This window comes from Ammospiza caudacuta, chromosome 27 (genome assembly GCF_027887145.1).
Source record: "Ammospiza caudacuta isolate bAmmCau1 chromosome 27, bAmmCau1.pri, whole genome shotgun sequence".
Lineage (NCBI taxonomy): Eukaryota > Metazoa > Chordata > Aves > Passeriformes > Passerellidae > Ammospiza > Ammospiza caudacuta.
The window spans coordinates 5,332,671-5,389,641 of NC_080619.1; the positions used below are offsets into that span (position 1 = coordinate 5,332,671).

The 56,971-nt window shown below is 46.7% G+C and overlaps 3 protein-coding genes across 5 annotated transcripts; 2 read left to right on the top strand and 1 right to left on the bottom strand.

Moving 5' to 3' along the window:
• The first annotated feature begins 4,263 nt into the window (after positions 1-4,263).
• Positions 4,264-6,702, top strand: LRRC3C (leucine rich repeat containing 3C). The gene has a single exon (XM_058820662.1). It carries the CDS (start codon positions 4,264-4,266, stop codon positions 5,059-5,061), a length of 798 nt encoding a protein of 265 aa, XP_058676645.1. The 3' UTR covers positions 5,062-6,702.
• A 5,313-nt stretch (positions 6,703-12,015) lies between these two features.
• Positions 12,016-17,519, bottom strand: ZPBP2 (zona pellucida binding protein 2). The gene is made up of 8 exons (XM_058820833.1): positions 17,438-17,519; positions 16,488-16,565; positions 15,896-16,021; positions 15,427-15,588; positions 14,484-14,702; positions 13,416-13,501; positions 12,654-12,831; positions 12,016-12,116 (listed from the first exon to the last, which is right to left on the bottom strand). Exons 1-8 carry the CDS (start codon positions 17,517-17,519, stop codon positions 12,016-12,018), a joined length of 1,032 nt encoding a protein of 343 aa, XP_058676816.1.
• A 9,541-nt stretch (positions 17,520-27,060) lies between these two features.
• IKZF3 (IKAROS family zinc finger 3) lies at positions 27,061-56,763 on the top strand. 3 transcript variants are annotated; one of them, XM_058820497.1, is made up of 6 exons: positions 27,061-27,153; positions 40,859-41,119; positions 41,792-41,959; positions 42,924-43,040; positions 49,663-49,779; positions 54,348-56,763. In XM_058820497.1, the coding sequence occupies exons 1-6, from the start codon at positions 27,090-27,092 to the stop codon at positions 55,052-55,054; spliced, it is 1,434 nt and encodes a 477-aa protein (XP_058676480.1). In that variant the 5' UTR covers positions 27,061-27,089; the 3' UTR covers positions 55,055-56,763. The 3 variants fall into 3 exon arrangements, with proteins under 3 accessions (XP_058676480.1, XP_058676481.1, XP_058676482.1); XM_058820498.1 differs by lacking the exon at positions 41,792-41,959; XM_058820499.1 differs by lacking the exons at positions 40,859-41,119; positions 41,792-41,959 and having other exon boundaries at positions 27,089-27,153.
• The last annotated feature ends 208 nt before the right edge of the window (positions 56,764-56,971 follow it).

The following is a 56,971-nucleotide window of genomic DNA, read 5'->3' on the forward strand; positions in this document are numbered from 1 at the left end:
AGTGTGTGAAGCCCGAGTGAAGTGCTCCCGGCTGCCCGCGGCTCTGCCGGTGCCACTCTGTGCCCCCCGAGCTGGCACAGACACTGTGCTCGGCACAGCCCACTCTGGGTTTTGGTGTTGGCCCAGGTGGAGTCACAGCGATGTCGAGATTCCCTGAGTGTCCCTGTGCCTCCACACTGAGCTGTGTGTCCTGACCCTGTCTGCATCCATCCTGACAGGGCACGGCCAGAGCGCGGAGCCCCCGCGGGCTGCCAGGGTGTCACACTCTGGCACCGTGCTGCTAGCAGGGCACGGGGTCACTGCCGGAGCCAGAGCTCAGCAGTGTCTGCCTCCAGAGGGCTTTGGGCACGGAGAGACGCAGATTCGGGGTAAAGCAGACGATAGGCCGCTGACTGCCACCCGCCAGAACCGCGGTGTCCCCGCCCGGCTCCTCTGCGGTGCCCTCTTGGCAGGGCGCGGTGCGGGGATGCCGGTGCGGAGGCGGGGGATCCCACGGGATCCGCTCCTGCTTTGCAGGAGATCCACGCACGCACAGCAGGCTCTATTTTTATCCTGCTCCTGCCCGACTGAGCAGCTCTCTGCGCGGTGACATCTAATTTAGCAGCTTCCCCGCACCCCGCTGGCTCCGCACGTGAGGGGGAAGCACAATGCAGCAGCTATTTTTAAACGCCCATAAATATTCATCGCTCTCCGTGATGCAGCAGCCGCCGCTGCCGGTGGAGCGCGGGGGGGACCCGACCCCACTCCTCGGGCTCCCCACGCCGCGTTCACCCGCCCAGGGAACACCGGCACCGGGGGCGGGGAGTTCCCTGGGGGGGTCCGGCCCCATCCACTCACCGGCAGCTGCAGCCGCGTTCCCCCCGTGCTCAGGGGCTGTTCCCGTGTGGGTTCCTAGGCCTCGTTCGCTCGCAGCCCTGCCGGTGCCGGGCCGTGCTCAGCTCCCGCTCTGCCGCTGCCGGTCCCGCTGCCCGGTCGATGCCGGTTATATTTAGCTCCGTAGTGCCGGCTACTTTTAGCCATCCTGCGGTGGGAAGGGTCCGCGTGGGTCGTGCTGCACTGCAGGTTTTGTGCTGTGGGTGCCGCGTGGGACCCCCGTGGGGTGCAGCCCCGGGGCTGCTCCCGCTGCCGGGATCACCCACGGCCTCTCCGGTCCCAGCTCGGTTCCCCCACGCACCTGCGTGTCACCCTGGCCCCGTCCCGCGGCGTGGGGCTGTGTCACGGGAGCCTCCACATCCCAACACGCCCATCCCTGCTCTCGGCAGCGCTGGGAACGGGGATGGGCAGCACGGGGCTGCTCCGCTCCCCGGGCGAACCGGGAGATGCCAGAGGAGCGCTCAAGAGCACCGAGTGTGGCTGCCCGCTGCTGCCTGCCGGTGTCCCGGGACAGCCCTGCCCGGTGAGCCCGACATCGGGCTTGGCTACGGGCATGGAAACATCAAAAAGACCTCTAAGATCATCGACTCCAACCAACAACCAAGCATTGCCACCTTCACCACTAAACCATGTTCCCAAATACGCATCCCCAGGTTCTTTGAACACTTCCAGACCCAGCAATGGCCGGGCCCCGGGGAGCGCGGGGGTCTCTGGGGAGGATCTGTCCGCGGCCATGCCTGGCTGCCGTCAGGTTCCCTTTTCCTAATTGAAGCGAGATCCAGGCCAGGCGCCTCCTAAACGTTTTATCCCCCCACAGCAGCGGGAGAACGTCAGTGCCCGGGGCCGGGCTCTCCCGCCGCGGAGATCCGGGACCGGGGCAGCGGGAGCCGCGTCCCTCCCGGCGGGCCCGGTAACGGCGGCCGCTCTCCATGGTCCTGAGCCAGACTCGCCGGTGCCCCGGGGCGGCGGGACCCCGAGCCGCAGCCCAGCCCGGCGGCCCCCGGCCCGGAAAGCCGGGGCTGGGCTGGGGACCCGCTCCGGTTCCCCCGGATCCCGCCCCGCCCGGTGCCACCGCCGCGGGTCGGGTTTCCCCGAGTAAGCGATGCCGGTGCGGGGCGGGAGGGGCACCGTGACCCCCTCGGAGTGGGAGTAGGGGGGGTCCTGCTCCCCACGAAGGGATGAGGGGATTCCTGAGGGGTTGCGGGGGCAGCACCGGGGGGCACCGAGGGCCCGGGGGCCGGAGTTCGGCGGGGGCCCGGGGGGGCGGCGGCCATGGAGCGTCCCGGGACGCCCCGGTCCCAGCTGCCCCCGGCTCGGGGGGTCTCGGCAGCTCCTCACTGGGTCTCTCCGGTGTCTTCCCGCGCTTGCCGGTGTGAGGACCCAGGGCAGCGCTTCTGCCGCGGGGCTCGGAGCTGGGAAGGCTTCGGGCGCGGGGCCGAGGGTGCTCGGCGCTGCACAGCCCCCCCGCGGGGCGGGTCGGGGGCGGGGAGCCCCGGGGAGGCCCGGGCGGAGGATCCCGCCCACCGGCCCCGCCGCCGCCGCCGGCTCCGGGGCCGCCGCGCTGCGCGGGGCGCGGCCGCTCCGGCCCGGGGCGCGGGGCCGCTCCGCCGCCGGGGGCTGCACAGGCAGGTGAGTCCGCAACGGGACCTCCGGTGGGGCGGGAGGCGGGGAGGGGAGGGCCGGCAGCGCCGCGCAGATCGGAGCTTTCCCCGGGGAAGCACCGGGGCTTCCCTCGCCTGCGACGCCCCCGCTGCCAAGCGGGGCCGGGGGGATTCCCGGGCATCCCCGGGCTCACGGAGAATCCTGGCGTCCGCATTGCCCCCGGCTCCTCAACAGCATCTCCTGGCGCTGGTTCGGGCTGGGGATCCCTCGCCCTGTTGCGGGCTGGGAAACCCGCGCTGGGGCAAGGGCTGGCTCGTTGTCGTCGCTGCCGTTTCTGGTCCGCGTCCCACCCGCAGGGGAGTCCCGGTTCCGTGGATGAAGCAGCCCCCTCCCGGGACACCGGGTCCCGGCTCATGCCGGTGGTTTCCCGGGCAGCGGGTACCCCGGGGCTGTGTTTGTCCCAGGTTACCTCTGTCACACCCGGGGGGCTGGTGCAGTGGGCTCCGGGGTCCCGGTGCCCTTGGTGTGCCCTGAGCTTTGCTTCCCTCTCAGACCCTCCTGGATCGCGGGGCTCCGGCAGCGCAGGCTGAGCTGTGCACAGGTGTGACCTTGGGGTGTGTCGGCGTGGCAGGGCTGTGTGACAGTGCCCAGCACCCGGCTGCTCTCCTACCTGTGCTTGGGGACCACCCTCTGGTGGCCGCCTCTGCAGCACACCGCGAGGAGCCCCGCTCAGCACCCCGAGGCGGCTTTGCCGGTATTGGGGTGCTCCGGGGAGCAGAGGGGCCAGAGGCAGCTTCGCTGGTGGAATAGCGGGGCTCCCGCAGCTGCACTGAGCTCTGCCCGGCCGGCTGACACAGGTGCCTGTTGGCGCCAGTGGCTTCGATTTTGGGAAGCTGGGAGAGCACCTGGATCCTGCCCCCAGGGCTGCTCTGCCACGGCCGGCACAGGGACGGGCTGGGACCCCTGGACGTGCTGGGAGCCAGGGCTGGGAGAGCCGGGCAGCGCTCGGAGCGCTCAGACACGGCCCTTATCTGCTGCCACCACCCTGGGAACTCGTTGCACGCTCAGCTCCAGTGAATTTCCTTTTTCTGTTTTTGTTTCTTTCCTGCTGACGCTTTTCCCCTCCGGAATCAAGGGCTGGATGGGGCCCATGGTTACGGGGTGGTGTAAGCAGCCCGACTCCACGGTGGGGTGGCAGCGGGCAGAGCACAGCAGCACCCACCTGTGCCGGTCCCCTCGGAAGGAGAAAACCCGCGTGTGCCCCGGGCGCTCCCGGGAGCAGGAACCTGCTGAGCCGCTGCCTGCACTTGTTTTCCGTGGCATTCCCCGGGGGCCGCCTGCAGCGGCCGCTCGCCCGGAGCCGGGGCTCGCTCTGGTGCGTCCTCCGGCCGCCGCAGGATGCATCGGCCTCCTGCGAGCAGCGATCGCGGCGCCGTGACCTTGGCAGGGCGGGAGCTCACCCCGCCTCTGGCTCAGCCCGAGCGCCTCCGGTTGTTAGAGCCCAGCTGCCGGCGCAGGAGACGTGCCCAGCCCCTGGGGCCTGATCCTGCCACGCAGGAGCCTAGAGCGAGGTGATGGCCGGGCATGGCGGAAAGTGTGAGCCATGACAGCTGTCCTGGTCGCCATTCTTGTCCCTGCTTCATGGCCAGGGTCAGATGTGGTGTCCACAGCCAGCTCAGTGACAGTTCTGCCCCTGTCTAAGCCTGACACTGTCCCCTTGTTGTCCCTGTCTCAGATGTGCCAAGTCCAGCTGAAGCACTGTGGGTGTGAGGAAGGCAGTGCAGCACCATGACTGCGGCACAAGGGGTTCTCCTCCGCCCCATCACCATGGGACTACTTCTGCAGAGCCTCTTCCTCCTCTTCCTCCTCCTTCTGGGCTCCTGCCTCCACCCAGCCGCTGCCTTCCCCAAGGGCTGTTACCCCTCAGAAGAGGAGGGGCTGAAGATCTTTCGCTGCAGCAACGCTCAGCTGACCGAGGTCCCCAGGGACATCCCCAACGACACCAACAAACTCTACCTGGACTTCAACCAAATTCCCTTCCTGCCTCGCGATGCCTTCCGGGACCTGCCGCTCCTGCTGGAGCTGGATCTGTCCCACAATGCCATCGCCAGAATTGAGACTGGGGCTTTCCAGGGCCTGGCAGAGCACCTGCACTCTCTGGACTTGTCTTCCAACAGGCTGGTGTCGGTCAGCAAAGACACTTTTAGCAACCTGAAAGCCAAGGTGAACCTGTCCCACAACCCCTGGCTGTGTGACTGCCGGCTGCAGGAGCTGATCCGTGCTGTGGAACTGGTGGCTGAATCCTCGGGGAGCATCGTGTGCGACTCCTCCACACAGGAGGAGCACGTGGGCAAAGCTTTCCTGCAGGTCATTGCAGACACAGATCTCTGTAACGTGTACAAGAAGACCACGGACATCGCCATGCTGGTCACCATGTTCGGCTGGTTCGCCATGGTGATTTCCTACCTGGTTTATTACGTCAGGCAGAACCAGGAGGACGCCCGGCGGCACCTGGAGTATCTCAAGTCACTGCCCAGCAAACAGCGGCGGTCGGAGGAGTCGTCCACCATCAGCACTGTGGTGTGAGCACAGCATCCTGCAGGACATGGGGACGTGTGGAGCTGGGCACCAGCCACTGGCATCGCACAGAGATACTCCTGGGTTTGTTCTGTTCTCCTCCTGGAAGCAGCAGCCACGGCTGATGAGTCCCTGGCTCTGTGGCTGAGGTCAGGGATAGGTATCAGATGTGAGCATGGAGGATCTGCAGCATCCTCCCAAGTTATGGAGGACTGGAGCAACCCAGAGCATCCCCCTGGCATGTGGCCATTGCTCTGACTGACTTGGACATTTGGACTTCATCTAAAACATTTTATATTTCCTTTGCAGAGATCCCTTGGGGCATTATGAAATCGGTGTTTTCATCTCTCCCCGGCTCCCCCTTGGCTGCCCAAGAGATGGTACAGCAGCCCAGGGCAGCCTGGGCCTGGATCCCTGCTGGGAGGGCACTGGGGAGGAGCAGTATGGGTGCAAGGCCAGTGTCCTGCCAGGTCACTGGCCCTGGAGGGTCAGCGGGACCAAGAGGTGGGGCAGGGGGTGGGGACACACCGGTTGGTGCCGCCCCATCTTCCGTTTCATCTCCCTGCCCCTTTCCGGGCACTCAGGCCAGGTGGGGCAAGGGGCGTGGATGTCACCACTCGGACATGGAGTCACTAATGGACAAACCCAGGACCTTTCCCCTTGGAGTGTGGGGAACAAGAACCAAACGGGGAATGAGCTCCTTTGGGGCTGCCAGGGATGTGGGTGCTGATGGAGGGGCAGCTGGGGGTCCTGGCAGTGGCTCCAGCCCTGCCGAGACATTTGGGGAGTGGGGGTCCCCTCGGTGCTCTTGGGGGCCATGAGGGAGGGTGCTGGCAGCATCCTTGGCCATCTGCTGGTATCCCTGCCAGAGGGGAGCTCCCACCTCACAAGCTGCTGACCGGTCACTGTGATGGGAAGCAGGATGGAGGGAGCTGCCATGGCTCCTCCATCCTCTCCCCCCCCCTGCACTGCTGTCAGGAGCCTGAATCTCCCCTAAAATATCCCAAAGTCCCTTCTTGACACTTCCAGTATTGGGCTGCAGGTTCCTGGTGGCAGTGGTGGAGGCGATGCTGAGCACAGGGCTGGCACAGGCAGGGGTCAGTGCCCACTTTGGGCATGCAGGGCCCAAATGGCAACTCAGAGCAAAACCAGAGCAACCCCAGACTCTTCCACCTGCCTGTCTGGCCTCTGGGACATCTAGTTTTGCTGGTTTTGGCCTTTTTTTAAACCAACCAATGCTAAATTGCCTTAACTCACCAAGAGCACCAACCAAAGCTGCTGGAAGCTCCTCTGTAGCGGGCCAGAGCTGCCTTGTGGGCAGGCCCAGCCTCAGCCCCTGGTGTGGGCAGCTCCAGCCCTGCCTGTGCCACCCTCATGCCCCGGTGCTGGTGGGAGCAGGAGCAGGGCCCACGCCCTTCCACAAGTGCCTGATTCCAGCACAGAGAAGGAGCTCTGCAACGCACAAACACCTCAGCTCCAGCTCCCATCGGGCGTCCCCGCAGCCCCACGGCAGCTCCTCCCCTCTCTGCAACCGGCTGAGGAGAAAAGGGGCTGGGGGGGACCCCACTGAACCCCCCCAGGCTGCTCCCCCCAGGCCACCGCTTGTGCCGGGGCCACCCGACCCATCTGTGTTTGGGTTAAGGGACATTTTAGTTCTTTATACGACAATAAAGTTGGCTTTTACTTTGGAGCCGGTGGCCGGCGTGTGCTGCTGTGTGTGTCTGTGGGTCACCGGGCCCTGGTGACGTTGTGTGGCAGCAAAGGAAGGACGGAGGTGCCCGCGACAGGCGGTGGCGGTGGCAGAAACAGGACACCCGTCCCTCCGGTAACCCTGCCCCAGCCTTCAATAATGAACAGCCGGGCTCGGCTCAGGTCGCTGGCACGGTGCCGGTCCCCGCGGCACCCAGGACACCGTGGGGCGCTTTCCCAGGGCTCTGCTCCGCTGCCTGCCCTGCCGTGCCCATCGCGGGGTACCCGGGCAGGGAGGGACAAGCCCTTCCAACCCCACGGTCCCCACAAGAGGCCTCTCCGGTCACAGCTCCGTCCCCGTTTGCCGGCGCCTCTCCCCGCGCGATCCGTGCTGGAGTCTTGTGCCATGGAAGGTGAAAGCCGGGCTCTAACGCAGAGTGACAGCTCCCGCTCGTGGGACATTAACCTTGTTTGTCACTCGGCTGTCTCCAGACGCAGACCCCGGGCTCTGGAGCAGATGGCTGCTGTCCCCGCTCCGGTCACTCCCTGGGGATGCTCCTCCCGCGGCTCCCGGAGCAGCTGGGGAGGGCTGGGGGACACGCAGGACACGTGCCCGCAGCTGCCACCCTGCCCGTGGCTCCCTGGAGTCCTGCAGGTGTCCCCTCTCACGGGGCTGGATGATGCCGAGCGCCCCGAGGTCAGCCCTGCTCTGGATCCTGTCTCTGGAATTGCTTGGATGGAAACCATCAGGCTCATTCCAGCCCACACTGATGAGCACGGGGGAAAGGAAGTGGATTCCAGGGGTTTGTCTGGCTGTGGAACAGCCTGTGTGGGTGTAAAGGGGGATAAAACACACAAGGAGTCTAACAAAAAATCTGCAGTAAGGTTTGGGAAGGTAACTTGGTGTGGGATGGAATCGTGCTGGATTTAGGCTATCAGTACTGTCAGATATTTTATCACGTGTGACAGGGAATGGGGAAGAACAGAAAAATGACTTTATGGAGATGTTTCCTGGGGGTGCTGTCACCAACCTGGGGTCTCAGGAGCAGAGGACACAGCCTGCCAGATGCCTTCAGTCTCAAGGAGGGATTTTTCTCATCCCACTCTTTCCAGTTGTGAGGTGCTGTGGGGCCAGACCCTGCTGAGAATGGGAGCTGGCACTCGGCACGGTGGGCACGAGGGGCTCAGCATTAAAGGCAGAACTTCTCCTTCAGAAAATAATTAGAATCATCCCTTTTAATACCCCTCTCTGGGTAATTCGTTTCCTGATGTAGATTTATCCACAGGGATCAGCAGCAGGAGAATTAACAGCGTGACCTCCTTCTGTGCATTCCAGCATGCCGGTAAATCTCTGTTATTAACTTCCAAGGAGCTCTGCCTGCCCAGCCTGCTCTCCTCTCCTCTCCTCTCCAGGATGGAGGGAAACGTGTCACTGGGGCAGGAGCTGTGACCTGAATCCTCTTGGCAGGGATGACTCTTTCCCAGGAATCCCCTGGGATCACAGGGATGAGGAGTGTTCCTAGGAAACCCCCAGGATGTGCCAGGTGGCAAGGGGGGGGCTTTGGGAGAAAGTTTTGGGAGGAAGTTTTGGGAGAAATCTTGTTTTCCCCTGCCTACAAGTGGAGCGTGTTCCCAGACTGCATCCTGAACTTTGAACTGATTCGATTTCCAAGAGGGAAGGAAGGATGTCTAATTGTTTAATTTCCACAATTAGAAAAATATTTATCGATAATTAGGAGTGATGGCAGCAATTATACTGGGATTAAAGCCAGGCTACACTTCATCACCCGCCTTTCACTCAGGGACCTTATTTATTTCTTTCACCCCTCAAAAAATCCATGTACAGCTACATTGCTGCCAATAATGAATCATCCTTGTTCACTGCCTGCACAGGACTCATTAATCCAATGATGCCAGTGGTTCTAGGGAGGCTGCTGGGCACATCGTGTGGTCACTGGGCATGGGCAGGAGAAAATTTAATTTCAGTGGGTAGGAAAATGAAGCAGAGCTAAAAATCACAATAGCACTTCCTGTGCCTGTGGTTGAGAGCTCAGCAGTTCAGCCAGCCACACGCTCCCCTCCAGACTCCCTGGTGATTTTCCCTCTCATCACTCGTCCAAGGCAGGCATGGCTGAGTCCAGGGAGCATTTTCCAGCAGCTGTTCTTTTAGGATGAAGTTGTACCAATTAATAAAATTGTGTGACCCTCAAAGTTTTCACTCTCAGAAGGAAATGTTGCATTTCCAGGTATTTTTCCTGTCTTAGAAGACCCAGGACCATCAGCATCCATGGTCTGGAGCTCAGCTTCATCCTCCTGTGGAAGCACCAGGGATCTGTGTCGGTGGCACTTTCAGTGTCACCTGGGCACTCTTGGAACATCCTCGACTCTTGGCCAAGCTTTGTTTTCAAGCATCTTTCCACCAAAATGGCTCCTGGTTGTGTCCTGCACCACATCCATGCCAGGTGTGAGGAGTACCTGGGATGTGCCAATCCCTCCTGCTCTGCCTGCTTCCCACTGTGGCACCTTCAACTCTTTTTGGCTTAAATTTAGAGTAATTTGTGGGTTAATGAAGCTGCTGCAGGGAGTTACAAGAAAACTTTCCCACCGGAGCCAAAGTGTCACTGTCACCGATGGATGAGTCCCATCAGTGCCTGCAGCTCTGCAGTGAATGTTTGAACACGTGTTCCTTAAGTGTTTCTCAAGTGGGTTGTTCCAGGCAGCTCTGATGGGAAAACAATGGGCTGCAGCTTCCAGCTGGCAGATTATTCCTGTTATTTTTGCCATTTTTGGATGTTTCAAAGCTCTCGTGTGCTGTCAGTACGTGCTGAGATCCAGGAGGTCTGTGTGGAGAAGAGGACAGGAAGTTTGAAGTTCTAAATTTATTTTTTGGGAGGACTCCTCAGTGTTCTCAAGGTGTTGTGATGGTCCTTGGCACAGAGTGAGGTTGGAGCTGTGGGACCAGCGCAGGTTAAAGTGGGGGTTCAAAGGGCTGAGCCTCACAGGGGTGATGGAGCTGTCCCACCTCACCAACAGCATCAGGCATGGCCCAGATTTCTGATTCCTCCTGTAAAGCCAGGGCCAAGCAGAAGAGGAGGATTTGAGGAGGGTTTAAAGCAGTGAGGAAAGATCTTGCAGAGCTGTTGCAGCTGTGGGAGGTAGAGAGGGATGGGAACAGTTGAGGTGAGAGCTGCTCACAGGGATTTGTACATCCCAAGGTGTGAGAGGGAAGAGAGAGGTGTGAGGGATGCTGTCAGCCATGAAAAGCTCAGCTCCAGCTGGATGCAGAGGACTTTCACACAGGAAAGGTCAGAGAGAAGCCACTTCCTGTCAGGTTTTTATGAGTCTCCACAGAATTGCTGACATAAACTCCTTTGCAATGTGATACTTAAATATTTGAGCTATTTTTCCTGCTTTTAGAATCATAGAATTCCACGATGGTTTGGGTTGGAAGGGATATTAAAACTCATCAGCTGCACCCCCTGGCAGGCCAGGGACACCTTCCACCATCCCAGGCTGCTCCAAGCTCTGCCCTACCCGGCTTTGGACACTTCCAGGGATCCAGGGGCAGCCACAGCTCCCCTGGGCACTCCCACAGGAAAAAACTTCCTCTGTGGTATCCAACTTAAATTTTCCCACTCTGTTTGAGGCCCACTGAAGAAGTGAAGGTGTTGTAAGAGCTTTCAGGAAGGACTACAATTCATTTGTAACTCTCCATGGCACTTAGTAGGTACTTACAGCTTTTTTTCCCCTCATAATTGATGCATGTGGCATTTCCTCCTGCTGAAATAGGCCAAGAGAAGCAGGCAGCACCGCTGAGCCCGGCTGCTTCATCTGTCTCAGCCTGAGCTGTGCACAGTGTCCAGTTGGCAGGCAGGATAATCAGCCCAAGGGCAGTGGAAATGCTCATTACAGCACACTTTATTCCTTAGTATTTAATAAGTAATGACTCTGAAAAGCTCGGAGCGGGGTCTGTGCCCGTGCTGTCTCCTGCTGTGTTCCTGTCACTATGGATAAGTTAAACTGGGTTGAATCTGGTCGATTTTTGGATGAATACTCACCAAGGAATTTCAAAATGTTGTAAGAAGTTAGGGTGGTTGAGTGGGAGATGCTTCTTTTGCTTGAGTTAGTTTTGCTTTGTGAAAAAAGGAGGGAAGCTGGGCACTGCTTTCAAGAAACTGAGTTCTCTGATGTCCCTCAATAAAGTGAGTCTGGAAGGGAGGAACTCCCACAGGGAACAGCTCAGAAAGCAGCTCTGAAAGCCAATGTTCCAGGAGCTGAGGCTCAGCTGGGGCTGGGGAACAGTTGGAGTTCCACATGAAGTTCTTGATAGCGCTCAAATAATCTTTACTCACTCTGTGAGCAGGGTGATGGATCACTGCAGATCCAGCAGCTAACCTTCCAAAGCAGCTTGGGGTGAGGTTTCTCTGGGAAGAAAACGTTCCCATTAGCTCAGAGCTTTGGCAATTTGTATCATCCGGTGAACTGGTCAGGAATTCACAGCTGGTGTAAGAGGATCGGCTGTTCCTGCAGCACCTGGGGCCAGCCAGGCCCTGCACGAGGCTTTGGTGCAGCAGGAGGAGGAGGAAGAAGCTCTGCAGATTCTCTGCTTCCCTCTGGAATATTCCATCTTTATTCTGGGGACAAGAAGAGAACCATAACCTGTGTTCTTAATCCTCCTGAACGCTGGGCTGTGTAATCTGTTACTCACCCTCTCTTTTGTCTTAGAGATCTGATTTTCCTTTCTCCTCATGTTCAGGCTGGAACATTTCAGAAACAGTGAAAGAAATGTGGGGGAAAAAAAAAGAGCAGGGGGGAACATAATGCTTTTAAATATCAAAGATCAAATACTTCTGTTAATATCTGTTAGAAATTCCTCACAGAGATTTTGGCATATGCCAGTCTGGCACATAACTCCACCACAGCCACCTGCCATCCTGCCTGGAATTGTTTGCAGCTCCTTTGTGTTCTCTGAGCAGCACAAAGCTGTGGCGTGTCTGGTGTCACCACCAAGTAACAGACTCTGCACTAAGCCACGTGACAAACTTCCTTTTTTTCCCATTTAATTAGTTTTCCTTGCATGAACACTGTGTTTTAAGCAGTGCTTTTTCCAGTCTAAGGGGTCCCTGAACACCGGAAAACCTAGGGGTGTATGAATGAGGATGTTTTGTTCCAAAGGGAATGGAGGATTCCAGGATTGGCAGCTAAAATAAAAAGAACACCACAACACCAAGAATTCTTTCACAGCTGCTCTTTGGCTTTCCAGTCTGTGCCAGTTTAATGACAGGATTTTGCTCCATACGTACTGGCTTCAGGCCTGGCACAGGTCTGACACGTCACCTCATTGTTGGGACTGTAAGTTCCAGGAGCACAAACCACTGTGAAGAGAACAGAGTTGGGGTTCCAGCCACTTTCCCCCCATTTTAGGGGGACCACCAGACATCCCTGTGAGCCTTCCCAGTGCCCTGTGGGAGCTCCAACCTTTCCAGAGCTCCCTGAGCCTCTGGCTAAATCCTCCCCCAACTCCACATCCTGCAGCAGGTGCTACAAAAGAACTTGAAAAATCAGCAGAGAATTTTCTAGCAGAACTTCCATGAGGGGAATTGTTTCTTATGGGCTCTGGATCCTGAGGATTGTCACTCACCAGTGACACCTGGAAGGAAAAAACCCACTGCACTACTTCTACTTTGCTTGGAAATGCAATTACACCTGTGAATGCACTGACATGCTCCACTGGCTCATTTCCTATCATTACTTTATAACTATAATGTGAATATCCTCCCAAAGGATGAACAGAAATATCCCTGCTTTTGACCCCAATATTTCCCTAATCCTCCCCAGAGCTCTGTGCCCAGCTCTAATCAGCTATATTTAAATCAATGAGCTATATTTAAAAGGATGGATTTGATATTTACCACAGCAGCTGGCACAGTTCTGGTGGGTGTGGTGGTTTCTCCCAAAACCTGGCCGACAGCTGTCGATGGGAGTCATGGAGAAGCTGTTGTCCACATACTGGATTGTAGGAACAGCCTGAAACTCAGACTTCAAAACGTGCTTTATCTGATGGAAAAACTTCCCAATCAGCTCTGCTGCCTAAAATGTAAAAATATTGGGGGAATAAAAGCATAGTTAGTTGATTTTTGTTGATTTAAAAATAAAAGGAGATATTTTCTAGTCCTGATTTCCACACACTGACTTGTCACCTTAACTGGGAGTGTTCCTTGGCTTCAAAGGGGCCTGGATTCAGACCTAGCATGTGAGCTGATCCCAGGATTTAATATTTAGAAGGCAGAGAGAACAGATTTTAGAAATTGCTACAGTAGACTTACTTTAAATTGCATTCCATTGACCAAATCATAAATCAAAAATTTCATTTAGAGGACTGGAGGCTCAATATAAATAATAATGTTTATCCTTCTTTATTATTAGAAGCAAATACAAAGCAAGTAATGAGCCTGATGTTTTAACTGTTTTTTTTAAAGCTATTTGTATCAATTTGACTTCTAAACCCATTTTTCTTCCTGAATGGAATTATTTTAAATCCATGAATCATCAGTTACAATATTAATCCCACAAAATCTGGGTAAAGATGGATTACTAGCAGCCATAACTGCAGGAGCTAAGACAGAGAGGGGTGTTAAAGAGGCAGAGAGGACAAGAGGTGACTGACACAGAACCTGTCGGACTCTCTTGTTTGTCACATCTTCACAATCATAAGGAAACTCCTGGCAAACTTCTTCCCATCCTGGTGCAAATGGATTGACTGTGGATGGAGGAAAAAAGATCCATGAAAAAGGGGAAAAATGGTAGATTAGGTCCTTGTGGTTTCTATCCAGTTCCTTGCTTTGTTTAGTAGGAGTCAGAGGTCAATCAATATAAAATTGGGGGGAAATACACTGAGCTGAGAGAATGGAATGAATGTCTCACACAGCAACATCAGTGTCCTAAAAGGGCTGAAGTTTTATGTAAAATTAAAAATCTTTGGGTCATGAAAGTTTCTTTACTTCACATAGGAAAAAATATCCACAAAACTGTTCCATAACCTGTTGGATGGTTTCTCTTAGTGTGTGGAGAGAACAGATACAGGAGTGAACGTGGTCAGAGAATTGAAGAATAATTTCCTTCTCTCAGTGATAAACCACCTCTAACTCAAGGCAGCATCAGCTGATTTAACTTTCTGTGAAGTGAAACCACCTCAGTATTGCCATGAGGGAGCTGTGAGGCTCTTGCTTTAGCTCTGTGCAGTTTCCTAAAATCAAGCAAAAAATTCAAGGCTGGGCTGGATGGGACTTTCCAGCTGGTCCAGTGGAAGGTGCCTTGCCTATGGCAGGGAGGAACTGAATGAGCTTCAAGGTCCCTTCCTACCCAAATCATTCTGTGATCCTAAAACCAGAGTGCTCCCAGACTTAATAAAAATCAAATCCTGAAAATCTAAATATGACAGTGACATTAGAACATATTATGGGCTGTCTCCTTCTGACAATCCTCTCTAACTTAGATAATCACTGGTCTCGCTAGGATTGCAAAAAGTTGAACGCTAAATTTAACATTAAAACTGCGTTTTAGCTCCATCTGTGGGCAACAACAAAAAATACAGGGACTCCAAAAAAAAAAAAAAAAAAAATCAAACCCGGAACAACTTTCAGAGGTGCCTTTTGACTTTGCTGTTTTTCAGACATTGTTTGTGGCACTCACAAGTTGCTCACAACAATAAACAATCCCTTCCAAACAAGCCCTGAAATTACCTAGAAAATTAACAAACAGCTCATACTGGAGGCCGTCCTTTGGTGTCCTGATAGAGTGGCACTTGTAGGATGACCCTGTGATGTGGCAGGTCAGGTGGGAGATGCTGCTGTTGAGGATTTTTTTTAATATGTTGATGAACAAGTCGTTGTTTTTCAGCCCGCAGCTCGTTGTGCTGAAGCGAACAGACACCTGATAGGCATGGTCAGCTTCCCTGTAGGCTGGGAGGAAATGGCTTGGGTGTGAATCTGGGGTGTAATCACAGATTGAATCTTAGATTATCACTTTTAGTATCTGAAATATGGGCTTTTATTCAATAGTAAATAAATAAATAAAGCATTGTCATTAATTGTGTCATAACATGTTTGTCCTTGACAGAACTGACTCAATAGTAAGAGATATTTTAGTTTGAAGTATACAGGAATTTGTGTACTTAATAGAGACTCTGTACCAAATAATAAAAACAAACAAAAAAAGGAGGTAAAATGGCACAGAACCAGCCTGCCAGCAAAGCTGTGTGTCTGAAACAGATTGGTGCCAATTCTATGCAATTATGGTGTAGGAGTAATTTTATTATTATTTTTAAATTAGTGTTTCTCAAGCATTTTTTGGGTTGTTGTGTTGTAAGTGGGAAGTGATGTTGGTGAAGAGTGGTTACAAGAGACAGGAGGGGCTGGAGTGCAGATCTCAGATAACTCTGGAATTCTTGCAGTTAATTCCATACCTAAGGGTAGAGATTATTTTATTGCCATATATCCTTGGGAACATGAATATTAAACTTTTTCCCAAAATCATGAAAAGGTGCATATATGTCTATAAATTAAAAAAAAATTCTATTCTGGGATAAAATTTTAATTATTTTGGTATTTTTTTTAATCAAGCCTTGCAATAAACACAGAGCTCACAAACCCACCAATGTGCTTACTCCTAACTTAGCAATCTTACCATAAACCATGAATTTATAGGCCTCAACCATTTCTGTTTCTTCCTGTGTTGTGGTTTCGATGACTTTGTGGGAGAGAGTGCAAGTGTAGGCACCAGACATTGGCACCATGAAACCCATCACCATCAGCTTCCCTGTCTCTGTCAGATTCACATAGCTTTGCCCTAAAATAGAAATGTTGCATTACCAGAAATGTCCAATTTTTGATGCATTTAGAATATTTGAAGATGAAATCTTGCTCCTGTGCATAGTGATGCTGGTTCAAGTTAGCTTGAAATGATCTAAAATTTATGAGTTTTAGGATTTACTACAAATTTCCTTTTTAGCAAAAGTATTTGTAACTTTTAGAGGGAGAAGGGAAATGGAATTTAATGTCAGAACTTGTGGAAATATTTGGCAAAGGGCTAAGAAACCACTGGGGGGTGTGAATAGAAAGAAGATGAATATGTGATATTTTTAGTCTGAGCTAACCTTGTAAAACTCTTCCATCTGGACCCGTCCACAAATAGTTGGGATCTATTATTCTTTCTTGAGAAAGAGCCAAATCCATACAGACCAGGAATGGGCTGTTTGCAAACACCTTAACATACACATTCACTGCAACAAAGAATCAGGTAAATTATGTAAAATGCTGACATTTAATGAATCACAAAAAAAAAAATCTAATTGAAAATTGTGTCTAAAGTGTATTTTTCAGTTTTGGACTTGCCAAGTGTGATATTAAAGATTAATCTCCATTTGTTCTTAATTAATATCCTGGAACTGTCCACAGTGTGGCTGGTGCTGACTGTTAGAGGGAGACACTTGTGTCCCACACACAAACTGTGGTACAGGCATTAAAAAAGCACCAGATTTTCAGTGAAACCCTCTTTTAGATGTTAAATTTTCATCAGTGCTTCCAGCAGCACTATAGGACAAAATATATTTCCATCCTCATCACCCTTTCTCTTGTTCCTACACATAAAATGTTCCATGTATCCTGGTGCTACATAATGGTCCCTGTGCTTGAAACTACAAATTCTAGTAAAAATTAAATCTAGATAGGAAAAAATGACAAGTTTACCTTCATGCCTGATGTCACCATAAACTTCATTCTTTCCAATTAAATCAATAGATTGCTCTTCCTTCAGTTCTGCTCTCACTGCAGGGAAAAGGAATTGGAATATTGGGGATCAATCTAAATGTGTGATTGTTAATCCTTTATTGCACCCTGGCTTTTGGCACATTTTGTTATGAAGGTTTTTGTGACAAGAATCCCCAGAAGAGGTGGAAATTATTGAAAATAAGGTTTTTTTTTTTCAGGCCATGGACACACTGGGGTGGTCCTGCTTGACTGTTGTGTCCCAGGGTTGAGCCTGGGGGACAGTGGGGTGTCTGGAACCTATGGCAACCCCTTTTAAGGGGCTTCATCTCCCACTCTGAGGGAAGGTTTTTGGGGGACATTTGATCCTCAGAGGGAAGGGTTTTGGGGACTTTTGTCCCTCAGAGGGAAGGTTTTTTAGGGACATTTGTCCCCTCACAGTGGAGAGGCACCCACCAATGGGGTGATGCTGGAGCTCACTCTGTCCCCTCCTGAGGGGCTTCATTTCCCGCTCTGAGGGAAGGTTTTGGAGGGACATTTGTCCCTCAGAGGGAAGGTTTTTGGGGACATTTGTCCCTCACAGTGGAGCAGTATCCACCAATGGGATGTTAATGGAGCCCACCTCTCCCCTCCTGATGGGCTTCATCTCCCACTCTGAGGGAAGGTTTTTTGGGGATATTTGTCCCTCAGAGGGAAGGTGTTTTGGGGACATTTGTCCCTCACAGTGGAGAGGCACCCACCAATGGGATGTCGCTGGAGCTGCTCACTCTGTTGCCTCTTGAGGGGCCTCAATCTGCCCCTCTGAGGGAATATTCTATGGGGACCCCCCCAGCTCACCTGACGCGCTCCCACCCCCTCTTCCACTCCCTGAGCGGACCAGCCTCACACCAACACATCCCCACAGCTTCTTCCCCGCCCCTAGTCCCTCTCACCCCATCCTGCCGCCACCACCACGGCCGCCACGCCGAGGAGAACGCCCGGGGGGCAGCGGGGACGCCCGCCGCCCCCCGCCATCCTCCCGCCGCCCCTCACAACGGCCGCGCCGGGCGCGAGGGGGCGCTAACGGCCCCCCCTCCCCCCGCCTCCAGCCCCGCGCGCGCTCGGCGCTTCCCGCCCTTTTTCCTCCCCTCAGGGCTGAGGGCGGGAAGGGTGGGGTGTCCCCGCCGGGGTCCCTCGCTCCTTCTCCGCTCCCTCGCCCACGCCCCGTGCTTTTGATACGGTTTAAAAAACATCCTCGCCAGCATTTCACTGAGATTTTTAAAGATTATTTAGTTTTGGGGAGGTTTTTTTGATGTTTTCTCGCTTTCAGGCCCCTGAGGCGCTTGGCAGCGAAGGACGGCCCCGGCCAACCCCTCCCGCGTCCGTTGTCACCCTTCAGCCCCACATCGCTCCTCCACAGTGCGCAGTGAGCTGTGTTTTTGACTCTAAAGTGGTTTTTCCTGCTGTGGGACAAGGAGAGGGAAGTACAGAGGGACAAGGGGGGGAAGAGGCTCCATCATGGCTTGGTCTGTCAGCGCTCAACCTGCCCTGGGCTGTGGAAGGTGTCCCTGCCCATGGAGGAGGAGAGGGGGGGGACTGGATGGGCTTTAAGTCCCTTTCAAACAAAACCACTCTGTGTTTCTGTCACTTGCTGTGAGAAAGACTGAAAGTAAGAGCTGGGCACATCCTGTGGCTTTTCCTCCTGAGGGGCTGTGAGTACTGGGTGTTCTCCAGCTGCAGGTTTCTGTAGAAAGTCATTACAGGACACATATTTTTCCACTGAAAAGTAAAAAAACCCATCCCTTTCAGCACCCAAAAGGGCTCCAAGAGAGCTGGAAAGGGATTTTGGACAAGGGTCTGAAGAGATAGGACAAGGGGAACGGCTTCAACTAAAATGGGGAGATTCAAATTGGATATTGTGAAGAAAATCTGCTCTGTGAGGGTGGTGAGACCCTGGAATGGATTTACCAGGGAAGTTGTCCTTGGAAATGTCCAAGGCCAGGTTGGAAAGGGCTTGGAGCAACCTGGGATAGTGGTAGGTAACCCTGCCATGGCAGGGTGGAGCTGGGTGATTTTTAAATTTTAAAATCCCTTCCAACCCAAACTCCTTTAGGATTCCATGATTCTGCCCCTTGTGACTGAAAGTAAGCGCTGGGCGAATAGTGTTGGCTTAAAAATGAACCCAAATGCCACAGTATCGCTGCAAGTGACTTTCAACTCAGTTACATGTTTTGGAAAACTTGCAATGTCTTTGAAACTTTTAAACATGTAACTATTTTGTTTCTAGAGCGGGTGATACAAAAACACTCCAGAATCCGCTGACAGGGCACGGAGGGTCCTCGCATTTGACTGTCCTGCTCACTCCGAGACACTCAAACGGTGGCCAAGCCTCTGGAAATTAGCAAAATAGTATTTATTCTACCTACCTAGGTCATATTTATCACTCCAGACCATGCTAGTGTCCAAAAATGATGTCACAGCATTTGCATAACAAATATGGAACAACCAACATGGGAATAAGAGTTATTTTTACAGAGAGCTGTGAAAGTTTTGATGCTTCTATGTAAAAACAGCACCTAAGTTATGAGTTTCCTTTAATAAAGAAAAGAAAAAAATTGGTAAAAATGCAAAAATAAAAGCGTGAAAAAGGAGGTATCAAGTTATTGATGGAAAACAGTTCTACTCAAGTTTCTTCTTCCTTAGACCAACACATTAACTCAAGTGGTCAGTTAAAGTCTAAGAACTGTGTCAGGGTTTTCATTTTTAATGTCCTTGAGCTGCTGAGCAGGTCAGAACTGGGACCACCTCAGACAATCCACGTTCCCATGTGCTGAATGTTTTCAGTTTTAGTCAAAGTGAACATTTCATGCTGACACTGTGCAGGCAGAATGATTCAGTTTGTAACGTGTCTGCTACAAACGAGTCATATTTCAGCAGCCTCAGCTCCTAAGGATGTTTATAGCTCCTTTCAGGTCCTGCACAGCCCATCAGTCCCCAGATTGCTAATTATTATGAAATAGTAGCTCTACTATAAAGCTTTGGCTGCAGTTTTGGTTCTTTATAAACTCACAGTCAGTGTCTTTAGCCAAATGAACCATTTATTTTCAAAACTATAATATTTCTAACTCCTAGACTGGTAAATTTTCATTATAGATTTGTAAGCTTTTAAAAAAAATTTTGGTGGGGGGGAGAAGGAGAATGGGTTATTTTTAAGAACAGGAAGTGTTGCAGGGAGGATTTAATAGGACAAAACGTGAATTCAGGTATTTATATTTGTGTTTAAAACCTGGATTACCGGGGTTTGATTTGGGTTATTTTTTGGTTTTGTTTTGTTTTGGTGGGGGTTTTTCTGGTCAATAGAGTATCAGTAGGAAATGATAGAAGAGGACAAAAATCTGCAGTTGTAAACTTGATCATGGAGTGAGTAGACATTAAAAAGCTGAATATTTTATCCTAGGAAATATGTAGAGATTTCCAGGAGTGCAGAGTCAGGTAAAGGAGCTGTTGCAGGGCTCTGGAGAGCCTGCAGACCACAATTTTTGTCTCTGATCTTTCAGGTGAGTGATCCAAAGGTGGGATCACACTAAGGAGGGTCACAATTAGCACAAGGATGTTTTTATTGGCTGGGAAAACCAGGCTTGTTTGATTTGTGCACTTAAAATAAAAACAGAATGAAGATACAATTGTTTCTCTGAGGGCAAACATGAGGGAAAGTAAGGATTTAAATCAGAGAACAAATCTGGCAGTAAGAGAAAATGGCTGTGGATAATTCTGGGATGGAAACCAGAGGTTTCTGATTGCTGCACAGCAGTCAGTAAAATTTGTAGAACCAGGAAACCTGCCTAATTAACAAATTATTCTGGAAAGGGGCTACAGAGATTAGGAATAGCCAAGAATTGCTTGATTATCCCACTTTTTTTTTTTTTTTTTTTTTTTAACATTTTATTTCTAGAATCTTTTTCCAAGCAATGGAAAAGCACGAGTGTAAGAAGCAGCCGTTGGCACCACACAGGAAGTGAGTAGGAGAATCATGTTTCCATGTTGTTATCCTGCTCCTGATCTATGATAATTTCTGCTTGCTGCCTTTGGGTTTAGATCCAAGTGATGAGCTCAGATCCCGATTTCACTGCTCACTTCATTAACTGCTTTTGGGCCTGGAGTGACCCCTGAATGTCACCTGCTGCTACCCCCTATACTCAAAGCCCTGTTCAGGCCCAGTGTGGAATGAACTTCATTTTTGGAGTCTGTACTAGATGACTTCGAAATTCATATTTGTTCCATTTTATTGAAGAACTATCTACTTTGATTTTCTGCTAAATAGCAACGCTGTTTTCTTTCTCAACCTAAGTTCTCTTTACTATTATCTCAGCCATAACTTTAACACACAATCCGAGGTGTGCCCATTCTGGGGATGAAAGTGAGGGGGGGTTCCCCCAATCTCCAACCCCCTCGCCCTTCCTGAGGGGCGAGGGTCCCCTGCGAGCGGCACCAGCAGCGCCTCGGAGGCAGGCGGGACCGGAGCCGGCACCGGGACCGGGTGCGCTCCTCTCGCCGCCGCCCGGCGCCGCTCTCCGCCCGCCGAGCGCCCCGCCGGATGTCACGGTGACGGGCGGGAGGCGAGGCCGGTGCGCTCCGCTGGCAGTCCCGAGCCCGGGCGGGCAGGTGGAGCAGGGAGCCGCGAACGGAGCATGGAAGGTGAGAAACGACCCCGCTCTTCCCCCTGGACCCTCTGTCCCGCCGGGGCTCGCAGCGGCTCCATCGCCCCAGGGCTTTCAGCCGCTTCTCGCTGCAAACAATTCGCAGGCTCTGGAAAAGAAATTGAGTCGCGTGTAGCAATTAAACGGGAAACGAACGGGGCTTTTTGCCCCCTCTCTGTTTAATTTCGGAGATATCACAAAGCGCGTGATAAAGCCAGGGTTTAGAGCGTGCTTTATCTGCTGTTCTTATTCTGAGGTTTAACGAATTCAAGGATGTCTTCTTTCTTCTCACCTGTAAAACATGCCCATAATATTCAGGGTCGGCCAAAACCGATCTGGGAGTTAATATTGGGCTCTGGAATAATTACCTGTCATTGAAAAGCAGTGTTTCTGGTGTTTTTAACAATCCTGGCAAAGAAGCTTTGCAAAGCATCACTTGGTTTCTTGTTTCAAAGGTGGAGATTCTTACTTCAGTACTTTAAGGTCTTCAGTTTAAATTCTGTCCTGTCTCAAAGACTTGAGGCTTTTGGTTATTTTAAGTTAGCTGCAGATGCCTATTTAAAAATGCATTTTCCTTTGCTGAAGGCTTTTAAACTATTTTCCTGTAAATAGTCAATCATTGAATCTGACTGAATTGAGAATGTTGCTGTTGGAGAGAAGTAACTAATGATTTGAAAGAATGGGTTTGGGGGCACTTTGCCACCTAAAAATGCAGCTTCATTTTCTTGATCGAGTTGGGATCGCTGTCTTTTTGGGAGGAAAACTTTGTGAGGTGTGTTGGAATAGTCTGCAATTAGAAAATAACAGGGTTTCACTATATCTGAGGTTATCTAAGAAATCCTTTCTTTGGTATTCTTATTTCTTGTGCGCTCAAAGTGAACATGGAAATGTTCCTTCAGGTTTTGGGTGTGTACTTGAGGATGATGAGGATCCATAAATGTGCCTGAGAGTGCTGGACTGGGGATGAAGTTAGTGTTGTAATGTGTTATCCTTGGGTACAGTAACTTTCAGGGGTGTTTCCGTGGGTCTTTGACAAATCTCCGTGCCCTGAGGACAGAGGGACAGCACGGCTGACTTGAATTTTCCACACCCAGTGTGTGGAGGTTTGGTAGGGTCTCAGAGCAGCAGACAGGCCCTGGCCAGGGTGGGTGTTTGAACCAAAATTTGTCTTTAACTTGATTGTATTTCTCCATGAATGATTTGGTTTTGTGATTACCAAAAGAACTGTCCAGCTGGAGCTGTCACCTCCAGGCTCTGGGCTTGGATCAACAGGTTGGATCTTGATGATCTTAGTGGGACTTTTCCAACTCAGGACATTCTATGATTCAGAAAATCCTATATTGAATCACTGAATTATTCTGCTGGGTTTAGAAGGTCGTATGCACCAATATGAGAAAAATATCCCTAATTATACTCTGCTGATCAGTGTATAATACCAGTGCTGATCAGGATTTTTTCCCAAATGACATGTGCACTTAAAATACCTGTGACATTTCACAAACTGCATGGTGCTTAAGAGCAGCAAAGTATCAGAGACCCCACAAAGAGTATTCTTGGCCCAAGTGCCTTCTTCAGAAAGCCATGGGGGCTGTGGATGATGAAGAAGTACATTCAGTGGAGACATCAGCTAGAATTTCTCTCCTTAATGGCCCAGTGTGGATTGAAGGTGAAAAACTTGTTGAAGTGGAAGAGGTTGAGGGGTGTACATAGCAAAAGTACTGACTTCAGACAAGGAAACTCTGTTTCTGCTTCATCTACTGTGATGGAAGGACTAAGAGCAGATGGGACTTTCAAAGGTGTCTCCTTCCCTGTGCTGTTGAGCTGAAAAGTGCAGCCTGCAGGAAAAAGACAGCATTCTGGTTTCATTTTGGGGACAAACAGATGAAATTGTAATAATCCAAAATATACCTCCCATTCTGCATTAAGGACAGAAAGGAATCAGGGTCATCAGTGATTTGAAAAATATCCATTTTAGGGGGGTTAAATTTCTGGTTGGCTGTTCTGGTCAAATACCAGGATAAAATATGAATAGTGATGCATACTAAAATACCACAGCACTTTTTTAGCAAGCTATTTGAATATTTTGGCTCCCTTTGCCTATGGGTGTAGAACACAGGATGGCCAAGGATTGGTTTCGAAAGCACATGAATTTTACTTCTGCTTTGTAAATGCACATTGTGCCTCAGCTGCAGCACACAGAGAACAGCATCCTCTTCCCATGCACCCCAGCCCCTGGAGCTCTTTGAAGCTTGGGAAGACAAACGTGTTCTGTAAGTGATTTCCTGCCTTGTGTTTTTCTGAACATTTGGTAGAAAAATAACTTTATTGGTGCAGAATCAGGGGTGGAATTTACCCACATGTTGTCCTGTCACCATGAAGGATTTGGTTTAGGATAGGAAAGAGACTTGAGGTTAAATATGAAGGGACCACTAAGGCTTTAAGAAGCTGCTGGAAACCAATGCTGTAAAGAAACCAGGTGCTGGTGAGGGGAGGTTGAAGGCTTGAAAGTGAGACAAAGACCAGGATGTTTCTCAAGCAAGAAGAGAAACATTCTATGGTGTGTCATTGCTCTTATCTCTTCTGAAGGGTTATCCTGCCCGGCAGCCATTATGGGCATGAAAACCTCGTGTTCAACAAAATATGAATGAATTCACAGACTCCATCTCAGCAGGGAGGAGATGAGGGTTTGAGGAGGCTGAGCAGGTCCTGCTTGGCTCTCGTGGGCTTCAGGCAATGCTGTTCTCCAGAAAGTTGTCCTGCACTTCCAGGGAAACCTGAGGAATCCAATAATATATAAAAATGTAGAGTTACCCGGGAATATATGTAGAATTATTGGAATTCAAGCAGTCATGTGGAGGTTCTAGATCTTTCTTCCATGACCACCTTGGAGCTCAGGGAAATGCAGAATTGCTGCCAAGGTTTCAACAGCACCTTGGGGTTTCATCCTGGGGCTTTGACCCAAATGGAGCAACTGTGCAGGGATTCTGAATGCAATTAAAACTAAAATCAAATGTTGCAGAATAAGGGAGATTTCATTTAATTAAGTGCAGAATTACAAGGGTTTGTGCAATTTATGTATCTCTATTCATGGAATCACAGTTTTGGGATGGAAGAACATTAAAGTTCATCCAGTTCCACCCTCTGCCATGGGCAGGGACACTTTACACTCTCCCAGGCTGCTCCAAGTCCCATCCAGCCTGGCACTGAGCACTTCCAGGGATGGGGCAGCCACAGCTTCTCTGAGCAACTTATTGCAATGTAAAGTTATAATCAATATTTAAAAAAATTTTGTTCATTTTCCCAGAATTTACTGATGTTTTCTCACCATTATTTGCTGTATAAATTAGTCCATCTGCTTCTTTGTACCTCAATTTTCCTGGCATTATAGAATGAAAATGAGAAATTAAGGGCTATAACCACACAGTTCCTTGATCTGTCTTACTTACTGCAAAATATCAATTCAATAAATAGCTGAACTTCTTGTCATTTAATTCTGTGACTATCTTTATGATGCAAGGCCTCTATTTTGTTGCACACATTATCCCCCCCCTCTATTCATGCAGTTTTTTTGGGGTCCCTCTTCTGATACCATGCTGCCTTGCTGGAGAGTTACCAGAGCTTTATATTTTAACGTTGCAGAGACCACAAAAAAGTTCCATGTGCAGAGGAGGTAAAGACAGATAATTATGGGGTAAATGTCACCCGTGGTTAACACCTCATGCCCGCTGCCTGGGTGTTTCTGTTATGTAACTGCCAGGAAGAAATTTTCCTGGTCCAGAAACTATTATTTTTTAAGGTTCAAAGCTGATAAAAGATGTTATGGCATGTAAAAAAATAAAGAGGGGGAAAAAGCTACAGGAAAGAAAGGAGGAAGGAAGCAGGTAACTGTGTCTGTGTTAAAAATTCAACATCCAAGCAATGAAATCTCAAGGCAGGGAGGACTGGAGTTAAGAAATAATGGGACAGTTCAGGTCTGTGCCTCCAATTTAAATCAAGAACTGAATTTTGGACACTGGGCAATGGGAATACCTGCAGCTTGTGCTGGCTCAGAGCTCTCTTGAGCCCCCAGCACGCTGGGAAACCAGGCTGCACGGGTATTCATTTGGCTGAAAAATGTTTAAAATTCCTAGCATTTGATCCCTTTTGGAATTTCTCAGTGGGAATTAGACTCGCATTCCCATGAAAACCAAGTAGATCTGGTGAAGATAATGGGGGTTTCCCTTTGTGTTGGAAAAAGAATGTAAAAATATCTTTGTGCTTTAGAGAATTTAACTTGCCACAGAGTTACTATGGCTGCACTGTGTTCACAGGGTACTCAATGAGTAAATTGAAAGCTTAAGGTACTCTGTTCTGTAATTTTTGAAGTTAGAAAATCATACTTAATCCCTTTTCTGGGCACAGGCCGGTGCTCAGGATATAAAGAAGTGAAGCATGATACTAATTTGTTTTTTATTTCTTTGAAAGGTTTTCTTTTTCAATTTTACTTTCAGCTGAGAAAACGGGAATTTATAAGATTGTAACAAGTGTGTTGTGAACTGTTTTAAATATTAGACAGCTCAGGCTGCTTTTCTGTCTTTTGCAGATTCACAGCCCGGGATGGACCTCAGTAACCCTCAGGAACAGCCTGTAGCTGCAGGTATTGTGCTGTTCAGTTGTGTTCTTCCACTCTCTCTTGACAATTTTATATTTAAATTGAGAAAAATACATGAATTGTAGCTGCTTTAGGGTCCCAGGACACTGTATAACAGTCAAAAGCATAAAGAGGGGCATTAAAGGCAAAAAAAGTAAATTTTAGAGATGAAATAAAACCATGGAAGTTCAATATAATACTGGAAAATTATAGTGAAATGGGAAAAAAAGGACTGTATAGGAGGAAAGGAAATATTTTCAGGAGAAAGCTGGAAGTTTTGATTAGGCAAGCAAGAATAATACAATTCTCTTGGTTGACTGCATTTCTAAAAATATGAAAACAAACCTCCTGAGTGAGTTTGACAAGTGTTTCACTTTCTTGTTAATCAAAAAGTCGAGCCTCTTTTCAGCTCCAATGTAATATTTAGCTTGAGAAGGATCAGAGGTGTTACCATCCAGCTGTCAGTAGGTTAAAGAATTTACCAGCAATTTCACAGTGTTACTGTAAATTTTTAAAATTCCCATAATGTTTGAAAAAAAATACTGTCTGTTTTTTAATGAAATATTGATTTGAAATTTACAGAAATACACATAATATGGAGCTAGTTTGCACTGTGAGGTTAATGAAAGAGGCTTTATTTGAAACACTTTACATGAATAAATTTCACTACAGTTAAAAATGTGTCTTTATTTCCAAGTAGAGAGGCTGGGATCTCTGGGATGCTGGTCTGCATGATAATGTTGATATTTAAAAATACACACGTGGAATAAGCAGAGAAGTGCAAGTGGGTTCAAAGAGGCCTTGATTACATCTGCTTGAGCAGTTTTCTGGCCCAAGGCCAGAATGATTAAAATTTTGCCCAAAAGAACAAAGTGGAGCTGTGATTCCTTTGCCTTGCTCCAAGGAGCTCCATCCCTGCTCACAGCAGTTGTCAGAGCACCTATGATAGAGTTAGATACACTGGATTTTATTCCTGCTGCCATTTAGAATAAAGTCCAGAATATTTGGATCTGATCAAAAGCTGAGAATGTGTTCCAGGTGTGTGTGAGAGTTCGTGTAGGATTTTGGAAAGTGAAATCATTCCCCAAAGTGCATCTGTAGAAATAACATTGTGGGTACTGTCAGCAGTGCTGGGAGTGTGCAGGTGCTTTCTTTGAGGGAATCACCTGGAAATATTCTTGGAGAATAAATAGTTAATTATTTTTTGCCCTTTTTTTTTTTTTTTTTCCAGAGGAACAAGAGGATTTGACAGACTGTAATCTGAACAAATCCCAGGAAATGGAAAGCATGGATAATGTGGAAGATGTGAAGGAACACAATCAGTCTAATGAAGAAGCAGGAGGTAAAGTAGAGTTGGAATTCTGATAAATAATAATTGTATTTTGTCTTTTTATTCATCTGATTATGCTATGAAAACATGCCTTTAAGAGGAATAGCAATACAATTCATTTGGAGCATTTCAACACATTTTAAAGAGGAGCAACACTTTTCCATCAAGGAACCTTAACGTGCATTTTAGCAAGGTCAGTTTTACAGGATCTGTGAAATATGGATGGGAAGATAAAAGAGCAAGTGCATCTGGTGAGCCTCTAATGTGTGTGCTAACAAATTCCTAACAGCAGTTTGCATAGGCAAATCCTGTGTTAGGACTGCAATTTTTATTTATGCTAAGTACTTTCATACCTAAAAAAATAACTTGATAATTTATTCCTTTTTTTTTTGAAAGAAAGAACAAGTTATCTCAAATTCACAGGACCACTCAGACCTGTAAAATTTAAAACTGTAACAGCAATGCTGTATTTTAAACTGGGGGTGAAAGGGAGGTTGGTCAGTTTTCCATGTTTATTGATGAAGAAAATATCCTTCTTATAGGTCTGAGAGAAAACATAGGGATTAATTTAAATAGTAAATTAACATGTGCTGTCTTTAAAAACCATCAGGTCCTCTTCATTAATAGATAGAAGATAACAGCAGCTGCTGAAACTTGGCAATTGCACAGAGCTCAGGGTTTACATGTGTCCATGACACATATGTTGAGTTTCTTCTGTGCTGTAGAATCTCCTAAACTGAAATCTCAGCATGAACAGCAGTTCCTGCCCATGACCTGAGAGTGTTGATCCGTGCCAGGGGCCTCAGCCACAGCCAGTGAGGAGTGTGCCTGGTGCAGGATGTGGGGCACGTGTCCTGGGCACAGCACACATGGTGTCACCAGTGTCACAGGGCCTTTCTGTGACACAAGCCCATGGCAGGGAAGCAGCCAAGGGAAATTACGGCTGTGGCTTTGGGTGGGAGTTTGAGGTAGAGTTTGTATCACATGAATCAAGTAAATCACTAAAGAATTCTGTGTTTTGGCTGTGTAAGTAGCTTTGGTTGTTCCCTCTAATGTTAATGTGATTATTTTGCAGAGGTTATACTTTTGCATTATTAAAGACCAAATGTTTTTATTGGTTAACAAATTGCAAGCAAACATAAAACACTCAAGGGAGTGGTGAGATGAATCTCCCTCAAGGATCTACAGTGCCAGTATCTGTTACTGCTGGTGTCTGGCCTTTCTGGGCATTTTATGGACAGACATCACACAGGATTTCTGACCAGATTTGGGTGTCTGGATTAGGATGAAAAGCTTCATGTCCCCAGAGCAGCTGCTGCTTAGCAGGACTCTACAATTGAGATTAGCTCATTATAGATATCTGCAATGTAGAGCCTGCCTTGGGCAGGTGAGTTCTGCTCTGCTTACCCTAAATGCAGAAGTTTAATAGAATAGATAGAATATGGAAGACTTGAGCATTTCCTACAACCAAGGCAGCTGATCTCTCAGATCCCACAGGACATCAAATATTCACAGCCATGCTCCAGCTGTTTGTCCACCCCTTGCACCAATTCCACTCTCACTGGCTCACTTCTCCCTGTGCTTTCCCAGTGTCCCAGCCCTTCACTCCTCCTGCTCACTGAGCTGTGGGTGCAGGAAGCCAGGACAGGGTTTCTTTCCCATATCTCCCAGTACTGACCACCTGAGAGGAGTTGCTGTAGCTTCTTCCCACCTTCCCTTTCCAGGAGCCATGTCCATATTGCTCACATGCAGTGCCCAGGCATGAATTTGTTTTTGTTGTCTTTTCCTGTTCTCTGGCTGCCCTGTGCCTACAGAACCATTTCTCACCCTCTTCTCCATACATTTAAGTCAGGAACAACTTGGACACGTGAGAGACTGTGTCAGTACAGCTTTTACCATTCATTTTTTATATTGCTGCTGATCTCTTAAAGTCTCTTTGCCATTTGTTCTGGAATGCAAACACTGAAAATTTACATCTCAAAGACAATGCTATAAATATCAATAAAACATCATTTCCCTCCAGCAGCCTCCCTTACCATTAGAGCTCATTCATTATAAAGTGAGTATGAACCTTCACTGCCACAGTGCCCCATTCCTTGCTGCTCACTGTAGGAATAAATCCATGACTGCAAGGAGAAAGCTGCTTCAAATGCACAAAAAAGGTACCTCCAGCATCTCCATGTGAAATGGCACAAAATAAAATATACATAGTGTTTGCTTCAGTGCTTCACACACTGTTCTCTGCAGTCATTCTGATACCGGAAGCACAATAAATCTTAAATATTTAAGCATGCTGTGTTAGTACTCCAGGCCCTGCAACGATCAGTAGGTGCACTTAAATTTCCTCCCAACAACACCAGTTCAGTTGCTGTTAGAGACTGAAATTCACAAATAATCTCAGTTTTCATGTCATGCCCTCTATAAAATAGCAGCAGCTCTGTTAGTCCCTGAGCAGTCCTCGTGGGTCACTAACTACTGTCTGATTTCTATAAATGAAACCACATTTTGACAGTGCTGTCCTGGTGGGAGGATTATCTTTTGGGGATCACTAACCCTGGTAAAATGAATATATAATATACTCCAGGATCACAGAATAGAAATATCATCAGTATTGGTGATGGCTTTTGGGAAAGGGATTATGTCCTGCCTACACCTGAAAAACCTATTGGTTAATAAAAACCAAAAAGCCCCTTTTCTTTATTTGGCACATTGATACGATCACTAATCCCCTCATTTTCTATAAAATTTAAACAGAAATAATGAAAAAATGTTTATGTGGTTCTCATAAATGTTAATCATGTTTGTGAGTGAGCAATTCCACCTTCCCAATTCATGGCTGATGACAGCCTGCAATAGAAACCTCTCCTTTTTCTCTCCTGAACCCCCACACGATCCGTGCCCCCGGGGTTTGTTCCATCTGCTGAAGGCCATCATGGGAACAAGAGGCCACTGACTCATGGAGACAGATCAGGCCTTTGATAACCTGCTTTCCACTGCCTTGCTATGTCTGTAACATGTTTTTCTCCAGCACAATTATGGCTGGTTTTTCCATGTCTTGTCAGCCATCCGTAGTGAGTAGGAATCTCCCAGTTTCTTGGACTGTGTTTTTTTGTGATTCTTGCATTATTCATGGGTGACACTGTGAGTATGATGTGGGGAATTATTCTGAGGCTTTGAGCAGAAGCTGGACCTGTTTAAGTTAGATATTGTCTGATTTGGTTTGATGGAGCTTTTTATATTAAAAGTGATGCTGGGATCCTTTCAAAATCTTACAGACAGTTAATAAAACCACTAAATTAATGCATAGGGCTGAAACACCATAGCTGGAGCTCATTTGGTACGAAAAAAATCCACTTTTCCAGCAACCAGTTTTGTATTTGTACTTCTCTGAGCCTGTGCAAACACACCAGCTTCTGGTGTTTTTTCTGTGAGTCCTGACACAGGTGAGATGCCATTCCATGGAAACAACACAACTTGTCCTACTCCACCCCCTGTTAAACAGGCTGCCATGATGATCAGTGCTAACTATCAGGCAAACAATTAGGCAGCAGGCTATAGTAAAATGGTAATTAAAAGCTTGATGGGGAAGAAGGAAAAAAAAAAAAAAGAAACAAAACCCCCTTTTCTTGCCTCAAGGGACTGGAAGCTGCACGCTGTGGTGCACATGGTGTATGCTTGCCTGCAACCATAAAAATACACCGTTCCCATGGTGCTTCCTGTGTCTAGTCTGAAAAGAGACAAGCAATGAGAGAGGGGGGGGAAGCTCTTGATTTCCCCTGTTCCTTTATGTGCCCCCAACACTGTTACCTTCAGTGGCCAAAGTTGGCACATCTTTAATTTAAAAATTAAATTTAAAAAGCCACTTTCCTTCCTCTGGGAGTCGCAGTCAAGCACGAATGTTTAATTATGTCTTAATTCTCTCAGCTGTTGAGGCAGACAACTTTTGGGGTGTTATGAATGTCAGCGAGCTTTCATGGTTGTGAGCTAAAAAGAGATAAAAGGCACATTTGTGGTTTATGGATGTTAATTGCTGCTGCACTGAGGTGTGTGAGGGGGGCGGTTGAAAGGCTGGAGAGAGGCAGGAGAGGTGACAGAGCCTCACTGGGGCGCTCAGCGAGGTTCCAGCGGTGCTGCAAGAACATGCACTTATCTGCCTGGAAAGGAAGTGCCGTTTTTTATCAGAATATTTCATCTCCCAAGCCCAGCTCGAGCCCCGGCGCTCATGGGACTTGGGGTTATCTCACAACATCAGCAGAAGTTCACTGCAAGGGGATTTCTGTAGTGTTAAACCCAACAAGGAGCCTGTGCTGAACGGGTCAGGCTTCTCTAGGGGCTCTACTGGGACTGAAAGCCGCGTTTTCCTTATCAACAAACGATCCTCTTGACTTTGTTTGAACTCTTCAGACTGTGCCGTCAGCGGCAGGAATGCTGCCAGGCACGCTCGGTGACATCAACGGGGCGGTGGTGTCACCCAGCCTGTAAATGATTGACATCAGCTGGACTATCCTGAGCACTCAGCACTGACACAGACACTCGGATACTCTGATTGCCTGCAGATAATCAGGAAGTGCAGCAATTTCTCGTTCTAATTAACCCATTATAGTGATTAGAAAATAGAATTTACTTTTGAGATATCCTGACTCCCAGTGGAAGCTTTGAGACAGAACAAGGGCTGGAAAGAGAATGGGTGCACAGTTAATCAAGAGACGATCGCCTGCATTCCATAACTTTTTAAATTCCATTTTTTCCCACTTGTTCTACAACGTGTATCTTGGATCCATACAAAATAATTCCCTGAAATTAAAGGTGAGAGAAATATTCATTCCTTTGGCATTGCAATAAAATCTAGTCCAAGACTGATGAGTTGTGATCCCTCCCCACTCCCCCCAGCAGAAAATAAGTGAAGATGCGGAAAATGGCTCTGGGAACTCAAATGACATGTTATTGTAGGAAATAATCTATTTTTGGAAATACAGATTAGTGAAAAGGAAATCAGTTAATGGGGATGAGTCACATTTTGCCCCCAAACCAGGCTGTTCACTTGGCACAAAATGAGTTGAAGGGACAGGTTCACTGTTTGTGCTACTGAAAAAGTTTCGAGAAAGGGAAACAGATCCACAAGAGCCAAAACTTTACTAAAATACACAAATAGTTCCCTGAGCATTGGAATTGATGGTTCTTTTAACTGAACTGCGCAGAGTTTGCAGCGGGTGCTCAGTGCCTGTTTCACCTGGGGATTTGCCGTGTCCTCAGCGCTGCATCTCTCCACTTCTTGTTCCGGCTTTATTTCCTTCTGCTCTGCAGGAGCTTTGGGAATTCATAAACTGGGAGCTGGGCTGGTTGTACTCCCGAGGAGCAGCGTGTGGCTGCGCTCACCTGCCGTGCGTGCAGCTCCTCTCCTGCTCTCCTGGTGCAGGAGCTCCACCTCAGGATCGGCTCCGGGAGCTGCAGGTGCTCCAGAGTCTCTGCTGCTCACAGTGACCACGAGAAATCTTAAAAAGTCTCTTTTCCCAGCCCAGCACTCGAAGAAGGAGTCAAAATTCCTCATTTCTCTGTCTCAAGGTTGTTTATTGTTTCTTATGTATAAAATTCTTTCTCCTGTCCAGCCGAGATTCGCTCAGCAAGACAGTCCCAGGCACTCTGCCTGCCCCAGGGCGGTGTTATCTTTTTATACTAAAAACTATGTATACAGTATTTACAATAACTTCCCAATACCTATCACCTATGTTAGACAGTGAGCTTCTACTCTAAACCAATCTAAAAGTGCCAACATCACAGCAGAAGATGGAGGCCAAGAAGAAGAAGGAGAAAGGCTGGACATGCCCAGATTCCTCCATCTTGCCCCCTGAACCCCTGTTCTAAAAATCCCAAAAAATCTTTTTTTCACCTGGTGATAAATTCACTATCATTCTACTTAAACTGTCATGGCTTGTAGATCTTCATATAAGGTTGGTAATTTTTTCCATGGGTCACAATTAAGACCACAGGGATCTGTGCCAGGGTCTCTGAGCCCCCTGGCAGGGGTTTGGACAATCCAGGACAGCCAGAGGAATGTCCTGAATTTCAACACCCAACCAGCATTTTGAGCAATCCTGCTCTTCCAGGGAGGCCTGGATTTGTTGTGCAGACTCCTGGGAATGTTTAGGATGGGAAAAAGCTGTAAGTTCTTGCAGCTGTAAGAGCTGTAAGATCAGTGTTACTAAGGGAACACAAAGCGGATGCATTCGTCTCTCTACAAGGCTGTGCTTAAAGTAAACTACAAATATTTGATTAAAGAACCTCAAATAGGAGACAACACAGGTGTAATCTAAAATTCAAGTCAAGATTATTTGCTACTGGAATTTTTTTATAGTTCAATCAAATCAGTTCAAGGTGTTCAAGACCATCTGAACCAAGCTCCTGCCTTCAGCCTCTATGCGTTAAAATTCCTCAGGTATTTATCACAGATTTCCCTGTTCTTCATGATATTTTATCTTATTTTCTCTCCATATTTAATTTTTATCACAAGAATATATTGCATTGTCAGGAAGGCTCCTGGGAGATGAATTCACAAAGATTAAATGAAATGATACATTGAATTTCTCAGGTTTGAAGTTCATTTGAAGCACAGTTGACCAGAGCCGACCGTGCCTGAGTGGTCGCATTAGTGATTGGTCCCTTGATATAAGTAATGTCAGTGATTATCTGAATTTAACATGTGGCCTTTCTCAGTCTGACTGTTGGGTCCAGATGTTCTCTGATTAACTGTCTCATTGAAGTCTGATTTAACGGTTGTGATTGTATCAGCCTTGCTGGACTTCAGGAATTGTCATTTTAGAAATGTTTTCTCTGGTTGATGGTATCTTAACGGCAAAGGAAGGGAAGAGCTTGTGCAGTTTCATCTTTTTCTGTGTGTTTTTTTTTTGTAAGAGGGAGACTTAAAAGATATTCAAATCTGAAAGGATAACGTTAACAGGTGTCAAAATTAAAATAAATTTCATCTGGGACAGGTGTTGGAAAACCTGGGCCCTGCAGGCCTGAGGATGTGGGATGGCATTCCCTCTGTGCTCCCCTCCAGCACTGGGGGTGTAGAAAGTTGAGTAAAAATGGCAAATTATTGCCACTTTTAAAATTAAACAACCAAAATACAACCCCACAGTAGTTTCAGCATACACTAGCTATGGTTTTCCAGTCCCTAGTCCAATTTGTCCCAGGGAAGGTCATTCTGCCTCCCCAAATTCTGTTTGTAGTTTCAGTTAAGAGCATTTAAATGCAGTTAAATGAAGTTAAATTCCATTTCCTTCTCTAAACTCAGCACTGCACAGTGTTGCTATGCAGTTTGTCCTGTTTTACTCCAGCTTTGGGAACACTCAGTTTTGGGGACTATTTCTCCTTTACCCTTATTTCTGTTAGTATAACTTCAACATAATTTGGAAACCTTTTGAATGAAAATCCTAGAAAACACTGGAGTATGATTAGGCAGAAATTACAATAGAAGGGAAATACTGTGTGTGAAATCATAGATTTCCACAGGAATATTAATCTTTACAAGAAAAATCCTTGTTTTAAGTAAGATGCTTGAAGAACCAGTTACATAATTCAAGTTTCCTGATTCACATGAGCTTGGAAACAATGTGTGTTGTTTGGTGGCTGTTATTTTGCAATTAATTTTACAACTAGATAAATTACACTATGCTTTAATGATAAAGAGGCACTGATATTAATGAAGTAGAAAATACACATCTGAGCACTTGGAAAATGATGCCTGGCTGATTTTTTTTTATTTTCTCTCCAATTCTCAGTGCTGCATTTCAATTTGATTTGTTTCTATTTTTGTTTCAAGTCACAATAAAACCAAGGAGACTCATTACCATTGAGCCTGCACTCCACAAAGGGGAATGATGAAAGTTTCTCTCCTATATTTAGAAGTGAAATTTCCACCAGGTGCATTCTGCACTGGGTCATTTAGGAATTACCCCTCACATCTGCCTTATAAAGCATCTAAACAAAATAAGTACTATTTTTTTTTTTTTTTGTATTGAAGTGACTACTGAACAACAGTACCAAGAAAATACTAAAAGGCACAAAGATAAAATAAACCCAAAGCCAATATTTCCTAGTAATAAATACAATATTTGGGACTTTTAGTGCAGAAGTCTTGCTTTGGCCTGTAGTGACACAAAAAAGGAGCCGAGGAATGGGACAGGCCCAGAGTCTGCACCCTGCAAGGGCATTTCTTGTCACCATGTCCTGGTTGGGGTGGTTCTCTCTGCTGTCTGGCTGCAAGTTAATTCTGCTCTGAGGTGATTGCTCTTTCTTTTTTGGCAAACAATGATCTCATAGTAGCTGTTGGGAAAAAGGGAGCCCAGGCTGGAATAAGAGGCAAAACAAACCAGGGTGGGCCAAAAAGGCTTGAAATCTTTTCCCTTCCCTAGATGGATATCTGCAATGGGGTAGAAGAAAAACATGGAGAAAAATTGTCTTAACTCAAATAGCGTTGCCTCATTAAAAACAAAAACAAAAACAAACTCATGTTGCTATTGTGTCATTTCACATTTTATAATTTCCCATTAGTTACAATCTCCAGATTCTCAGTATATACATGTAATTGTTTCCTTCTTGTTTGAGGAAAAAAAACTTAGGCATAGCATAGTTTATTTTAATTATTTACCCCTGGTTTATAATTTTTATGGGATGCACTACTCTCTTTATTCAACAAGGATAATGGAAATTTTTTATTCATGACTTATCTTTGCCGCCACTGTGTTGATTCCACTGCTGAGGTGTTTCTCACAAACATGCAGGATTCTGCCTTGAATCTGGAAACTCCACTCACTTTTTCAGTTCACCACTGTCTGAATCTCTCATTCTGGGAGGGGAGCAGCTCTGGCATGTGTCTGTAGGGTTTTGTGGGGATAACAGTGATGAATCATCAGTTAATACCTGTCAAACCCAGGTAGTCACAAGAACCCTCCAATATCGACTCCCTTCTTGTTCCTCAGCATCTGAATCCCATTAACAGCTGTCAAAACCTGGTAAACTATTTATATGCTTTCACAATTTGTTTAATTGGATAGTTAGGAAATGGCATACAAGAAAAGCTTTCCTTTTTCCTTTTTTTTTTTTCCTTTAGTCTGGCTGAACATCTGTAGCATTAGGGGCTCATTATCTCTGAATTGGCACAGCAAATCAGCAGCATCATTAAAATGCCACATTAAGATGATTAAGTTTCTTTGTTACCCAGTTGACTTTTTGCATGTGCTGAGGATTTCACGATTATGACCCCACTCCTTGTAAAACACTTGAGCTACATCACCCTTTCCTGCCGTTGTCTTTAATGGCTTCTGGGTTTTATTCCTTGCGCTTTTCCCATTGCTCCTGGTAAACTTTGCTTAACAACAGGACAAAACTTAGGTTTTCTCCCTGTATTTGATGCCAGAGTCTCAGATTAAATGGAGAATTTGGGGGGTTTTTCTACTGAAACGTCCTCCTAGAGAAAACAGCTAAGATTCAGAAACCCTCCAACTTGCCCTCATTATTTGGCTCTCTTGACTTTTTTATTTCTGCGTTTTCAACCTGGAGAAGAAGAATTGCATGGAGATGTCAGAGCAGCCATCCATTATCTGAAGGAACCTAAAAGAAAGCAGAGAGGGGCTCTGCTTCAGAAACAGGAGTGACAGGACAGGGAGGAATGGCTTTAAGCTAAAAAAGGGAAAATTTGTGTTGGATATTTGGGAGAAACCCCTCCCTGTGAGGGTGGGGAGGCCCTGGCACAGAGCAGCTGTGGCTGCCCCATCCCTGGGAGTGTCCAAGGCCAGGCTGGATGGGGCTTGGACCAACCTGGGAGAGTGGAAAGTGTCCCTGCCCAAGGCAGGGGGTGGGACTGGATGAGCTTTAATGTCCTTCCAACACAAACCCTTTGTGATTCTATCATTTTATAGAGCACACACAAGCACTGTTTGGGTGGTGACTCAGTCTGAAGTTGCCACCGCAGCTTTATTTTGGATTTTTTCCAGAACCCATTGTTTTTACAATGTTTCAGGTGAAACAAAAATATTACTCTGGAGTATGTCTTTCATCTTGTAATCATCTCCCCAGGAAATGAAACCATGTGCATCAGCCTTAACACATCACACCAGCACTTTGTTCTGTAAAAGCTGCAGCTTTTTTTTTTCCCTCAGTGTATATTAACTCCATTAACTGCCTCAAGAAAAATAGTTCCCTGGCTTGGACTCTATGAATGCTTTTTTATTCTCTTACAACCTCCATACTTGCCTAATAGAAGAGATGATAGCACTTATTTTTTCCACTGTGGGAACTTTGTTAGTGTTTTTAGGGATAATTGTGTTTTTCCTCAGTTAAATTTCCCTATTCTACATGAAGTCACAGCTTCCTTCCTCTTGATTAAGGCAGACCAGTCTGGAAACTCCCTGATCTAATAAAATATGTTGATATGATTTTTAAGTGACAGATACAAACCTTCCACACATCTGCCAGTCTCCTGATCACATGGTATTCCCTGTGCATGCCAGTGCAGAGAAAAGTCTGGGCTGAAAAAGTAATCTGGTGACTCCAGACTCTGCAATCTCTTGGTTAATTTTAGTACAGCCTATACCAAGCCATCTTTTCCTCAGACTGCTTTGTACTTAAGCTGTCTCCTGTCTGGCTGTCAGCAGGTGAAGCAGCCTCTAAACCGTCACAGGTGAAAAAATCCCAACTCTTCTAATTCATATTTGGGTTAAAAAAGTCCATTCTCTTGTGTCTTTTCTTTGTGCCAATCATCAGAAGGTGAATTTTCCCGTGGAAATCCTTCAAATATCTACAGGAAAACTCTTGAACTTTGGATGCCATGAACAGCTGAAACAGCCCCTGTTTTTAGCAGAGGCAGTGATGGAAAAGCCTTGATCAAAACTCAGGTGCATCCTCCTCTGTTACTACAAGGAAACACAAGCCTTATGTGCAGTGTGGAAACTGCAGGGGTGATTATTTTCCACGGTGGAATCATAAGAAGATTTGCCCAGTTTGCACCAGTCCCCAAGGATGTGCCATGGGGGGCTCAAACCAGTGCCCACACTGTGCCACACAGGCCCTGGCACAGCTCTGGAGCTGTGAGCCAAGCACTGTGGTGAGAAAGAGAAGCAAACAGCACAGAAGCCTCTGCTGGAGGTCACAGCTTGGCCTCCACTGCTGAAAACTGCGTGAGATGCAGACGAAAGGTGAGACGTTGAGTAGAAAGTGGGAATTGAAATTGTTTCTGAAAGCACCAACAAGGTGCAGCTGCACTGGGTACTTCCTTTTACCATGCTGGGCAGGATGTAGCAAATTATTTTGGAACAGCCTCCTTTTGAGAGGGAAAAAAAAAACAACCAACCAACCAACCAAAAAATCTTCTTTTGTTTCCTTTTTGCCTCCTGGGAAAGGGATGGGTGTTGAAATATCCTTTCAGCAACTGACAATCATTTTTCCTTGGAAAATGGAAATGGTTGTATAAACTAATTTTGAAAGAGTCTTGATAACAAGATCACCCTCACACCCTTGGACATGGAGTTGGCAGCAGAAGGCACCTGCAGAGGAAGTTCTGTTTTTGTGGAAGCAGGAATCTGTGGCATGTGAAGCAGAGCTGGGACTGAAGGATCCACAAAGAAAACCTGCCCATTTTTGGGTGAATCTGGAGCTCCCTGTGACCCACTGAGAAAACTCCTGAACCCATCTGAGCTCATCCAGGACTGGGGCAGCAAATCCCACCAGCAAAATCCAAATATTTTCCAGGATAGGGGATAAAACCACACAGAATGGGAGAAAACCCTTCTTCCATCAATATCCCCATCCAAGGAGAGCATGAGAGGGGTCTCAGAGTTTTCCACAATAGTGTGAGTTCTTGTTTAGGAGAAAGAAACCATCACCCACCTATTTCCCCCAGCTCAGCCCAAAGTCAGACAGACTGGCAGAGCTTAATACAATCAATTAGGACAGAGGAGTGATTTTCTCCCTAAAATGTAGCTGAAAATGTTGATTTCATGAAATTCTAGGTTGCCAGATCTTTGTTTTTCAGCGTTGCTTTTATGTCATCACCTCATTTTCACTGCCACCCATTGTTTGTTCTCGGCATTTGATGTGGTTTATTACTCAGAACCAGAGCTAATACATATTCAGCAGTTCATGTTCTGTACTTTGGAGAAGGGACAAGTGATTCAGTGCCAGATTGAACTGTCTAATCCTGGGCTGGAGGGAGGAGCAGGTGGCCAGAGAACAAGGCTCAAACAGGAAGCCATGTGCTGCGTCTCGTGGTGCTCCTCTTCACTCGGTAGCTTGAGGCACAACTTGAGTTCCAACCTTCGTCTGTCTCTTGTCAGAGAACCATGGAATGGTTTGTGTTGGAAGGACCTTAAAGCTCATCCAGTCCCACCCCCTGCCTTGGGCAGGGACATTTTCCACTCTCCCAGGTTGGTCCAAGCCCCATCCAACCTGGTCTTGGACACTCCCAGGGGTGGGGCAGCCACATCTTCTCTGTGCCAGGGCCTCCTCACCCTCACAGGGAGGGGTTTCTCCCAAATATCCAACGCAATATTCCCCTTTTTCAGCCTAAAGCCATTCCCTCTGTCACTCCAGCTCATGATGAATTGTCCCTCTCTGTCTCTCTTGTGACCCCTTCAGACACTGGAAGGTGCTTTGAGGTCTCCACACAACTCTTCTCCAGGCTGCCCCAACTTTCTCAGCCAGCTTTAAGCAGAAAAAAGCTGTCCTGGCAGTTATTAATGATTTTAATGGAAGTGCTGGTATTGTTGGAGTTAATTATGGAAAGGAAATTCAGCACCCTAAGCTGGGAGTCATCAGTTGTTTATACAGAGTGACCAATTTGCTTGCATTTTCACTCTTTAGTAAATCATTAGCTGCCTGTTGCATCCACCCTTGTCATGGAGCTGCATTCATTTAGGCCGTGCCTTTGGATTCCTCTGGACTAGCTACAGGTCCAGGAACCTGTTTGAAAGCCATGGATGCTGATCTTCAGGACTTGTCAGGTTCTTTGCCACATCCTCACAAAATCAGGAAAATCTTTTGGCATTTCTGGGATACATTTATTTATCAGGAAACACTTAACCTCTCTCTGCTAGTTTTACTCATTGTAAATCAAGATTATCAACTGCTCCTCACATATCTGAGAGCTATGGATAAAAACTGTGATTTGCAAGTGAAAATTTGGATTATTGGTTAGGCTTAACTAGTGAGAATCTATCCCATGGGAGAGCTGGGAGTCCTGCACTAATCAGACATAATTCCTAGGCTTGTTCTAAGCACCAGAGGTTCCACAAGAAGGTATAAGTTTTAAGATATAATTACTTATTGAATTTGTGTCTTCCTGTGTTACCAATTTACAGAAGCAACCTGAAATGCTGATTTCTATAAAAATAATACTTGTGAGTGGTGTGAAAAAGTGTTTTCTTTTGAATCCTGGCTAGTAATTTCAGGATATGTTTGTACTGTCTTATATATTCATAATCTGTAGAAGGAAATTCTCAAAGATAATTACCAAGCAGGTTAATTGCTTTCAAGGGTTATCTCACTCTAAGTGTCCATGACCAGTGAAGTTCCACATTTCAACTTCATTTCTTCATCTGCATATTTCAATAAAACTTTTAGGAAGACTGATACTGTTGTTTTCTATAATCTTTAGTGCATTTTTTTCCTAAGGTGGATAAGATTAGCCTTTTTTCACTCCTGTGCTTTGTTTTACCTGCAGATGATGTGATTAAAGTGAAAGGTGAATACAGTGAAAGAGAGGAGAGTGCTTTAAATTCCGAGCCAATGGAAAACCTGGAAGAATCTGAACTGCCTTACACATATCCCAGAGAATATAACGAATATGAGAGCATTAAACTGGAAAGGCACTCGGGTTCATATGACAACGTCAGGCCAGCTAGTGGAAAGATGAATTGTGATATCTGTGGATTAGCCTGCATTAGCCTCAATGTCTTGATGGTTCATAAGCGTAGCCACACTGGTAAATATCCCTCTGTTGTTCTTGTAAGAGCTGGAGTACTAAAAATAAGATAATTTATAATCTAGATTGGTTATTTTAAAAAAGAATACCAAAATCAGGGTTTCCTTGTTCCGTCCTTGACGCCACATGTGATCTTTATCAAGTTATTCACTGTTCTGTGCCTCACTTTACCCACCTTTCTTCTTATCAGGATTGAATAGTATTAAAAGCAAGTTGGTGAGGCATTTTAAGAATTTTGGATGAAAGGCACTATGTAATGCAGTATTTCTGGCACAAAGCAAAAGTTAATTTGGTTTTGTGCTGCCATTTTCAGTCTGTATATAAATTTCTCTCTGTGCCATACTTTGGCAACAAACCAATGAGCATCTTAAGTTTCAGCCTGCAGTAAGATAAGACTTTTTTTTCCTTCTAAAAATTGCTGGCTTGTTGGAATCAGCCTCCTCCAGAGCGCTTCTTTCCATGGAAGAACTGTGCAGTGCTTTCCATAGTCCTACATATGCTACGAGCAGCTCTGACACCAGAGCTGCACCTCCCTCCCACTGAAGCCACACTCTGTGTGTTTCTATAGAAAGCAATCAATCCAATATCTCATTCTTTCCTCTTCCAAAATGGCAGAGGACAGCATGATACCCACGTAACCAATAAATGTCCTTTTCTGTATGTCATTTTAAGGTGAACGGCCATTCCAGTGTAATCAGTGCGGAGCTTCCTTTACTCAGAAGGGAAACCTCCTCCGCCACATTAAACTACACACAGGGGAAAAACCTTTTAAGTGTCACCTGTGCAGTTATGCCTGCCAGAGGAGGGATGCGCTTACGGGTCACTTAAGGACACATTCTGGTAAGTGACTTCACAGGCACTCCATGTGGTTTGGATGTGTGTCACTGGGACACTCGGTGTGGAAAAGACAGACAGCAAGGTTTGCTCAGCCTGTGAGAGGCTCAACGCAGAGCACTGACCACTCACTGGTGTTTCTGGAACTGGCTCTGCTCTTGGTGCAGAGAGAGGGGCCACGGGAGCTGTGTCACAGCCCACAAACCTGCTTGCACAAATAACTCCATGGTGTTTCCACAGAATTGTTTTGGTTGGAAAAGACCTCCAAGATCATCAAGTCCAACCTTTAATCCATCACCACCTTGTCAGCTCATTTTCATATGAGTGCAGCTGGCTGTGCCAGCAAGCTCTGAACTTGAGGAGAGTGTGAGATGTGCTTTGCTGGGATTTCCTCCTATCCCATTCTGAGCTGCGAGGAAAATCCCAGGAGCATAATTGCAGGCAGATGACTGTTGCCACCTCACTGTGGTGTAGTGCCTTTCATCTGAATCTCTTAAAATGCTCAAGATGTTTCTTCTTAAGCTTGGTAGGGTGTTCTGTCCATATTACAAATGGGGAAATGGAGGCACAGAGCTGAGGTGACTTGGATTTCAAGTCAGGTATAACTCGATCTTAGCTAGTTCGAGTTCTTAGCTAGTTCAAGTCAGGTATAACTCGATCCCAGTTCTGCAGGAGCCAGGCTGTGTTTGCCCTTGAATTTGTCTTTATCCTCTGTTCTACATGGGCTCACAAAGAAAACATTGATTCTAAATTATAGGTGTTATCTCTGCACTGCACTGTACAGAAAAAAGTTCAACCTCACAAAGAATCAAAGTTTAAAATTATCTTATCTGCCAAGGATAAATGAGATTCTGATTTAATCAAGACCAGCAGCGTAGTGCTGTCCCCCATCAGCACCATGCTTCAAGCAAGACAGTGTTTTAGTGGTCTCTTGTGGTTATTTTAATTCTTTTATTGTTCCTTTTTCTAGTGGAGAAGCCATATAAATGTGAGTTTTGTGGAAGGAGCTACAAGCAGAGGAGCTCGTTGGAGGAGCACAAGGAGCGGTGCCGGACTTACCTGCAGAACGCTGGCATGTGTGAGGCTGGTGAGTTTATCACATTGCAGTGGTTTTGGGGTTTCAGTGCATTACAGGGCTTATAAAAGATCATCTGGTGAGCTGTTAACCCACAGCCTGAGAACAGCTTTTCCTACACTCCTTTTCAGTAACCTGAGGGGCTGTAATGTTCTAAAGGGGCGGGTTCATCGTAGCCCTCAGGCGCTTTTACTTTAATCACTTTTTTCTTTAAGTGTTAATTTGTGTAAAACATCTAAAATACTTTGTACCCAGCATTTCTGGAGGTGTTGCTCAGTGAGTTAAATTATTCCTACATTAATGTTGTTATGTGGCTCATTTTACAGGATGAGTTGTTGACAACCACGTGTTTGACGGTTCCTTTTCTGTTAGAATTTGCAGCAGTTTTAGTGACTTGGATCTAGGGCATACAAAGAGACTGGTATCCCAAAAATCACTGACAGATCAGCTTAGGAGAGAGTGAGAGGCTGCTTTGAATATAGAGCTGCCTTTGGAAAAGCTGAAATGTATCAAAACATGTTTTTTTCCTATTTTCCATTTTGCAGTCTCAGTGCTGCAGTTCCAAAATACTTTGGTGAAAAGTAATCACCATAATCTTTGTCCTTGCTTCACCTGAACTGCTCAAATCCTAAAATGAACTGTGTGATTTGGATCTCACAGCACACCAGTCAGGAAAAAATTGCTCTTCCATTCAGAGTCAAGGAGTGGCTGTGACCTCCCAGAAAAATTCGTGACTGATCTAAGAAGAGCTGAGGTCACAGTTTCAGAACCCAGGCTCCCATCTTTTGCTATACAGCCTTGAAAAAAACACCAAATAATGGAAACATGGAATCACAGAGGGTTTGAAAGGACCTTGAAGATCATCCAGTGCCATAGGGAGAGACACCATCCACTAACCCAGGTTGCTCCAAGCCATGTCCAACCTGGCCTTGGACACTTCCTGGGCAGCCACAGCTTCTCTGGGCAACCTGTGCCAGGGCCTCACCACCCTCACATGGAGGAATTTCCTCCTAATAACTCTATCAACCACAGAAAGGACAAAATTCTGCAGGAATCATCACAAGCTAGGCCTGAAAATCAGTGTGAAGAGCCACTGATATGTGATAAAAATCTTGGGTACAGGAATCCCTACACTGTGCAGAGAGTGTAGGTTGGTGTTTCAGACTTTGTGACACATGCAGGAAACCTCCCAGAGAACCATGATTTACCCAAGTGTTTCATAGAGGTTTTTAAGAGTTTCATAGTTTTGAGGGGGCTCTCTTCTTGTCAGCAAGTGACATATTTCTTAGAGTATTTGTAAAAGTTACTGGTAATCAGCTCATCAGCAAGCTCTGGGTTTGGTGAGAACCCTTACACGTTGTAACAGTGGTTTGTGTTACAGTACACTCATCATGGCCATCATCCAAAGTGTCCAGCTGTGAAAATGGAAAACATGAGAGCTGCTGCAGGTTGAGATGCATTTCAGAATAGCAACATTCCCCCCTTACCCCAAGCCTGTGGTGCAGTTCTTGCTGCAACACTGCAGGGAGCCTGAACTGATCACAGGGAATGGAAATTCCCAGAGTGCCAAGAGGGGGCTGCTCCCCTGCCTTGGAGACTTCACACCCTTACACATACTGCAGTGATCTTAGGAAATTTTATGAAAAATGAGAACTCCATCTAATTCTCTGGTATCAACAGGATGTTGGGTGGCAGAACCAGGGAGAGGGAAAGCTGGAAAGACTCTCAGGAGGTCATTTGCTGTGTTTCATTGTTTTTTCCCCCTAAGTTTAGCATTTTGCATTTGTTTTCAGTAAACATCCTCTTTCCATTACTGATCCTTTCCTTACTTCTCTGCATCACTTTGAATTTTGGTGTTTTTCTGAATTCCCCTCAAGCTTCTCAACCAGGTCTGGTGGAAGGTGTCCCTCTTCATGGCAGGAGGGTAGAACTGGATGACCTTTAAGGTCTCTTCCAATTCAAACCATTCCACAACTCTATAATTCTCACATGGAGCCATCTTTAGACACAAAAGTGCTCTACATGCCACCATTCCTAATTATTAAAATATTTTAAAACATCAGGAGGGTAATAACCATTCTATTTGGCTTTTCAGTGCCATGCTTGCATGTTCTAAATGTGGAAATATTTCTGAAAGAGAAGTTTCATGTAATATAGTTGGAGCATTGTCCCTGATAACATCTCTGTCACATTTTTCTCATTGCACAATCACCCAACTCCGTTCCACTCTCCCTTCTTGAGTGACCACACAGAGATGCTACAGGAAACAATGCCTCTAATTTCAGCTTTGTGCTTGAGGCCTTTGCTAACATTAGCTGCACATTCTAAAAATTCTGCTCACATTGGTTGGTGTGGCAGAAACCACACTATGGGAACAGCTCAGTGCAGGGTGAGTGCTGGTGTGAGCTTGGGGCTGGGACAGCAGCTGCTCTCTCTCCAGCTGCAGGGTGACATGGTGGCCCAGAGATGGATGTCCCATCTCTGGAAGTGTTCAAAGCCAGGTTGGACGAGGCTTGGAACAACCTGGGCTAGAGGAAAGTGTCCCTGTCCATGGCAGGGAGGTGGTACAAGGTGATCCTTAAGGTTCCTCCCAACCCAAAGCACTCAGTGAACTCATGATGGCCAAGGGACAGCACCTTTGGAGAGGTGGCTCCTCACCCAGCACCCACAGGACAGCCTGAAGAGTCCTTCCTCATGGATAATTCACAGTGGCAGGAAAATCATCCTCTGGAAGTGCAGGATTACACCTGAAATGTACACTGAGGCAGGCAGCAGCACTGAGAGCAGCGTGGAGACCTCTCAGGGGGGTCAGGGATAAAAATCAAACATCCTCAGCCCTGGTGCTGGCTGAGCAGGAGAGGAGCACTCAGCTGTCAAAGTGGTGAGATCAACCCCATCTTTACACCATAGAAAATTCCATGCTTAGGAGCTCAACTTGCCATGTAATTCCAGAGCCACTGATCAGATCTGACCAAGAAAGGGATTTATTTCAGCTGCAGAGTTCCTTTCAGCATCCTCAGAGACTTTTTATTTTGCTTTCTGGCCCTGCAGTTGAGCCATCAGAGCCCTGATCTTGCAGGATAACCCAAGATTCCAGGCTGCTCTTCAGTGTTTTGGAAGTCTGGATTTTCTCTATTTGTTTTTTTCTCACTGTGATTTTGAGCAAAGCACTTGACCATTTCTGTAGTCCAGCCTGAATTTTATTTTTAGATCCATGTTACAGTGAGATAATTACTTATTTAAATCACCATGTGCATGGAATCATCCAGAGGGAGGAGAATTGAAGAGGGACACAGGGTGTGATTACTTCTCTATATTTGAGAAGCCTTTAGAGAATCTGGAGTGATTAAAAAACTTTTTCCTAAATGCTAAATATTATTCTTGGATTGTTTAAGATGTGATCCAGAAGAAAAAGTTGGATGAGATAATTTTCTGGGTAGAGAGAGCAGTGTTGTGGATGAGAACCTGTATAACCACCTTCATCTTACTGGGAGCAGACATTGTTTCCCTAAGGCCAGATTGTGGAAATGTCATCAAAGACCTTTTGTGGCCCATAAATAAAGATTATTTTTTCTTTAGGAAAAAATAGCTAGTAGCAAGGAGTCAAAAATCCTAATGTGAAGGCAAAGACCCTCAGCATTAAAATAAAAGAGCAGAGAACCATGAACCTGCAAGATTGATTCTACAGAAGTCCCAGAGCATGTTATGTAGGTCAATAGTTGCTGTCTCTGCAGATCTCCTCTGAGGAAAAGCTCTGTTATTCCTGCAGGAAGCCCTCATCTGCCCTCCTGACATTAATTTAACAATTAAAGTTCCCTTGGTGGCACATAAATAATGTTGACAAGTCACCCCTGATGTGCTATGTGCAGCTTCCAGAGTGCTCCTGGGGCTGGGAAGGCTGAGAGCAGCTCTGAGGATGAGGAAAAACACCCTGAAAATGTGGAATTAAAGCTTTACTACAGCAGCACATGGGTCCTCAGAGTGCAGCTCCTGGAGGTAAAGAGTGAGGAAAAGAGGAGCTAGAACAATAAAATCATAAAACCAAAGAAGGGATCAGGGAGCTGCTTTTATGATATGGGTGAATTGTGTTTTCTTTCTTTTTTCTTTGCAAAGAAAAAAATACATTTTTGAGTACACCATTTGTTGGGGTTTTTAAAATTTAGATTACTGCTGTTATGACTTGTGCAATGATCCAGCCAAGATTATGAGGCTTTGGGTTTGAGGGTAGTTCAAACCTTGGACTACAGTCATCTAAAGTTAATATAAAGCCGCATATTCCAGGCTTTGGAGCATGAGAATTAAACTGAAGTCCTGAAATTAAAAACCCTATAATTTTCAAGACCAAACCCAAGCAGGTGATTACACTCTACCTCTCTTCCTTCCCCTCAGAGTGTCGCCTTAACCTGGTGTTTTGTCTCACTTTGTGCATTTGGGTATTTTATGCTGGGAGCAGGGATGAATACATTTATGAAAACCTCCAAAGACAGTGGATTAATTTAGAATAAAACTGAGACTAGAAGAGCAGTGTGTTATTACCTCCAAGGCACTCCATGCCCTGCTCAGGCCTGGCTGTCACGTACATCCCAAGGTTCCAGGACTGTGACCAAGCAGAGCCAGGCCCTGTTATCCCATCCTCCCTGACTCATATTTGCAGCACCAAGCACCTCTGAAACACTTGATGTTTTCAAACTGCTGAACAAACATGAACAAATAGTTCTGGCTGAGGTTTGGTGAGTCATGGTTTGTGCTGACTGAAACTCCTGTTATCAGGAGCAGCACTGACAAACAGGTACAGAGGACAGACTGAAACGCTCAGGGAAAGGCTGCACAGGCCTGGGAAGGATGAAGCTGCACTTTCAGCACTTAGGCAAACAGAAATTTAAGTCAATACTCAATAAATCTGTGTTTAGCAGGACTGAAATATCAAAGTGTTCCTATCACTTTCCTCTGGCACTGCTTGTCTCTTACTTAGGTTATGCTTCATGTATTCAGGGAGGCCTCATTTTGGCCTACCAGTGCCTTAAGGGGGTTATAAAAAGGAGGCAGAAGGATTTTATAACAGTCAGAGAGTGACAGGAGAAGGGACAATGGTTTTAGATGGCCAGAGGGCAGGGTTGGATGGGATGTGAGGAAGAAATTCTTCCTGGGAGGATGGTGAGGCCCTGGCACAGGTTGCCCAGAGAAGCTGTGACTGTCCGTGGAAATATCCAGCACCAGGCTGGACAAGGCTTAGAAGAACCTGGGATAATGGAGGGTCCCCATGACCATGCCATGATCTTCAAGGCCCTTCCCAACTAAAATCATTCCATGTTTCCATGATTCTATATTTAGATTTGTTGGTGTATGTATGGTAACACAGCAACCAGGACTCTTTCACAGTGAGATCCAACATTTTATAGCACCTTGGGAAAGTCAATCACCCCTCACTGGGTGCTGTGGAAAATGGGAAGAGCCTTAATTGGCCTGATCCCAAGGGAGTCATCACAGGGCACTGGGACTTTTCCAAAAATTAGAAATTTGGGAGGTTGTAACAAGCTTTAAAACACAGAATAATCATGTCCTCACCTTGCAGATCCCACCTCCTACAGACTTGGACAATCCTTTAAGATGTGTCCAGTTCTCACCACAGTTATTCCTGCCAAGGATACTTTTAGCAATGAATTTACTCTTCATTATAATTTTTAACATAAAAGCAGCAGTCCAGATGGGTGTTGTTGAGGTTTGAGCAGGGTTTGGGGGGGAAGCCACAGCAGTTACGATCAGTATTAGTGTGGTAGTAGCGATATGAGGTGGCAGCTCTCCAGCTCAAGGCCTCTGCAGCCTCCAGGAGCTGAGAGCAAGCACAGCCTCTCTGCAGTGCTGGGCACTGCTTAGCACAGCTGAGGAGAGCTCTGGAAAATGGGAAGAGCCTTAATTGGCCTAATCTCAAGGGAGTCATCACAGGGCACGGGTACTTATCCAAAAATTAGAAATTGGAAGTTGTAACAAGCTTTAAAACACAGAGGAAACATTCACAGTTAATTTTAGCTGTTGCATTTAGGAAAAAAAATATTAAGTGACAGAAACACCTGGGGGAAAAAGAGTTAGAAATTTTGAATTTTCAAAGGCTTTATTGCTTTTATTTTACTGGAACACTGATACATATCATACAAGTTTCTTAGTGATTCGTTAAGACATCTCTGACTGATATCTGAAAAGTTAAGCAAGAACACTGAGTGTCTCCTCCTGCAGCTCGAAGCACTGAGTGTGCAGGTGTCACCCAGCCTTACTCAGAATAAAAAAGAAAGGCCAGCAGAGCTTCTGTCTCCATCTGCAATTTAACCAACCTTCCAGCCAGTTCATGCACTTCCTCTCGCTGACGACAGTTCTGGTTTGTGCTCCCCCCTGAGTCAGCTCGGGGCTGTGCTGCCACTGACCACAGCGGGTGCCCAGAGAGCAGGAATGACAGAAAAAGCAAAACCAGCTTTGCATTTCATCTCCAAACTGTTTCCTCCAGTTATGTGGCCGATTGGAGATTAAACCAGTCAGCTCTTCCTTTTTTTTTTTATCTTTCTTTTTTTTCCTTTTCACCTACGTGTTTGTTTGGTTTTTTTTTCTCTTTTTTTCCCCTTCTTTTTCACATTTTCCAACCTAGCCAGCGTGGAGGCAAGGCACATCAAGGCAGAGATGGGGACTGAAAGAGCCCTTGTGCTGGACAGGCTAGCGAGCAACGTGGCAAAGAGAAAAAGCTCAATGCCTCAGAAATTTATTGGTAAGAACAAAACCCCTTTTCATCTGCAACAGTTAAATACATGTGGGTTGGTAACAAACAGTACAATGCCTCTGCTTCTTTTAAATACCCTGCTCAAGCTTAGCATCTAATACAAAAAAATTAAGCAACGCTGATTTTTGTGATGGGGTTTTAGCAATTTGTTGTAAGGGGTTGATTAAAATAAAAAAGAATTTATTCTGTTGGCTGCTTAAACTGGGTGGAAGCTACTGTTGTGCCTTGTGTCTTTATATAGATTTATAAATATGTTTTATGAGCTTCCACGTGCCATTTTTGTACCTATGTATTTGAAATGTTTTCTTCAAGGATCTAGAACAAGCAAAGAATAGGAAGGTTAATGTTTTCTCAGCAGGAGCTGAAGATTCCTGCAGTATTCATGTGTGAAATAAGGCCTAAAGGCAGAAATGTATTGGATTTCTCTTAGTCATTCTACTAAATTTGTGTATGATTAAAAAATATCAAATCCTTTCTTGTGGTAATTTAAGCAAGCAGATGTTTCCATGGTATTTTCTTTGCATTTAATTGAACATGATCAGAGTTTTGCATTTGGGAATTTTAAATACTAGTTGGGCAGGTTCTGGGTTTCAGCAAACACCTGACCCCCTTGGCCAGTCTTATTTCATCAACCTGCCTTTAAAGAAAATAAAATCCAGCCCTGTGTCCTAAGGAAAACCCTTAGTCAGCAGTTATATAATATTGGTGCTGATGAAGCCTTATTTGTGCTCTTTGAAGGGTTACATAAGGTAAAAAGTGTTTGGTTTTTTTTCTTTTTATGGCCCAATATAAAGTTCACCCTCTGAGTGGGGCTCATGTGGGAGAGGTGTGGGGTGGGAGGGCAGGCAGGGCTGCTGCAGCCAAACCCCCAGCACAGGGGCAGCAGCTCCAGAGCAAGGTAGAGGTGAGCAGCTGGATGCATCCAAGGAAAGGTGAGCATCCAGGGAAAGGTGAGCAGATGGATGCATCCAGGGAAATGTGAGCAGATGGATGCATCCAGGGAAAGCTGAGCAGATGGATCCAAAACTGCACAGATGGATCCATGCAGGGAAAGGTGTGCAGATGGATCCATCCAGGTAAAGGTAAGCAGATGGATCCATCCAGGTAAAGCTGAGCAGATGGATCCATGCAGGGAAAGGTGAGCAGATGGATCCATCCAGGTAAAGCTGAGCAGATGGATCCATGCAGGGAAAGGTAAGCAGATGGATCCATCCAGGTAAAGCTGAGCAGATGGATCCATGCAGGGAAAGGTGTGCAGATGGATCCATCCAGGTAAAGGTGTGCAGCTGGATCCATCCAGGTAAAGATGAGCAGATGGATCCATCCAGGTAAAGGTGTGCAGCTGGATCCATCCAGGTAAAGCTGAGCAGCTGGATCCATCCAGGTAAAGATGAGCAGATGGATCCCTCCAGGTAAAGTTGTGCAGATAGATCCATCCAGGTAAAGGTGTGCAGATGGATCCATCCAGGTAAAAGTGAGCAGATGGATCCCTCCAGGTAAAGGTGTGCAGATAGATCCATCCAGGTAAAGCTGCACAGCTGGATGCATCCATGTAAATCTGCACAGCTGGATCCATCCAGGTAGAGCTGCACAGCTGGATCTATCCAGCCAAAGCTGTCCAGATGGATGCATCCACACAGGAAACCAACTCAGTTTTTGAAGGTAATGGAGCTCTTAGTGGGTTTGGTGGGTAGCACTGGACTTTCATCTCTGAAAACTGGTCTCATTTATTTATTTATTTTACATTAGTGTGGCTTTCTAAAGGTCACCTCACTGCACAGCCAGACCAGCACACTCCATGTGAGTGTCTTTGGTGCTCAGGATTGAAACTGGACCTTTGGGGCTTGGCCCTTACATGTCTTGCTATGGTTCGAAAAGCAATATTAATGCAAATGGGTTTGTCATCCTTTAGCTTCCTCTATTTTAGCATTTTTCAGCTCTCTCATTGTGCAATCACCAGCAGTTTGACCTTTATGTATTTTATTAAACACGTATGCAGCAGGATGCACCCCCTCAGCATAAGCCTCACGTGAAGAACAAGTGGGTTTGGGGTTTCCTCTGTGAGCCAAAGAGTTCCTGTATGGCCCAGATCCTCTGGGATTTGTGCTAATGCTGGGTGGCATGAACTGGCACTGCACACACAGGTGATTGTGTGGAGAAGCTGAGAACCCATCACAGATCACCTAAAAGCACACAATAACCCATTTTTGGAACTTGCTGTTTTTCTAGGACTTGGGTGATTTTTCTTGTTAAATTACATGTGCAAACATTCCCCCCTGGGAAGGATGTTTCCAGGAGCAGGCTGCCCAACCTTGCTCTGACTCCTGTGCCTTTCTGCCCTGTCCCTGTCACAGCTCAGATCTGCCAGGCCAGTGCAGGGATCCTTTGGGAAATCTGGGAATGAGTGCTGATGTCTCATTTAGTCAGGAAGCAGGGACAGGGATTTACACTAACAAGGCATCTTTGTTTGCCTCGTTTCTCTGAATGAAGTCTATTGATTGGAAGAAAAACCCCTTTATTATAATTGGAGGGCTCTGCAGAGATTCAGACAAGCACCAGGAGTCTCTCCCACTTTATTTTTCACATTTCCATCCCCACAGCTGCCTCGTGTGCACCACTACAAGTCCCACACAAGGGCAGGGACCACCAGACCCTGCATTTGACTTTTCACCTCTGCACCAGGTCCTGCTTCAGAGCCTTTTTCTAGGGGACTTTAAAATCCACCAGAACAGTGGAATCACTGTGAGACCCTCAGTGATCATTCAGGAGTTGGACTCAATCGTATGATCCTATGATCATACATCAAGTTTCTTTATTTTACTTCACAACAGTGACTCTTAACACCAAAATTTTTAGGGAGTTTTGCCTCTTTTTGCCTTTATTGTTATTTTTTTTCTACTGAAATCCCAATTTATTCACATCTTTCACTTGCCTGGAGCTGGTTTTATGAGTCACCCAAAAATACTGCAGCATTTTTTTCCCTCCATGTGAAGCTGGAAGGCGAGTGGTGCTGCGGGCTGGGAGCAGTTGCACTCTTGTGGTTCTTTAACCTTTTGGAGTGTTTTAGAAAAGAAACGTGAGCTCCTGGTTTTCTGCCTCTGCAATGAAACCCCAGAGTTTCATACACATTGAGTCAGGGTGTTGACAGGTGACTGATAAACATCTGCACCACTCGAGTTACCGTAACCAAGAGATTCGTGGATTTAATGTTTGCAAGTCACTTGCATGTGAAACCTTTCATCTGCTCTTTTTTTTTTTTTTTGTATTTTTTTTTAAGCTATGAACAAGTTTATGCTTTTATTAACCACAGAATTCAGTTACTTATTTCTAGACATTCACCTCCAAAATGTCTTTAGTGTTTTTGGGGTGCAGTTTGTTTCCTCCTTGCAGCTGGCACAGAGAACAGGAGTTCTGTGCTGCTCAGAGAGGTGTGAGCAGAATTTCAGGTGCACTCTCCTCCATTTCTGTCCAGTCCAGAACTTTCCAAGCCCCAGCACATCCAGAGGAAAAAAATTTTTTCCCCCACTAACCCTGACCCTAACTGCAGGATGTTTATATCTATATTTTTATCTGCCAGTATTGGATTACCTGAATACCTGTGTAGAGATCCAAGAAGCCAGGTGTGGTGCAGAGGAAGCTGTAGTTGTCAAAGGACAGTGGGGAAAACTGACTTCAGTGTCCAAGGACTTGTCAAAGATGAATCTCAGAAAGTGCCCTCACCACCTCCTCTATTAGACTGGTTTGCTTCTAAGCCTGAGATTTAAAAAAATATGAAAAAACCAAATACCCCACCCAAAAGCTGCTTGTGTCTAAGAACAGCCTCTTTCAGCAGAGAACATATCATGCCCCATTCCCAGAGATTTCTGCCCTTTAGAAAAGTCATCACAAGGTTTAAACAGCTCTTTACCTCTCGGGACTTCTGCTGCTCAGAGCGACCCCAAGATGTGTTAGAAAGTCTCTTTTCCCAGCCTGGCTGTCAAAGAAGGAGTCAGAGCTCTTCAGTTCTTGTTCTCAAGGTTGTTTATTGTTTCTTATCTATAAAATTCTTTCTCTTAACTTGCCGACGTCCATTCAGAGGTGAGACAGAGGCACACTGGCGTTATCTTTTTATACTAAAAACTATGTGTACATTATTTATAATTACTTCCCAATACCTATCACCTATGTTAGACAGTGAGCTTCTACTCTAAACCAATCCAAAAGTGCCAACATCACAGCAGAAGATGGAGGCCAAGAAGAAGGAGGAGAAAGGCTGGACACGCCCAGATTCCTCCATCTTGCCCTCTGAACCCCTGTTCTAAAAACTCCAAAAAATCAATTTTTTCAGCCCGTGACAAACTAATTATTATTCTACTTAGACTTTCATGGCTTGCAGATCCTCATATAAGGTTGGTAATTTTTCCATGGGTCATAATCAAAGTCACAGGTATCTTGGACTCTGTGACGAGATCTTTGAGCCCCCTGGCAGGGGTTTGGGCAATCCAGGACAGCCATAGGGATGTCCTGAATTCCAAAATTTCCCCACTCAGGTAATTATCCCCTCTCATCTCTTGCAGGTGAGAAACGCCCCAGCTTCGACGTCAACTACAACTCCAGTTTCCTGTACGAGAAGGAGAGCGAGATGATGCACGGGCGCATGATGGACCAGGCCATCAACAACGCCATCACCTACCTGGGGGCCGAGGCCCTGCGCCCGCTTGTGCAGACCCCGCCAGCGCCCACGGCCGAGATGGTGCCCGTCATCAGCAGCCTGTACCCGCTGCCGCTGCCCCGCGCCGCCGACGTCCCCAGCGTCCCCAACGGCACCGAACCCGACAAGAGCCACCTCAGGGACAAGAGCCTGTCATCCGACAGGGGCCTCTCCCCCAACAACAGCGGCCACGACTCCACAGACACTGACAGCAACCACGAGGAGAGGCCCAACCCCGCCTTCCACCAGAGCCAGGTGATGGCGGCGGCTCCGGCCCGCAACGGCCTCCAGGCCCTGAAGGATTTCCCGAGGCCCTACGAGATCATCAAGCCTCCGGCCATCTGTCCCCGCGACGCCTTCAAGGTCATCAACAAGGAAGGGGAGGCCATCGGGGTGTACAGGTGCGACCACTGCCGCGTGCTCTTCCTGGATTACGTGATGTTCACCATCCACATGGGCTGCCACGGCTTCCGCGACCCCTTCGAGTGCAACGTCTGCGGCTACCGCAGCCACGACCGCTACGAGTTCTCCTCACACATAGCCCGGGGAGAGCACAGAGTGGTGCTCAAGTGAAAGGACCTGCTCTTCCAAGGTCAAAGGATGTGTTTGCTGTCAAAGGGGAGGCTTGGTTGGTTAGGGGTTTAATTAGTGTAATGAAATTTTCTTGAGTATTTTTTTAGGCCAGTTTGAAGTGTGTCGCAAGGTGACGCATTTTTTAAATTTGTTTTTCTCGATAATTCAGTGTTGTGTAGCATCTCTGCCTGGCTGCTGTGGTGAGTGGGACTGTGGGAAACACCAGGAGCAGAGACTGGTTTTGATATGAACTTTATTTTTGTGAAACTTCAGAGCCATTTACGATGATTTCAATTTTTAACTTGTGTTTGTTTTTATAGAGTTTGCTTTAAGTGAGCACGAAAGGTTTTCATGCCAATTCCCCTGCTCATTCAGGTGAATAGTCAGAGTGTGTTGGAGGAGCTTTTCCTAGTTATAATCCCAGTGGCTCATCCCCAAAACAAGGAAAACCAGGGCAGGAAAATGGAGGAATTATTAATTCCTCTTTAAAGCTTTTCCCCTAAGCCTTAACAAAAGTGTAGCACACTTTCATTTTTCTTACCCCACTGCTGACTTTCCTTAAAGTTATTCAGTAAGAGGAAAATGACAAATGAGACCTATTTGGCGTTGGGATTTTTTAACAGTACATATTTTTGGGATACCCAGTGAGGTCACTGCTTGACTCATCCATGTGGCCTGGAGGAAATCCCAATTTTCATTGCTGGAAACTCCTCCTTTCTGATGGCTGCCAAGAACGAGGATGAAGCTGTGCTGGGTGTTGTGCCTCTGTCCCACAGCAGGACGTGTGGCTGTGCCATCATGGGTTGGTCCTGGCTTGTTGTGGACAGATGAGACCCCAGGCAGGGCTGTGAGAGCCACACCCACACCAGGACAGCCCTTGGAGGTGCAGCTCCACACCCTGAGCAGGTGCCATCCCTTTGAAGTTGGTTTTTACAACAATTCCCTGTGGCCCCACAGCTGTGTTGGTGTCCCTGGGCTGGAGAGGGGTTTGGTAACGGCTTTGCTGAGTGAAGGTTTAATATTTTCAAAATATTTTTGTATCCTGTAGTTAGGAGTGTTCTGACGGACTTTCTGCATCCCTCGTGTGGTTTGAGAGCTGTGTTGCTTTTGTGTTATTCCCTGGTGATCCAATCACTTCCCTGAGGAAAGGTTGAAGAGCTGAGGGTCAAGAAATACTGAAATTCATCCCTCCCTCTGAATTTTTTTGGCTCAATTATTTCCTCTCTGAATTTTAAGGTACAAAATAAGAAATTTCTATTCATGTTTTCCACTAAAGGTGGATTTGGAGAGGGATAAATCAGCCTGCAGTGTGTCTGAGCATCCAGAGTGCTGTGGAAGAGCAAATCCAGGATCCTGCTATCCCTGGGGTTGAGGAGAACTCTTCTGCTGTTGTGTGTGGAGCTGTAAAGCAGGTTCAGGATGTTTCCCAGAGCTCCATCATGACAAAGGTGATGTTGGCCCTCCCCAAGTGACCCCCTGTGTCACAATGTGACCAATGCTCCTCCTGCGAGGGAGGCTGCACTTCCACCAAGGGTCAGCCCCAAGGGCCAAGCTTTGGGTCCAGAAAAGAGAGGGAAAGGGAGTGAGAGTTTCCCAGAGAATTCCAGAGGTTCCACTGCTGCCCTGGCATTTCTAAGTCCGACATTTTTAGGACATTGTGGTTGTCTTTTATCAATTTTGTGAAGCTTACTTTTCAATGGCTTAGCTTTCAAAACCAAAGAGTTGTCAATAAATGAATAAAATATTTAAATAATGATGATGTCCTGACTTGAGGGCAGGCAAGGGCAGGTTCTTAAAGGAATCCACGCAGAGAGACCTCCTGGAGCCATCCAAAAATCTCATTCTCCATAAGTGGATTGGGTAATGGGTTCATTTAAAAATATTAATTTTTCCTTCACACCCCACCATTCACCCCTG

What these genes read in the sequence shown, in the direction of transcription:
- LRRC3C (XM_058820662.1), top strand. Translation starts at nt 4,264, where the DNA reads ATGACTGCGGCACAAGGGGTTCTCCTCCGCCCCATCACCATGGGACTA.
- ZPBP2 (XM_058820833.1), bottom strand. Translation starts at nt 17,519, where the DNA reads ATGGCGGGGGGCGGCGGGCGTCCCCGCTGCCCCCCGGGCGTTCTCCTC. An exon ending in GGTGGTGGCGGCAGGATGGG is followed by an intron (nt 16,566 to 17,437) that starts GTGAGAGGGACT and finishes TTTTCCCTGCAG; the next exon opens with TGAGAGCAGAACTGAAGGAA. An exon ending in GCTGTTTGTTAATTTTCTAG is followed by an intron (nt 13,502 to 14,483) that starts GTAATTTCAGGG and finishes CTCCATCCACAG; the next exon opens with TCAATCCATTTGCACCAGGA.
- IKZF3 (XM_058820497.1), top strand. Translation starts at nt 27,090, where the DNA reads ATGGAAAGCATGGATAATGTGGAAGATGTGAAGGAACACAATCAGTCT. An exon ending in CGCTGGCATGTGTGAGGCTG is followed by an intron (nt 43,041 to 49,662) that starts GTGAGTTTATCA and finishes TTTCCAACCTAG; the next exon opens with CCAGCGTGGAGGCAAGGCAC. An exon ending in AATGCCTCAGAAATTTATTG is followed by an intron (nt 49,780 to 54,347) that starts GTAAGAACAAAA and finishes CATCTCTTGCAG; the next exon opens with GTGAGAAACGCCCCAGCTTC.